Raw genomic sequence first — 71457 nt, 5'->3', positions numbered from 1 at the left:
GCGGTGAATGGAAAGATCCAGGGACCCACCAACCGGTATTAAAGGCTAGATATTGGTACCAGGCAGTGTTACCATCCGGTACTAAAGGTTCCACCCACATTAGTATCGGGTGGTACTTGGTAGCACCATCTAGTACCAATGTCTAGCTTTTAGTACTGGTTGGTGTTACCACCATTTACTAAAAGAGTCATCCACGGATCACTTCAAAAGAAAAACATATCTCTTCCTAATATGGAGGTGGAATGGTAAGGAGGTAACATGCGAGGCAAGAGATCATGAGTTCGAATCCTCACCTTAAACGTAGGCCTCCTCCCAGATTTTCTTTAAAAAAAATTACGCAAAATGATTTGGTACCAGGTGTACCCTTCACCCGTACTAAAAGATCCCTTTAGTACCGGGTGTTTTGCCCGGTGACAAAGATCAAAGACATTTAGTCTAGGTCTTGTTGTACCGGTTGGGAACCATACTAAAGGCCAATATGACCCGGTACTGATAGGCTTTTTTGTAGTAGTGGTATTTGTAGCTAGCTAGCTAATAAGGTCAGTACGTACAATATTTTTTAAAAAATAAATTATGTCCAGTTAGGACTTTTAAATACAGAGCCATCGAAGATGTATTTGAATAAATATTTGAATTCACAATGAAAAAGATCGGGAACAAACAAACTTCACATTTAATTTCATATTTAAATTAAAATTATTTTGAATAAACAATATTAGAAATATGCTTTATACATTAGATAAAGATTGAATCGAGGACACATGCTTTTTGGAACAATTTCATCTATGGATAGTGCATATCAAAATATGAAAGTACATGATTTTATTAAGCTACTTACAGTTTTATTGGAAGTGATACTGAGCCTCTGTACTTCATATTTTTCTAGCGTGGTCTACTACCAAATTATGTTCTCTGGTAAAAATATCATAATTTTCTAAGCAAAGGAACTATTCACTCTGATTTAATGCATTTATTCATGGCTAAATTCAATTGAGCATGCTAGACAAAAGTAGAATGTTCAAAGCTTTTCCTGTAGCATCTATTCATCAAGGTAACAGTACTGTAAAAGTTCCATCCCTAGCATCACTATAGAATAGGGCAAACAAATAGATCCACTAAACTAAAGCATGAATCAAGATTTAATAGTAACTATAGCTAGATGTGCGTTTTGGTCCTGAAATTTGTACACAAAGCTGTATATCTAGAAAATAGGCTACTATCCAAAAATAACCAAAGTTCGTCGCCACTACGTAGTATCACCATCAATGGGCCCCTCATCGACACCATCACCATGGAATCCACCAACATCATCATCATCGCTGCCACCATCATCAAAAATCATTATACGCATCAACCATTATGTCAAACTGGACGTCTTGCATGATTTCCTTGAGTGGACACCATGAGCATTCTCGTTTTTATACGTCCAGATCATGTAGTTCTCATCAAGACCATTCACCAACACATGCAATCTGATTGAAGTTGTGTCGTTGAATACTCTCAGATTCCTGCAGTTGCATGGGCAACATATCCACCGTGTCTTCTCATTTCTTGCGTGGTTCTTCACAGCCTGAATGAATTTATTAAGTTCTTCATGAAAATAGGCGTCTGTCATTCATGCTTTGTACATCCATATCTATCAATCTCTAAATAGCAATAAATAATTTAAATGAATTAAAACAATCTTCAGTAAGTTGGTAAATAAGTGATAATTAAATATATATACATATATATGCGTAGATGTTGAAAAATATATTAGACATTTATATAAATAAAGAAAATTAAATAAATCAAATCATTTTCTCGGTGGAAATGGAGCCCTAAATGGCTACATATGCAGATGTTTAAAAAGTGAATTTAAAATGTACTAAATAAAAATGGAAACATAACCATTTATTGTACCATTAAATCTCGGGAAAACATCTGTCATGCATGTGTATAAAGCTAGTAAAAAATCAATCAAATCTTTTCTAGAAGGAAATGGATCCCTAAATGGGCTTGGCGTAGATATTTAAAAATTCAATTTAACTAGTACTAACTAAAGAAAGAAATCAAAACCAAATCTATTATTGTACCACTAAATTTTTTTAAAAAAAATCTATCATGCATATGTGCAGTGGTATAAAAAAACAAATCTTCTTCTCTCTCCTCCATATATAGATCTAGGAAATTATTTACTTAGGAATGAGGCTAAAACTTATAGATTGGCTCCAAATGACACCATAATCTTGTTCTCCTGCAAAAATAACTTCATCCAAAAGTTTGAGCCAAATGGAGCCCCAAATTGCAAAAGCATACCATGGAGATCTAGATCTAGCTAGAGGCAAAGAGAGGTCCATTTGAGCCTTGACATTAATAAAAAAGCTTAGAAATGACATAGGATTAGCATCAACTTACCTCCTAGAACCCTGAACTCGAAGAAAATCAAGTTTAAGATCTTCTCTCCCCTTTTTTTCTTTTCTTGGATTTTGGGCAGCATCCCCCCACCCACCCCAGCAAGCAATGTGCTCCCGGGAGGAGGAAGAAGGTGCCTACAGTTTTATGAGTATTTTTAGATGCAGGTGATGGCGTTACCGGCCCCTACAAATACCATTTCTTAGGGGTCGGTGACGCCATCACCGCCCCTGAAAATGTGCCCCATTAATTTGTAGTGGCGGGTGATGGTGCTACCTGCCCCTGAAAATGGGATTTTTAGGGGCGGATGATGTGGTCACCCGCCCTTACAAATGGTGTCACCCGTCCCTAAAATGCATTTTCAGGGCGAATCGGTTGCTATAGTAACCCCACTCCATTTGTAGCAAATGGTTACATATTTTAACCCGCCTATGAAAAAAATCGGAGCGTTGCTACAAATCATGTTAGCTAGCTTCTGCGGTGGAAAAAACTAGAGAGGATCCCGTGCTTTAAATTTCCAAGTAATTTCCAGGTAAAAACAGAAACGTGAGAATTCCTTTGCTTTCTCCGTGCTTTAAATTTCGAGTAAAAATAGAAGCGTGAGAATACCTTGCTTTCTCCCAGCAGATATTATTCTTGGCAATTCCGATGGATCCGTGATCGGATACTTATAGTTTTCTTTGGTTAAGAGAGCATATATATAATGCTCGCTCGTGGAGTACAACTGATTGCCAGACTTATTCAGACTCTCAAACTCTTCCACCCGAAAACAAGCTAGCGATGGCGCCTTCACAAAAGAATCTTTCTGCCCTCCTCCTACTCGTCATCATGGCTGCCAGCGGTACGTACGTATGTGCCTGTGTGCAGGTGCATGGACTACATGCATGTTGCATTGCAAGTGGCCATCATGCCGTTTGATTAATATATTTTAGCTAAAAGTCGTTTAATTTGGTGCACCTTTGACGACGTTCTTACATACTCGTCTCTCTGTCCAAAAAGAATTTACTTTTAGTTTTATCAAAGATTAATTCATCTTAAGTTGGATCCGTGCTGAGACGGCGTCTATAGGGGTTTATGCTGTTGTTTGTCACAACGAGCACCCGAGCGGCAGTTATCAAGGGGCGTGCTGGCCATTATTTAACGACGGCGAGTGCAGTTGCACCTAACGCTCCAATCCAGCTATGATACCTTGATCCCTCCCTGCCTGGCGGTATTCCTGAAAAGAACAATGATCCCATCCTTCCGGACCTCATACAATAACAATATATAATATTGTGGCCCCGGTCCGGTGGTATCTGTCGTACAAATAGTTTATTTAATTATGTTGTGATAAATAAAATTATTGTGGACTTATCTATACCTATTATTACTAAATCTATAACTATTGCTACAGCGAGTAAGGTTTTCACCTAAATTTTTGGTTTGGTCTGTCTTGTGTCATTGATATGTTGGTCTTAGTCCATTTCATATTTATGCGAGTCGGACTAGCCTTTCTTCGATCATAATCTTAATTGGAACCGGATAAATCAATCAGAATCCGAATAAATCAATCGGAATCGTAATCGGATTCCAGACAATCAATGTCTCGCATAATCACAACATGGCTTGCACGGAGAACGAACACAAAGTTGATGATATTATTTTGTTGGTAATATTATATAAATTTATTATATTACCCATAACAATGTACAGAGACTATGCTAGTATACATCAAAGACAAAATATATTATAGTTGTTCTTTGGCCCAAGTGCTCACGCGAGAAGATGAAGATCTGCCATGCGCCAAACACTGAGCACGTTACCTGCACTCGCACGCAACACGTGCACGACAAACAACGACGGCGGTAAAAATAGCCTTTTCTTGCGGCGATCGATGGCTAGCCTTCCAAGCGAACTAGCGAGGAATATATGGACGTGTAACGAGCGACTAGTTTCCAAGCAAACTAGTAAAGTCCGTTAAAACCCTCGTTCGGAAGGGACCGCATCGGGGTGTGAGCGTCGCTGGTTTCCTTGCAAACCTAGAATATGCCGCTTCGAGTCTTGAAGATCGAAAGATGAACAACATGATGAGGTTGGAAAAGCTAAGGCAGAGAATAAAAAGTTGTATTGCTAGATTTGATTGTGGGTGATTCATCAATAGATGGACGCGGTTATCTTATAGCCGGCCGTAAAACTACCATCCGGTACGGCACTATTTTGGGAAAATTTACTCTGGCGCATTTCTCGAGCAAATTAACATGTACTCAACTTTTTTGCTAGTTATGTTAAAGTAATACTTATCAAATGATCACATATATAATTGAATGAAATGTAATGCATTGTTTGGCTAAACTTGTATGCAAAAAATCGACCATAACTACAACTTTATAGTTGAACAGTTTTTAATTTAAGCTGGTTTAACTAGATTCCCAAATTGAATAATGTCCTTTCAGCCTATATTCCGGCCCTTATACTTTGTATATATTTCAGACTATATTATGATATTGCGCAGGTTTTGACCAGCTCTACAACTTTGACCACTTATTTCAAGTCGTTTACAAATAATGTAATTTCAGCTTGGATTACTGCCCTTGTAACTTGGATTTCAGATTTTATTTTAAAATTCATAACTTTTGCATGGTAACATCCTATTTTTTAGAGCATTTTAAGAACACTATAAAAATGTGAGCTGTTTGGAGAACAAGCTAATTTATTTCTTTTAGCATATAATAAGTTGGAAATTATTTCACGACTTGCATAAAATCCTACATGTGTGATGCAACCGTTTAAAATTTCAAGCCCTATAAAGCTTTGTTCTTTTCTTAGAATCCACCTCTATAAAACTTCATTATTTTATAAAACTTCTCATCTTAGCTATTTCTTTATATATTTCACCGACGTGTGTGGGTCCGTTGGAGGAGTGATTCTGCTGCTGTTAGGTGTGCGCGGGCCGGGATGGGGTGAACTGAAGTGCTCGTGAAAGGAGCGAGTTATTACGCCTGTCTACTTGACTACTTCCCTGCACCTTGTTCTTGTGCCCATACTCTTCTTGCTTTTGTCGCGCCTGAACCGTGTCCCGTAGTCTCTGGGGCTTGGCAGTTGGCAAGTGGCAGCCTGTGCGCGCAAACATTAGATAAACCATTTCTGGTGCCAGAGCACAAAGGTGTACCGATATTCGGTACATATTTATTTCTGCTTCTTGCTGAGGTGAGATGCTCGTTTAATCTGTCGCGATGGGGCTGCATGAACCACGGGATGATGAATTTGGGACCATGCTGCTGCTAAGGTACTTCTCTAGCTGGGACGAGCAGGAGGAGGTGATGCACCCGAGGATGATGGCAGCCAGTATCTCAACTTGAGTTTTAATGGTGAGGATGGTAGTAATGATGACCAGCAAGAAGAAATTCCTGAACAAGGCACTAATGCCGAAGTATAAGAAATTTGTGCATACATACATGAATCTAATCTTTACGTACCGACAGTGTTTATCAATAGATATATTTTCAACCATCCGAATCAAGGAAGCCAAAATGGAAATGAGGCTCGAAGAAAAAGATGGAGGGGCATACCATCATCACAGAAGTGGCCCCAGGCCAGACGGCGAACCCAAGGCTCACATTGGGACTAAGATGAAATTTGTCAATCAATGTGGATATCTTGTCAGGGAAAGCATCCCCATCAAGTACAAGCTATGGAAGAAAAATTAAAAAAAAACAATGATAATCCCGTAGATATTGTCCCTGAGAAGGGATATTATTGTTATGGACTACTAGCCTATCAACCCGTGCTCTCGCACGGACTAATTAAAATTAATATAAAAATAATGTCAATAATTGTAATTATGTATCTCACGGTCTTTTTCATCAATTAAATATTCTAACACATACTCTAAAATATATATTTATCATTATTTAGTTACAATAGATTTCATTTTGCATCCCACCTCCACATGTATTCGATATACATATTTAGTTGACCTATTTGTGAATTGGTAATCTTATCTCTTCCATCATGCATAAATACATGGTGACACATCGTGGGTAGAATTTGATATAAACAATAATATTAGTAATGATAGAAATTGTAATTTAGATTTTTATATTGATACTTTAATATTTTACTGTAATTATATAATTTAAATTCAGATTTATGAGTAATTTAATTTCTAATAATGATATAATTGAATTATTTATATGCAAATTTAGGGGGCTATTTGTATTACAATAACATAGGTGGGTAATTTACACTAAGATTAGTGGGTTACTTTAGATTTTTTTTATAATGGCATACGTGGGTAATTTAGATATATGTTTAGGGGTTATTTTAGTCTATTTTTATAATGGAAGAGGTGGGTAATTTATAAGAAAAAATAACAGATCCAATGGCTATTATAATTAGAGTTGTTAGATTGATGGCTAGATGTTTCTGATTTTTGTGAGAATTTATAGGATTTCTTTATTTTTTAGAATGTCCACCTAGGATCTTAGATGGCTTCATGTGGAGACTTCAAAGGAGCCTCCAATTAGTAATAGTAAGATAAGATGGAGAGAGGTGCAGCCACACTTCTCACTACCAGAAGGCCGAGGTGACCTGAGGAAATGGACCTTTAGCAAGATGGCTATAGTTCCAGACGTTCAATAAAAAATTGAACAACGACTATGTCAAGAAGGGTCTCACACTAGATTTTGATCAAAAGTTCCAAAACCAAATGACAGTTTTGGGATAAATTCGTGTTGTACAAGTTGCCGCATCTCAAAAAGACAAAATCAGTGTGGCCAAAAAGAAGCAGTTCCATAGACATAGGCTAGGAGGTTATGTGTCGGCGATTCTGAAATGGGAAAGGATGGAAGAAGACTTGATTGCAAGAGGAATTATACCGGCGACTCTCAGATGGCCAAAGCGAGCAAAGTATTACATCTATGCTCATGGAAAATAAAGGAAAATAAATGAAAAATTGAAATAATAATTTACTGTCAAATCACTCTAGCGCGCGATTATTATTGGAGCATTATAGTTGTAGTTGTTCATGAATCCATGTTAAAATCCTTGGAGCGCTAGAAAAATTACGATACGCATATTTACTCCTGAACAAAATACTAGTTCATTAATATATATGGAAGCCATGCAGGAAGACATGTACATTATTATTTTGTACTGATACTACAGTACAGATATTACAATAGCGAGTACGTACGTATTAATCACGCAAACATATAGCATGTTTTGTACTATCTATATGTGTTTCATTACTTCATACTTAAATAGCGGCATCCTTGCATTGACTCCACACCACTTAGAGACGTACTCTCTGTTTTTAATTTTTAAGGACTCAGAGTGAGGTACGGCGCGCTTAGCTAGATATATTGCTAGCCGACCTCGGGGGTGGACACGACGGGGCCGAGCGAGTTGCCGGCGTTGAAGAAGACGCGCACGCGCTTCGCGTTGTAGCCCGGCGACACGGAGGCGCCCGCCGGGATCACCTCGATGGCCACGTCGGGCCTGTCGGCGTTGATCTGCGTCACCGCCGCCGTCGCCGGCCACCCCACCACCTCCGGCCACGACGTCTTTGGCGTGCTCATTCTTCTTCGATCAAGCGATCGATCGAGATCTTCCCAGTAGTGCTGCCCTGCTGCTGCTGGCCTGGATTGGATAGAGAGTGATGGATGCAGCTTGTTTGTTCTCAACTGGATGCATGTGGCTGATATATAGGGATCGCCGTGAGCAACTAGGTGTGCATGTTCATTGGTCGTGACGCCATTGCCGGATCGAAATAAACTCAATAATAATCAAGTAAGCTTTGGTCGTAACTCCTTGTGATACTATACTCCATTTCCTTGTCCACCGGCGGAATGAAGCACTCCAAGCATGCAGCTGTGTTCAATTCTGATGGGCCGCATACACGTAGTCTGCATCTGCATATATATAGATATAGCTAATAATGCATGCTCTCATGGACCAAATACGATACAATCAGTAGTACGGCCACAACAAAACAGGGATCTGAAAAAAAAAGAAGAGAAAAGCTTAGCCTTTAAGTTTCCACACGTCTCCTATATATATAGTTGGGACGCTTATTAGCTTGAAATTGGTGAAATTTCAGGTGATTTAAATTACAAAGTGCGAACGAAATGAATTTTCATGTCATCATCAACCAAGGTTAGGGATGGCCGGATTTCCGTGGGATGAAAACAGTTGGAAACGGTCGGAATCGGAATCATAATACTGAAAACGATGGCGGTCGGTACGGGATTTTCCCGTATTTATGAAACTAACAAAATCAAATACGGTCAAAATGACTATAAAATTAATTGAAGATGATACTTTTATATTTTTTGAAATGGGAACAAATCGGAAATGATATATATCATAATTAATTCAAATGGAAAACGGTGTCGGTCGGTACCGAAATTTCCTGTCCCACTTTCATCCTTGCGTGGGAGTAGCGATGAAAACGGACGGAAATGGACGGAAAAACCTCATTTCTACTTCTGTTTCTATATTTTTTGGCGGAAACGGGATCAGGTTCGGAAAATACAGGTACGAAAACGGGATCGGGTTACGCGAAAGTACGGAAATGAACAAATACGGATGTTGAGCCAGAAAGAATAACGCGATCAAATATTCTCGAGTATACATTAACAAAGTCACAAAATAATATACACGTACGAAGTTATTAGTCCAATATTCACTAGTATGCCATGTGTTAACATGTTAACATGCATACTAAGTGATTGGTATGTTTTTTAACATATCAATTTTTAGACATATCTTATGTAGATTAAAAATGGGATGAAAAACGGAATAAATACGGGTCAATTCCATGTAAAAACGGGATTCCTCGGAAACGGACGGAGAACCTCATTTCTACTTCCGTAAATACGAAAACGGGATCCCACAAATACGGAAACGGACGGACAAAAATAGAAAACGGAACGGGTCGGAACGGGAATATTTCCGTCCATTTTCAACCCTACGTGGGAGCATAGGTGGGCAGGGATTGAAGGGAGAGGGGCGGCATGACGACGTACGATAGCGTCATCAGCCACAGCTAAGATGCATGCAGTTGTTGTTTTCTTAGAGTAAGGTCAGTGTATGGTGAGGAAAAAATCTAAGCGCTTGGACACTTCACGCAGTCCGGCGTTTAGTCCAAGCGGTGGAGCTCTATCCAATAAAAAAAGTCATCCCCATCTCTCTCTGACAGCCCTTAGCACCGGGTGCAAAACAGAGCGATCACCCCCTCCTCCAGTGTGTGGCTTTCTCTGACAGCCCTTTGAAGCCCCCCAAAACCGCATGCTGGAGCTGCTCTTACAGGACATATATCGTCTTGACTGTCCAAGGCGCGCATGCATGGAAGCGTTAAGCTATTTTCGTCAGTCAATTTATGGTGGAAGCTGACTATATATATAAAACCTATTTGGATGTTTTAAAGTTGGAAGCTAATATAAACTTTAGAATATATTAGCACTTATATCTTTATTCGATTTTTTAAATTTTAACTAAAGTTTAGTCCAGTCCATCAGCATTCCTGTTTGAATAGGGTAGTGCTAAACTTTAGCACTTGGATCCAAACACCTCATAGCCAACAGAATATGGCTTGCGGAGACTCATGCACGTACTAGCTATAGCAGTTTCATGATTGCACACGTAATTAGCTAGGGTGGGGAAGAACACATGATCAGTACGGCATCATGCATGCCTTAATTAGAGTACTAGTATATCATTCGCAAGGAAAGTCACCATGCATATATGGTTTGTTTATTGATCACACACACGTGCAAATATAAGAGTACGTACGTCAAGCATGCATGCCTATGGTAGAGCAGCCAAGGTGGTAACTTGCATACATGCTCGATGCCACGCATGAGGACATGCATGCATGGCGATCGACCACACACACACTCACTCGCATGCATTATTCGGTAGCCGACGAAGGGCGTGAGTGCGACGGTGTAGGTGGCGTCGATGTTGACGAAGATGCGGACGGGCGCGAAAGGCCGGGCGGCCAGTTGGCTACCCCGGTCCGGGTAGCGTCGCGCCCCAACAGATTCTGAGTTCAATTCTCATCAGAAGCGAATTTTCGATTGTTGGGGTAAAAAAACCCTCTCGTTGTGCTCGCCGCGAGACTTGGTCCTCTCGAACATGGGCCAGGGTTTGGAGGTTTTCTCTACCCGGGTAAGCCGGTGTGGCTTCCTCTTAATGAAAAAACGGTGGGGCCGTTTACTCCCCTGGGTAGAGTTTTTTTTAAGATGCGGACGCGCGTGTCGTCGTGGCCGGGCTCCACGGCGTCGCCGACCTTGTGGACCTCCAGCCGCACGGCGGACTGGTCGCCGCGGATCTTGCGCGCCGCCAGCAGGAGCCCCAAGCCCACCACCTCCGGCCACGACGTCTTGAGGCTGTCGCCGCCGCCGCTCAACATCGCCATCCTGCTCGTCGGCATGGCCATGTCTCGATTCGATCGTCGTCTATCGGTCTCGCTCTTCTCCGGTACGTACTAGATCCGACGATCCTGCTCAAATAAACTGTCAGTTGCAGGTAATAATCATGCATGTCGATCGATCGTGCATGCGATCTATATATACAGTGCACACATGATGCATCATGTATGTATCTTTTGTCTTGTATCGATGGTAATAATGGCCATGCATTGTGCAAATCGCCTTCACTGGTATTAACGGACCTCGTCCGTCTCTGCCTTGTCGATTATTCTGCGTCTTGTTTGCCGATAAATTAAAGTAAAACGGCCCCAATGCAGTACACTACCATCGTGCAAGTCCTACGAAATTTCTTGCTCCGACGACTTAGGTTTCGCCATGTCTACAAGATCGAGCTGCTTTGCACGAATATATAATTTGTAGCTAAGTGCAGTTCTTTTTAGTAGGAAAAAAAATGATGCAAGGAGAGTCTGTTCGTTGTTCAGTTTAAATTCAGTCCCTTACATGTTGGTTTCCCTGCTATAAATTAGCTTCAACATGTAAAGCACCACCTATAAATTCAAATACATCTTCTTTTTAATATATATAATCGGCAGCTCTTCTGACTGGTTTGTTTCAAAAAAAAAAAGAATTATATAGATCCATACAGTTCCTTACATGTTGAAGTTAATTGTGCAACTTTTTGCGTCAGTTTTAAACTTAATTGTGTAACTTTTTGCGTCAGTTTTGAACTTGTACATATAAAGCTAGAGTTGATTGTACACACGTGCTTGGTTTCCCTGATGGATGCTTTCTCCTGCACAGATCGATAAGCCCACGGCCTCTGGCCATGATGTACGTCGTCAGGTTCGTCTCGGCATTGGTGCTCAGCACCTTGCTCTCGTCGGCGGCATTGTTGATCAGCATGTTGTCCGTCGGTCCATCTCGCTCGTATGAGCATGCGTTGGAGAAACGGAGCACTCAGTGTGATGTTTGATGACGACTCTTTTTAAGAACGAAGCTGAATCAATGATTATTGCAGGAAAGAAAAAAAACTACATATAAAACCTCTGGTGACTAAATATATCGATTTAGTGCAAATTTGAGAAATATATCCTGAGGCATATAATATATAATAATCTGAGAATGCACGGTTTATTGTTTTATTATTAGCAGTGTGATGTTTTATTAGCAGTCAGTTATGCCTGTGCGAAGGGCCGGTCCCGAGGATTTGGGGGCCCAGGGCGAGGAATCATAGTTGGAGCCCTCCAAAGAATAGTGATAAAAAATAATAATGATAATAATTCTACATATAAATTTTATCAATAGACTAGATGCGTCGAAAATAGATTCGTGTAAGAAAATTATACATATTAGTATTATATGATATTATCGTAAAAATATATTATCGCAACTCTATAGGTAAAATCATCAACTAAGATGTAAATCAATATCACCCATATATTTCTTGAAGCTTGAAATTCAAAAACAAATAGCAATTGAAATATGAAATCTAGTGCATGCGAGAGTGCTCGAGAGTCTCGGGACGCTGTCAAGCAAAGCACGACTCGCGGGACGTCAGCACGGAGACACTAGGAGACACGCACAGGCCAAGCATAACACAGTCGTGAAGTCGCAGCGGTGGCGGCAGCATCGTTCTTGTGCAGAGCAATAGAGGTGTGGAGCCTCTAGTGTGGCTCTGTGGATGTGCATGTTGTGTAATCTCGTCCAATGCGGCTGTTAATCAATGTTAGGTAATTGAATCATAAGGAACAAGGAGATGGCATAGCGTGACGCACCTGGAGTCGTGGGGAGTCACTAGTCGAGAGGAATTTTGTGCGATGGGTCATTTCATTTCGTGCAAGTATTATAAGGTGATTTAGGTGGGCTAACTGGAATGTCACATGCTGACATGCATCATATTTATACTGAGTTAGTGGGGAGAGAGAGGAGAAGTGAGCTACAAGTTTACAGTCTACTCTCAGCTGGCTATAATACAGACTACAGTAAACTTGGTGAGAGAATAAGAGAAGAAACATGAATCAATTATTAATGGTACAATCTATCTATACAGTCAACTGTTATATATGCTGGCTATTAAATTGGCTTAAGACGATATGGTAACAAATAGTTCGCAGCTATCTAAATTATTAGTCCTGCTCTTACTTATTTGTCTAGTGCTCTAGTTATATCTATATACATAACTATACTTGGATTTGGGGGCCTCTGGATTTCGGGGGCCCGGGGCAGTCGCCCCTCCCCCCCCCCCCCCAACCCCACACCCACCCCCTCAGGGCCGGGCCTGTTCGTGCGTTGCTACAGACAAAGTTGGTATAGGTATCAGATACGTATTGACGCCTGTGTGTTAATTTGTAGGGATCTATGTGATTGAGCCGTGGACGGAGGGGTTGGTCCGACTCACATACGGGATGAACTAAACCAAACCAAATGGTTCTTGTTTTTTTTGAGGGAATCATGCATGGCTCTTGTGAGATAGGCAACGGCTGCAACCACCCATGTATATGTTATCACGTCGTGCAGCTCGGTCTGGGGCACGGGGAGCAGGAGAACCGGCCCAGGAGTCCTCTCCAGCGAGGGCACGTATAGATGGGCAAACGGACGGCCCGGCCCAGCCCGGCTCGGCACAAGCATGTTTAGGCATGGCCCGTTTAGCCACGGCCCGTTTAGACATGAATTAATTAACGGGTCGTGCCGTGATTGTCCATGGGCTAAACTGCCGGCCCAGGCACAGCCCAAAAGTGCTTTAATCGTGTTGGGCCGGCCCATTTGGCCCGACAACTCAGCGGCCCAAAAGTGTTTTAATAGGGTTTGATAATAGAGTGAGCTGATATTTAAATGGGCCTATCGTGCTACCCATCGGGCCGATCGGGCCGCCTATTTCGGGCTGTGCCTAGACGCGTCCAGCGGGCCGGCATTGAGGCCCAGGCACGGCCCGCCTATCGGGCCTGTGCCGCCCGGAGCCCAATAATCACCGGGCCCGGGTCGTGCTCGGGACGGGCTAAATTGGGCTGGGCCTCGGGTCCCCATGGGCATCGGGCCAAATGGCCAACTATAGGGCACGTCGCTCGCTCTCGGCTCTTTGTTCTCAGTCTCGAGCACTTCCTGTGGGGTGCTGGTAGAACGTTGAGGCAGCCTCACTGGATCATGTGTTATATTGTGATCCAAATTTATTGCACAAGAAAAGGCCGACTTCCGACGGAGCGAAGCGGATGCCCGTCGCCGGGAGGCTTGGGCCGGTCCAGTTCATATACCCTTTAGAGTTTGCTCATCGCTATGTCATTCCTCTTGTAAGCCGCCGTTGGCTTTGTAAACACTCACCCTGATATAGTGAAGATTTGCTGGCTGGCGTCCGTGGTTTCATCCCTTCCACATTGAAGGGATTTTCCACGTTAAATCCTCGTGTCTCTTGTGGTTGATTTTATTATTCTTCATCGTTTATTCGCCGCCACTTCTAACATTCTGCACTGCACCCAACACTCATTGATCTCGGCTAGAAACTTGTGTCTCTTTCATGGCGGCAACCTCAGTAGCGCACGCTCGTGCGTCGCGATCTCATCCTGCAAGTGCTGCCACGTAGGAGATCCGTCAAGCTCCCACTGTAGCCCGTCCTACAAGGATTGATGGAGCTTCTATTTGTGCCTCGAGGAGGTCTCGTGTTGGTGGCAAATCCACATGGAACCTGAATGCGGGGAAAGGTAGGGGAAGAGAGGTTAGGAAAAGGGGAAATAGGTGACCAAGTGTGTGTACGGGTCAGCCCCTCACCCACCCCTGCAAATAATTTTCAACTTTATTCTAGAAATTTACTTATTTCAAAAAAATGCATGACAGACGGCCCAGCGTTAGTGGGTGGATGAAGCGTCCCCTCATAAGAGAAGACTTAAATGTGATACCAACATCAGTCCCAGGAGGCTGATGACACATTTATTACATCAGATGGTTCATCACCGTACAACTCTACGCGGTAATGGGCAGTGAAGCGCCACTATCACGAGGATTACAACTAAAACCCACACAACTACATTCACTACGAAAAGGGGGTCATCAGAGTCTTGCAACATGCGAAACCTCCTGCGGGTGACCCTAATCCACAGGCAAGGCTGGGTGCAGGACGGTACCCCTACTCAGCGTCGTCAGGAACGAAGTCTGGATCTTCCTCTGTAAAAATAAAGAGTGGGGTGAGTACAAACGTACTCAGCAAGTCCAACCACACCCACGGAGAGGGGTATAAACAGAATATAATGCACATGGTAAATCAAGGATAAGGCTAGGGTTTAATTTGCGGAAAGCAATATTTTATGTAGGGTTCGTTTGAAGAAAGCAGTTCCAAAACCAGTTTTCTTGTACCGAGTAACACGTAGTGTTGACCCACACAGGATCCAAGTTTTAAGCTGCTACCGGACTCCTCATCCGCCGTAGCACACGGCACAACTGCCGGACACTTTTCCAAAACAACTCACGCCAACCCATCCCAGAATAAACACTAGTTGCGTGACCACACCGTAACTCGCCCAGTACCGTGGGCACGGCTATTCGAATAGATTTTAACTCTGCAGAGGTGTGCAACTTTACCCACAAGTGGGGTACCGCAACTCGATCACCTTAGTGCCGGTGCAGATCCCAACAAAGCCATTACCCACCTTAGCTAGACCTGACTAGCCATCACGGGATGCACCAAGGGGTCATTGACCTATCACAGAGGTTTTAACCGGGGCATAAGTCACACATAGCTAATCCCTTCTCCTTGATCACCTGTTGATCTCAGCTCTCCTGATGGCTATCAGACTAACTAGTGGGGTTTATGCTAAGCCGTTGCCCATTCAACGGTCGAGTGGTTTGCACGATAGTGGAGTTAGGTGAGATGACACACCAACTCGGTCCTTAGTTGTGACGAGATGGATATCTCCCTTCCTTGCCCTGCCACACAGGCACGAGCACACCAATCGGCAAATCACACAGAAATGTCATCCATCCCGTCTAAACTCATCTTTCAAAATTCCACATTTCTCCCTTCCCACACATGCACACATTTTATTTATAAAACAAGTTGTATTGTGTTTAAGGTCCTAAGCGTTCTAGCAGCGATTAACGTCCAAACGCATTCAGACATTAATCTAGGTGGTCAAGGAATGGTCATAGCAAATCAAGGGGAAGCTATCCAACCGTGTTTTCAGCAGGCAAAACATATACAATTTTGTAAAACAGGCCAATAGGTTGTGTTTATAAAAACTAGGACAAAAGCATACATCAAAGGATGGGATTGAACTTGCCGTCTTCAAGGCCTTCCGGGGGTTCCTGATCGAAGTGTTGTCCTTCGGGCTCGGGGTTGTAGAACTGGTCCTCGTTCGCTTGCTCGCAGTACTGCTCGTCGAGGGGCTCTCCTTCGTTCACACCGTGATCTACGACGCGCTCAAACAAGCACACAATCAAGAAAAAGAAATGAAAGCTTTATCGTTGAGCTCGAATCGGAAACAATTAAGATATGGAGATAGAAGTAAGTTTTTGGGCGATTTCCTAATGACATGGCCAAAACTATGTTATGAGAGGCGTGGTAAAGTTTCAGGTCGATCTGAGATCGTTTGGCGCATGAAATGATAGGTTATATAAAAGTTTAGGGGTTAAATAAGGAGCTAGGGTCCTATTTGTAATTATTTCTGAGAGTGGAAGGGCCTGATCGTAATTTCTAAAAATATCCGAGATATACTAAAAAGATGTAGGGGTTTGTTTACAATTAATTATATATGGTGGAAGGGTTTATTTGCGAATATAATAAAGGGCAGGGATTCATTTGCGAAAAGGTAAAAGAGTGGAAGGGATCTTTATAGAATAGAGGAAGGGGAAGGGGATTTTGGGCAAAATAGCCCTCCTTCAACCTCCCTCCCGTTCCTCTCCCGTGAAACAGAGGAGGGGGGGTCTGGGGCGCCGGCGGCCCTGGGCCGCGATGGCGGACGGGAGGAGGGGGAAAAGGGGCCGGGCGGCGCTAGGAGTCGATCCCTCTCCCCAATTTCAGAGCAGGGGCCCTGCAGGGAGAGATGTGGCGGGCGGGCGGCGGCCGCGGGCAGCGCCGATGGGGGCAGCTCGGAGCGGGAGCTTGTGGGGAAGAGGGAGAGGGAGGAGTGAGGACTCCATCCCCCCGCTCACCTTGGGCGGAAGCGGCTCGAGGAGGTGGCGCGGCTAGGAACAGTGGAGGGCGGCGGTGGCGAGTGTGGAGGCGGCGCTGCAGTCCAGGGAGCGGGAGCTGCTGTGGCGACGTGGCTTGTGGTGCTCGGGGGCGAGGCAGGGGTCCCTTTATAGCCGAGGGAAGGCGGTGGAGCGGTGTGGGGCAGGTGGTGGCGGCCGGCGAGCGGCGCGGCGAGCCTTAATGGCGTTCGGCCGCGATCGCGTGTCGCGGAGCGGTGCACGGGCGGCGAGGCAGCGCAGGGGTGACGGGACGTGAGCGGCAGCAGTGGCGAGCAGGCCAGCGACACTATGGTAGACGGTGGGCGGCGCGGCGAGCAGTGCCGCGCGTAGGCGTGCACAGGGGCGGCGCACGTGGCTCTGGTCGCGGAGCGGCGAGCGGCGCGGCGGTGATGGCGGCCCTGTGGTGTGCGCGGGGAGCGCGTGGGCACGGGCGTGCGCGCGCGGGGGGCATGCTCGGGGGTGTGCGCGCGGGCGAGCGGGTGCGGTGGGCGCGGCTCGGCGCGTCGGGGTGCGCGGCGTGTCGCGGCGCGGCGTGCCGAGCGCGGTGAGCGCGAGCGCGGGCAGACCGGGCACGGCGCTGCGGCTCGGGAGCGCGCACGCGTGGGCGCGGGCAGGTCGGAGCGGGGCACGCGTACCGGGACAAGGCTGGGGAGCCGAGCCGGGCGTGAGCGCGCTCGGACGCGTGCGGGAGCGGGGCAGAGGAGGGAAAAGGAGAAAGGGGAAGGGAGGAGAAAGAAAAAGAAAAGAAAAGGGGAAAAGGAAAAAAAAGGGAAAGGGGAGAGAGAAAAAGAAAAAGAGGGAGGTGGCGCGGCTAGGAACAGTGGAGGGCGGAGGTGGCGAGTGTGGAGGCGGCGCTGCAATCCGAGGAGCGGGAGCTGCTGTGGCGACGTGGCTTGTGGTGCTCGGGGGCGAGGCAGGGGTCCCTTTATAGCCGAGGGAAGGCGGTGGAGCGGTGTGGGGCAGGTGGTGGCGGTCGGCGAGCGGCGCGGCGAGCCTTAATGGCGTTCGGCCGCGTTCGCGTGTCGCGGAGCGGCGCACGGGCGGCGAGGCGGCGCAGGGGTGACGGGACGTGAGCGGCAGCAGTGGCGAGCAGGCCAGCGACACTGTGGTTGACGGCGGGCAGCGCGGTGAGCAGTGCCGCGCGTGGGCATGCACAGGGGCGGCGCCATGGCTCTGGTCGCGGAGCGGCGAGCGGCGCGGCAGTGATGGCGGCCCTGTGGTGTGCGCGTGGAGCGCGTGGGCACGGGCGTGCGCGCGCGGGGGGCAGGCTCGGGGGTGTGCGCGCGGGCGAGTGGGTGCGGTGGGCGCGGCTCGGCGCGTCGGGGTGCGCAGCGTGTCGCGGCGCGGCGTGCCGAGTGAGGTGAGCGCGAGCGCGGGCAGACCGGGCGCGGCGCTGCGGCTCGGGAGCGCGCACGCGTGGGCGCGGGCAGGTCGGAGCGGGGCACGCGTACCGGGGCAAGGCTGGGGAGCCGAGTCGGGCGTGAGCGCGGGCCGAGTGCGCTCGGACGCGTGCGGGAGCGGGGCAGAGGAGGGAGAAGGAGAAGGGGGAAGGGAGGAGAAAGAAAAAGAAAAGAAAAGGGGAAAAGGAAAAAAGAAAAAGGGAAAGGGGAGAGAGAAAAAGAAAAAGTGGGAGGGAGATCGCGCCGGCGCCGATCGCGGCGGGTGGTCGAGCGTGGCGACAGGCCGCCGAGCGGCGCGGGATGGGACGGCGACGAGGAAAACGAGAAAAGGTGGAACGACGCTTGAAACCGGATGTCAGGACAGCGGAAATTCTGGGAGGGGATTAGGGTTTAGGGTTAATTGAGCTCAACGATGAAATAATTTTGAAAATAATTTAGCGAGTGATTTATTTAGTAAATTTTCCGGGATGTCACAGTGGACCATCCGCTGGTTCAGACGTTCGAATCTCACTGCAAAAGGTTCAGACGTCCGAACGTCTTTACACTGTAGAAGGCAGTAACGTTCAAACGTCCGAACCCGCGGACATTCCGCCTGATATGGTCGGACTGCCGCGGTGCTATTTTTTAGAATTAAGTAAATTTTTGGAATAAAACTAAAAATTATTTGTAGGGTCGGGTGAGAGGGTGGCTCGCCCCTAAAAATAAATTTCAATATTTTTTCAAAAATCTATTTAATTCATAAAAAATAGCAAAACACATCAAGAAAATAAGCCTATTGTGATGTATAGAACTATAAAAAATATTAAAAGTATATTTTGTTGTACATAGTGATTATGAGTGTAGAAACCATAAAGTAAATCTTGAGTTATATGAGAGGGTGGAGTGAGTGAGTCATATATTATGGTTTCTCACTTTTAACCATTGTATACCCTGAAATAAAGTTTTAATATTTTTGTTAAATTCTACATGTTATAATAGGCTTATGACATAAATTTCACTTTTCTTTGATGTGTTTTGTTGTAGGTTTTTACTTAAACAAAATTTTAGAATAAAAAATTATTTATAGGGGTGGATGGCGGCATCACCCGCTTCTAAAAATGCATTTTTTAGGAGCGGGTGATGGCATGGCCCGTCCCTACAAATGGAGGCGCGACATATCCGTTCCTACAAATGGAGGCGACGACCTATCCGCCGTTGTTTCATCTCCCACCACAACCCCCCTCTCTCTCTCTCTTCCTTATCTTTTTCTCCCCTCTCTCTTTATCCCCCTCCCCCCCACATAGTATCTCCTCTATCTCTTATCTCTTTCTCCCCATCTCTTCCTCCCTTCCCTGCAGGTCCCCGGCTGTGGCATGGCGATGCAGGTTTAGGCATTGTGGCGGCGCCTACTGCTCCTCACATCATTCCGCTGCATATTAAACTCTGATATTTTTGTTCTAAACGTAATTCGTAAAATTCTGAATTGTAAATTAAATTTGAAAATCTATGTATGCTTGTATCATTTGTGCTCATCTTCACGCGAGACTTCCTGTATTTCTTAATCCATGATCACCGTGGTTTATTGAGATTTATCCTACAGACTACCAGATTACACTGTTTTAAGTACGTAGAAAATTAATTAACTATTAAAATGATAGTTAGTGCACTTAACCGGTTTAATTTGGGAGGTTATCCACAGATGAACGGGCGTCTGGAGGCCAGTTTTGCAAAAAAAAATGTGAGGCATTTATTTGTGAAAAAAATGAATAGAGAATAATTAAAAAATCACACGAGCGTGACCCGAGCAAGTTAGCTTTTACCAAAAAGAATGTGCTTTGATTGGTTTATCCGCACGTGGCTACGGCCCAGCCCACAATCCTGGGCTCCTGGCCCAGCCCATTACCACTTGTGTCGCGGCCCTCTCACAAAACGAATGGGGGAAAACAGCTATCGAACCAAACCAATCAACCTCGGCGGCTAAAACCCTAGCTCTCTCCCGCCGCCGGCGAGAGTCCGCAGCCATGGAGCACCTCCGGTGGCGCACCTCGGTGAACGAGCGCGAATTCATTGAGACCGCCCTCCAGTCCGACCTCCGCGTCGACGGCCGCCACTCCTTCGACTTCCGCAAACTCAGGATTAGCTTCGGCAGGTACATCCACCTCCACACCTCACCCACCCTCCTACCCATTCCCAGCACACTTCCGCTCCGCTCCTCTGGGTGTCAAGATTCCTCCTCGGCCGTAGCTAGCCGCCTGCAATTTGATCTCGTCGCCGTGGCGGCTTGGCTTTGCTTTGCTCCGGCGCGTGGCGAATTTGGGCTTGCATCCTTGATTGTTGTTGCTGTTGTGAACTCCAGGGAGGATGGCTCGTCGGAGGTGCAGCTCGGGGAGACGCACGTGCTGGGCTATGTGACCGCGCAGCTAGTCCAGCCCTACAGGGACAGGCCGAATGAGGGGACTCTGGCCATATTCACCGAGTTCTCGCCCATGGCCGACCCAGCCTTTGAGCCTGGGCGTCCAGGGGAATCAGCAATTGAGCTTGGCCGAGTCATTGACCGTGGCCTCAGGTCACCAAATTCTTGTTTCTCTTCTATTTCGTCAAAGGGTTTTGAGCGTTGAGCCTAATGATGACTTCTTTCACTACTTATCATGTTGTTTCAGGGAGAGCCGGGCTGTGGACATGGAGTCCCTGTGTGTTGTTGCTGGGAAGCATGTCTGGTCCGTGCGTGTTGACCTTCACATCTTGGACAACGGAGGGTACGTGTTATTGGGTTATGCATTATCCGATGATATAATTAATTTGCGAACAAATACTTCCAAGTTATGGTTCTAAGCTTTCTATTGCCATGCTTTCCCCTCAGGAATCTCATTGATGCAGCTAACATTGCTGCATTGGCCGCTTTGTCTACTTTCCGGAGGCCGGAATGCACAGTTGGTGGGGATGATGGTCAACAAGTTATAGTGCATGATCCTGAGGTAGGCATCCACTTGCAGTGTGTTCTACTTTATATCATCTTGCTAATATATCCCCCAAAGGTCAAGCACCCTTGTAACGCATTAGGTTCACTAATTAATAGGTTTTTTATGGTTTAATAATTTACTAGGTTGTTATGGTTTAATGTGTATGACTCCCATAAATTTCAGTACACACAAGTTCAACATAGAACCATTCCTAGTTGTCATATTCTGACCAGATTGTTGACAACACTGACCTATCCTGTGTTCTGTTTCTTATGTATTTTACAGGTCAGGGATCCACTCCCTCTTACAATTCATCATATGCCCATTGCTGTAACCTTTGCATATTTTGGTGAAGGTAACATTGTGGTATGTACCAATAATTCAGAAGATTGAATTGATTTTTTGACTAACATCGGTCATTTTCTGTCATTATCATCCTCAGTTGTGCAACTTAAATCTTTTTGTGTAGGTTGTTGATCCCACATACAAGGAAGAAGCAGTAATGGGAGGGAGGATGACTGCTACGATTAACTCAAATGGTGATATTTGTGCCATCCAGAAAGCTGGTGGGGAGGGTGTCATGTCAAGTGTTGTCATGCAGTGTTTAAGAATTGCTTCTGTTAAGGCTGCTGATATAACAAGCAAAATAAAGAAAGCAGTAAGTGGGCCCTCAAAGATTAGCCAAGGTGTCCATGTTTTGATACGTTCTAAAATGAACAAGTTAAAATCAAATCATGCAAATGATGGATATTGCATTATAGTGAAATTCTATGGTACTTTACTTTTGTATTAAAAATTCCGTCTCTACCTACATAGAGATTAAGTTGCATATTTACTTAGTTGAAAAAATGTTCACTTGCACTACATTACCATTTGCAGCAGACTACATTCCCCATTGTACTCAACAGAAATAGGTTCACTTATAGTAGCAATCTTTCCACTAGAAACATGGAAAATTTAGGTAAGTGCTAGGTGAGGTGGTACTGGTGGGCTCACATGTTGTGTGAGAGGACAGCGAGCACAAATGGGTGGGAGGTAGCGCTAGGTGAGGTGGTACTGGTGGGCCCACATGTTGCAGCTGATTATTTTGTGAGAGGGAAGAGGGTTTTGAGGTGAGTAGAATTGTGGACCACTGCCATTGTGTTTTTTAAAGTAGCAAAAAAGTGAAAATATTGCAGTTTACATGTCTTTGAAGTTCTATGGAATGCAAAACTATACAGATTATGATTCTCATTCAACAGTTGGCTTTGCATTTCACCAAGCATCAAACATTTGTATTCTTTGGTTTCAGGTAGACTCATACACCACTGAGAAAGCTTTAAAGAAAGTAAAGCGTTTACCAGCCACGTTGCCTCAGAAAATTAATGTAACTGATGTAACTATGGAGGACAAAGTTGATGATGAATTGGAGACTCAAACTGTGAAGACACCCAGTGATGTTCAGGAGATAAGCAAAGGTGATGAGGACCATCGAAATATAAAAGGGAATCCACTCTTGACTGGGGACAGAATTGCTAAACACAAACAAACATCAACATTCAGTGGTGGTCCATCAAATTGGTAGCAATTAGCCTGATGTTTTGTTTCCCAAGTTCAAGCATCAAATATTTGCTTGACACAAGTTTTGCCAACTGGTCCTGATTTTTGCCATGTAGGGACCCATATTCTAAAGGAGTTTCATTAAGCTCCCTCAGAATTTCACAGTTGCCGGGTACTGTTAATTTTGTTTGCATGTTATGAGTTTTCTTCTTGCTTGCTATCTGCCAATACCATCTCTCTGTGATGTGCTTGCAATCATTCTTTGGTTGGCATTTTAGTGCACATTGATGATCAAAATATCATATTTGTGGCAAGTACCTCTCCACTGTTAGCTTTCTAGACATGTTTTGGTACCATTTATTCTATGGCTGATAGATATTATATATCCATGCTTTCAGTGTGCCGGGTCCTTTAAATTATGATATGCACAAATCAGCTTCTGCCAGTCCAAAGACATCCTTCAGTTTACAGTCATTTTGATTTGACATACTTAATCTGCTGTAGCCTTCCTTGAGGCATCGTTTTTATTGTCTGGCCAAGATTGATTCTCTCCTTCTTAAATGACAGTGCGGTGCTCCCGCAAGCTTTTCAAAAAAAAAAAAGATTGATTCTCTCTTATGAGTTCAGATGCAGTTTCTTATGATTGTTTCCTGCTTAACATGCAGATCCAGCAACTACAGGTAAGGCCAGAAGCCATGAGGATGCACAACCAATGTTAACTGAATCATCTAATGCTGAGGTGAAAATCACATCAAGCTCTGGGGCTGTTGGAGAGTCTGAAGAGGCCCAGGAAATTGGGTCGCCAAAGAGCCTAAAAGATGCTATTAAACCAAAACACAAAAGAAAGAAGAACAAAAAGTGACAGGAGTTAGATTAATTGCAAGCCTGCAATTTCATGCCTTAGGTGAGTGGTCATTTGCGCTACTGCCATGTATGTTGTGTGAGCGTTCCTACTATAACTAATACAACTATTCAAATTCACAGGAGTGGCATACATGGGTTATCTATTCTGTGTTTTTAGTTGTTACTGATGCAGGTGACTATAGGCAAATTTTGTACAAGCTGTACAATTGTATTCTAGGAATGGTCAAGTTTTCAGGCAACTTTGCAACTATCCTTGTGATGCATTATGTCCCTGCCCATCTTTGTTCCATGTTCTGCTCGAGTGTTTGTTTTGTGCAGCAATGCTAAAATGGAATCTATTCAGGGCTGTTGCGTTCCACCCTCCCGTAAACAAATAAACAAAGCAGGGAGACACTCCCTGCTCCGTTCTTTCATAACCATATCCATCCAACAGATCCATCTTTCCTCCATGCGGCTTGATCTACTGCTGGTCTGCCCTATGGGGTCAGAAGATGGTGGTTGTCTGGTTGCTGGGTACCTATATATGGGCATGGATCAAATTTGTGGAGAATGTGCTAGTGCTCGGTTAGAATCAGGTCTCAATTTACCGACCGGAATCGGTCTGGAAACTGTGGTTACCGGTCAAACCGGTCCGGATCGGTTCCGGTTCCGGCCGGTTTCAAACCGGCCCAAATTCAAATTTAAATTTAAAAAAATGAAAAATTCTCAAAAAAATCCTAAAAATACTTCAAGTTGCGACGAATCTAATGGTGTCAAATTTTTTCAAATATTCGTTCATTTAGTATACTTTGCGAGCATTTGAAGTTAAACAAAAAAAGCGTGCATACAAAAGTATACAAATACAATGTAAAAGTAATACAAAAGAGGGTTGGAGAGTTCATTTAGGCTAAAACATATTATACAAACATTCATTTAGTATACTTTGCGGGCATTTGAATTTAAACCAAAAAAAAATTGAATTTGGCTAGTTACCACTCAAACCGACCGGTTACCGGTCAAACCGACCGGTAACCGGTCAAATCGGATCGGTAAACCGGTCCAACTGGTCGGCTAGCCGATAGAAACCGGTTGAACATGAGTTTTTGGTTTGTATTTTTAACTTGGCCGGTTTTTTCCGATATCCGATCAAACCGGTCCGGTTTACCGCTACCGTGGACGGCGGTTTTGTCCCACCGGTCAGTAAAAAAACTCTGGTTAGAATTGGAGCGGTAGCGACTCTGCTCTGGACTCTGGTGCTTGGCTGCTTGCTTCGGTGGAGAGAGAAAAGAGGGAGGCATTGTGATTGTGAGATAGCATCATCAGGGGCCGCACGGTTGCGTGCAGCGTGCGCACCTAACCTGGGCGTAGTAGTCTGGCGAGCAAAGCTAGGCGTAGGAGTCTGGTGGGAGAAACGGTCGCTCTTGCAACCTGTTTTGCGCCAGCGATTCCAGCCGGTTTTCTCTGATTTTGGACCTAACGTACACGTACGCAGCCAGCTAAACAGAGAGCTAAGAATTGGGCATTATTAGTTCACGAGGAATTCTGTATGAATAGAGATAAAGAAAGGAAAAAATAAATAAAGATTCTTTTTATTGCATTTTTCATATCTCTTGTCCTATTCTTCTTTCTCTCGGAAGGGTATACTTAAATCGAAAAAAATAGGGAATCTATGGTTGAATCACACTCGGATTCAAAGTGGCATAGTCGCATAGAGATAGAGGAGGAACAACGTGTCGGGAAATAGCACCACCTGTCAATAACACAATACGGATCAAATCAAAATTTGAGTTGGAAACCTTACTTTAGAAATAGATATATAGATATAGATATAAATTTGGCTATTTATTAGGGCCACCCTTCAATTGCCCATTCTCGGGTTTTTTTTTTCTCATGTGAGAGCAGCACACTGCCGAGAATGACGGTTGTTGTACTTGTAGGCTGCCAATGTCGATTATATGTAACTTTTCCCAAGCTAACGCCACCTGCTAATAATACCTAAATTGTGTTATGTAATAACCTGGAGCATTTTGGTTGACTGTGGTGCGTCTTCGGATGGAAAATGAATTGACCACACTTACTGCTCAAAATATGAGATGGGCCTGTCGTGAAGGCAGCAGGCCGGGCAGACCTGAAAACCCTGGCGAGAACCAGGCCCAACTGGTGGCCATGCTCTCTACAGTTGGCAGCGAGCCTAGACGGACACTGAACAGCGGCCTGGGTGTGATCCTGGAGGGAGCAAGTGACAAGGCTTTGCGAGGTCAAGGATTGTGACACTACCCATCAGAGCACAAAGGAGAACCATTACACTAATACTATACACAGCAGCTGAAGCCAATCATTGGTCAGTAATTCTGTCAAAATAAAGCTCGTCTAGATAAACAATCATCGACGCCCTAATCAAGGCTGCAGTCAGGATTTAGGACAAAAGGGCGCAGGATACTCGATCGGCACGGCGGAGGCGAAAGGCAGGCAGCCCGGTAGCTTGTGCCGTGCCGACCCCGACACCACCGGACACGAACGAACACGATGATCACAGCGAGGAGCGCCACCATCCTCGCCGCCATCATGAGCGGCACATGGCGCAATCATCAACACCTCCGCTGCCGCCGCGGCGATCGAGCAAAAGCAGCAGGGCCAGATCATGGCTGCCGCCGGCCGCCGCCTGGTGCCCATGCCGATCATGCATGCCATCGCCATCGACTCGAGCTGTCGCCGATCGACGCACCGGCCCGGCTAGCTGTCGGAGCCGCGCGCGCCCAGCTTCTTGGCCGCCTCCACCTTGAGCGACCTGAGGTACCAGACAGCCTCGTCCAGCGCGGCCGGCGCGTCCATCTGCTTTGCGCCGGGGACGATGCCCTTGAGCGCCCGCATCATCTTCTTTATCCGCGACTTCTTCCTGCCGGCGGCGCCGGACGAGCACGCGGAGTCCGGGGAGCTCCCGTCGTCGTCCCGGCCGCTGCCCGGGGCGCGCCCCGTGCTCGCCGCGTCGTCCTCCGAACTCAGGCTCAGCAGCGCGTCGATCTCCTCCGGGTCCTCCTCCTCCTGCCGCACCCACGAGCAGCCGTCGTCGGCGTCCGCGACGCACGCCGCGCCGGCGCCGTGCCGCGACGACTCCGGCGGGCCCCCGAGCTTGCGCGCCAGGGAGGGGTGGAACGTGACCCGGCTGCGGGTGCACGTCTGGTCGAAGACGACGTAGTTCTTGGGGCACGCCTCCGACGGCTCCAGCTCGAGCCCGCCGGGCGGCGCCGGGATGTCGTGCGCCCGCCGGCCGGCCGCGACGAGCGCGTCGTCGAAGGCCGGCGCCGACGGGTAGACGCCGTCGGAGTAGTACCCGCCCGCGGAGGCGTACGCGCCGGCGTCGTAGACGTACCCGCCCACGGCGCCGTAGCCGCCGTAGCCGTGGCCTCCCTGCATCACGCTGACGCCTCCGTTTCAGTTCTGAAGCCGTCTGAACCAAATGAAAAATGCATCAAAACAATGATCAGCAGTGGCGGAGCCTGACCAAACAATGAGGGGGCAGCCTTTGTCAATTGAAATGCTAAATCAATGAACAGTGTACTGTTTAACTAATGGAAATTTTGCATGGCAAGGGTCTATGGACTCAACGACACTCCGATCAGTAATGTCTTTCGAAAAAGCACTGATCAGTAATCAGAGCAGCCTCACACACGAACACACAAAAAAAAACACAAATCAGAGCAGGCAATGGCGATGCAATGCAAGCAAACACAAGTGCGAATTCAGCGCCGCGCCATTCTTGTGCAAGCCAAGAGCTTGGTGCGCACGATGCGAAGCCAAGGATATCTGGCTGGCCTACAAACCACAGAACAGAGGGAGGAGGAAGAGGAACAGGAAGAAGGAGGAGGCGTTACATGCGATGCTCGAGCCCCCGGCAAGCCCCTCCCCTCTCCTCACCGTGCCGGCGCGCACAGAGAAGGGGCTGGACTGGAAGAAGGCCGGTGCTGAGCTTCAGCAGCGGCGGGAGGGCAAATGGCGAGCTGAGTGAGGAGGAGCACCCCGTTTATAAAGTGGGCCGCGGTGGTAGTTTTTTTTCCCCACGTGCCCTTTTTTTCGCCGACTTCACCGCGACATGGGTGGTTCTCAGAATTTGTGGCGGGCTAACGTTTGACCATTAATTAGAATTATTAAATATAGATAATTGACAAAATTCATTCTATAATCTAAGAGTAAATCTCAAGACGAATCTAATGATTAGATAATGTCATGTTAAAATAAACAACCTCTTATAACAGATTAATTAGACATGATAGATTCGTCTTGCGATTTTTCACCTATCCGTATAATTAGTTTTATAATTAATTTATATTTAATACTAATAATTAGTGTTGTAAAAGTTTTTAAACTAAACGCGCCCTTGGATTATTTTTTTACCTCCCCGGCCGGGCCGGCGGCTTTCGCTGCTCTCGAGTAGATTCACAGGCGCGGGAATCGAAGGTGATCGATGAGGGAGCGGGGAGAGCCGTGCCTGTGCGTGGGCACTCGATTGGGGTAGTGGGCGCGCGTGCCCCGGGCAGTCGTTGTGTCTCGCCAGGGTTAACAATTTCGGCGAAATTTCGGAAAATTTTTCGTTTCCGCTAGTTACCGGGATCTGAAATTTCGGTATTTTTCGTTTTTAAATTCAAAATTCAACAAATTTCGACCGAAATTCAACGAAATTCGCCGAAATTTACCGAAATTTCGGAACGGAATTCCGTTTCCGCTAAACACCGGGATTTGACCGGAAAACGAAATGGTTAACCCTGGTCCCCGCCCGCTGCTGCGCAAAGGCTCGGCAGCCCAGCTCGATCACCCGCTCGGATCGGTGGTGCCTGCACGTGTCGGCGTGCCGCCCGTCCTGGAGGTGGAGGTGGAGGTGGGTCATGGGTGGCCTTCTGGCTGGCGAGCGTGCGTGCGTGCCGTCTGCCGCCGTGCACCAACGGCCCGCCACAGCACCACCGGCGCTGAGCGGCTGAGCCAGGCAGCACTGCTACCAACGGGGCGAATAGGACAAGTGGGGAATCCGATCCTCATCCTCTGATGGCTGACTAGACTTTACCTTCTGACCTGGGGCAGGCAGACCACCGCGAGCTCAGTGGACTGGCCGGCGGCGCACGATCCCCCCTCCCTCCACCATCCTTGTCTTGTGTTGCTCCAGGCATCAAAAGCTCCCGGGCCCTAGCTAGCAAATCGGCAGCAGCAGCAGCCACGACTAGGCTGGTGCGGCTGTCCGGCGGAGATTCTGGTGTGGCAGGGCACGCGAGGCTCATATACTCGAGTCAGCCTGTCCCGTTCGTCCAGCCTTCTGGTGCTGGCTGCGCACCACACAGCCTGCCAGCGCAGTGCCGCCTGACATGTCACTGGGCGACGATGCGGCGGCTGCACAAGAGCCAAATCCGGCAGACGCCGCGCCGGTGGTGGAGTGGAGAGCCCAAAAGGCCAAAGGGCTCCACCCACCCATCCGGCAAAAGAGCCAGAGGCCTCGGCAAGCTCAGCTCAAAGGCTGTGCCGTGCCGTGTGTGTGCCGCCGCGGCCGTCGTCGGATCGGATCGGCATCAGCCTCGTCGCCGCCGCACAATTCCCTGCGATGCGCCCCGCCAGCCAACCCTTGGCCGTGAGCGCCTCGCCGGAACAGCCCACAGCCGCTGCCGCCGGCCGCCCCCTAGGCGCTAGGCCAGCAAAAAATATGGTATGACCGCGTGATGCCGCTGCCGGTGGGGTCCCCACTAGGCTGCTCTAGGAGGTGTACTTCCATCTCGATCATCATCTCTCCTAATACGGTCCTAGCCAGCAGCCCTGATCATGGCCGTCAGCGAGACCAACCTACTTTACTCGGTAGTAGTATTCCTACTGCCTAGCAAGCACATACTACTACTAGTAGGCCGGTCTCAATGGAGAGTATCATCACACGATTGCAAAAACTGTAAACGAGGAGGTGCTGTTAATATCGGAAGTGAGCCGCAGCCGCTTACGTCGCCCCTCGCGCGGGTGACCGAGCGGGCCCTAAACCTAGCCGCCGCAGCCCCTCCGCCGCCACCTCCCGCTGCTAGAGCGGGCCGCCGGAAGCTCGCGCGGCCAGCGGTGAAGGCGGTGGCGGGGCCCTCCCCCTTCTTCACCGGCCGGTTTCCCCCAGTGCTCCCGCATCAGAGGCGACCTTCCGTGGCGGCGGCCGGATCCGCGCTTGCGGTCACCCGATCACGGCGTGGCGGGGCTTGAGGCGCTGGCGGCGGCCTGGGCGGGGCGGGTCGTCGTCGCGGCAGTGCGTTCCGCGGCTGGCTCGCGGTGGCGGCTCCCGCAGATGCCTGGGGACGCGGCGTCGGCGGCGACAGGGCGGGCGCGGCAGGGGTGGATCCCTGCTCCATTGTCGGCGGCGGGCGTCTTCTCGGCGGCGGTGGTTGGGGCCCCAAAACCGGCGTGGCCCCAGCCAGATCTGGTGGCTGCGCGACAGGGGCGCACGATTGTGCAGGGGGGCACTGGGCTGCGGCAGCGGCTGGCGCTGGTCGGCGGCGGCTGGTGTGTGATGGCGCAGGGGCGGCTGCGGCTGGCGCGGTGGCATCGGCGGCGACTACGACCGGATGTCGCCGGCTCTGCCTGTTGGTGGGGCCGGGGGCATTTTCTGCGCGCGGGCGACGGGATCTGAGATGTGGTGGCTGGTGTTCTCCTTCTCCTTGACGGCGATGCTGGTCCGGCGCTGCCATGGTGGTGGGGCTGGGGATAGTTGGTGCATCCAGGTGGCGCCGAGGTGGTGCTTCGGGCTGTGCCGAGCATCTTCCGGTGGAGGCGATGCGGAGGAGAGTTGGAGCGGGCTACAGGCTTGGCCTTGAACGTACAGTAGGCATGGTGCTGAGTCGGGCGAAAGCCTTCACTGACGCTTTTGTCGGTGGCGATGGTGGCGGCGCCCTTGTGGTGTCGTTCTCCCTGTCGGGGCACCATTGTGTGGCACCATGTTCCTACTGCACGTGACTTTTTAGGATAAAAATCTTGTCCATCTATGGATGTGCGACGGCGACGCCATTGGCGTCGTGCCCTTGTTGGAGGCGCCGCATCTGGAGTCCCGTCTTGGCTAGGCTGTGGTGGTGGTTGGTTGGTGGAGTTGTCCGCGCGCAGCAGTAGAGGAGGTACGCATGGTCCGTGCTGGCAGGGAGGTGCAGATGACTCATGGGTGCTGGAGGTCTTGAGATGGCACACATGGTGCAGTTGTGATCCCGATGACGGCTGGGCGGAGGTTGATGCTTTTAGAGCGGTTTCAGATATCTAAGTCCTTGGCAGAGGAGTGTGAGGTGGTGGGTGAGGCGAGGTCCCCACGTAGTGTGGCAAGGTTCAGTGTTTTTCCATCGGTTCCACGACGGGAGTGTTCTGCTAAAGCATCACTGGAGCAGGGGGATCGAGGATCGTGTGCACGCGCCTTGAGGGTGATAGTCCCATGGTGGAGGAGTTCGAGCTGCCGCTCAGGCCTGCAGCGGCTCGCGACTTTTGGCGTGGCACAGCGTTGATGACGACGGCACAGTTTGCGGGTGGTTTCCTTTGGCTCCTCTCCTAGGTTGTGGCGATGTAGTGTTTTGTTGCGTGCGTTGTTTATGTGGTGGTGTTCATTTCGGCGTGTTATGTACGAATGCTTCTTCTTCTTATATATTGTGTGGCAGTGCTTCTACCTTTTATTTAAAAAAAACTGTAAACGAGATAATCGAGTCAGAGGAGTGTCTTGGTGATGAAACTTCTCTCACATCCCATGACACTCAACATTCTCTTTCTTATATCATGTCAACAAATTTAATGCTCATAACGCTCCTATATATTTTCACTGAGATGGGCCTTAGGGCGTGAGGGTGGTAGTCTTAGGGTTTGTTTAGTTGTTTACATGTAAAAATTTTGCAAATGAATTTTGCTAATTTGAAGTACTAAATGAAATCTATTTACAAAACTTTTTGCACAGATGGGTTGTAAATCGCGAGACGAATCTAATGATGCTAATTAATCCATGATTAATCCATAATTAGCATATGGTTATTGTAGCATCACTGTTGCAAATCATGGATTAAGTAGTTTCATTAGATTCGTCTCGCGATTTACAGCCCATCCATGCAAAATATTTTGTAAATAGACTTCATTTAGTACTCTATACATATATCAAAACATTCGATGTGACGTTTTTTTTTTGCGTTTACGGGGTTTACGGGTAAAGATCTAAACAGGCCTTAGTCCCTTTTCACTCGACGTATTCTACGTAGTATCCAAACGGAATGTTTGATTGATTCCGTATCCAATTTTGAATGTACTACTTCGAGATGCTATGGCTTTGTTGATCAAAGACAAAAGATGGTAGTATGTTTTTTTTTCCCGAGGATGGTAGTACTAACTTTTTGAGTGATAATGAACTGGATTAGTAGTAGTAGCAAGAACATGGGGGCACGTCGGGCCCGCATGCCGGGTCCTTGGGGACATGATGGCGCCCATCTCAGCTTAGTGGGGCGCATGACAGTCCGCGGGCCATGATGCGTCATCAGTCACATGCACCTGGAGAATCGAAACTAGTAATCTTTTAATTACGACCCCGATAGATTGATCCACCATCTGATTAATTAGATGAACGCGGCGCGGTGCAGGCCATCATCTTGGGGGGCGACCGGCGACGGCGAGCGAGGGAGATTGCGCGCGTGCACAGCGCTAGGCTGGCCGCCGCGGAGGGCACGGCACCCCGTCGCGGCAGGGGCACGCCGGCCGCGCCCATGATCGCCGCCATCATGGCGACCTCGCGCCGAGGCAACGCCGTTCCAATGCCGGCCCGGCACACATCGCGGCGAGTAGCACTAGCATCGGGAGCGCGCATGCTCTGCCCTGCCCTGCTCTGCTCTTCTGGGTGTGCATTGCGCTGGCTGTTGCTATTGCTATTGCTACTCTACCAGCTCTGCTCGACGGAGCACTAGGCTAGGCGGTCGACCGCCGGTTCGATTGCAGCGCGCCGCGCCCCGGCCGGCGGCGTGGTGCCGCCGTGCCAATGCTTGCCCGCCCGGCGCCGCGCAATGCATGCACCCCGACGTCTTCTGAGTGGCGCGCGTGCGTGTAGGGGTAGGTAGGGCGGTGATGATGGCCGGATCTGGCATCTGAGTGATCCACCCGGCGCGGCACAGTTCCGGGGCAGACCAGCGGGATCGATCTTCTTCGGGTGCCACCAAACGGATGCCGCCCATGATGCTACCATGATCACACACAGCCTGTGTCCATCTAGGCACGCACCCGGTTGCGTTGGATTCGGCACGTCGTTCACTGCGCGCGTAGCACTACTGTTTCGTTTAAAATTTTGAAAAGGACGAGCACATTGTTCACCCGGCCGGTTGCTGCACCTTGGGTCTCGCCGAGATCATGATACGACCTTGGAAACCATGGATGGCGTGCACGGGCGGCCCATCATGGCCGCTGTTGACCCGGGGCCGTCGACGAGCTGCCGGCATGTACGAATGAGTACACCTTGGATTCTTCTCTGCGCGCTCAAGGCTGCCGTCTCCGATGAATCGATGATCATCCTCCTGGAGACGTGAGCTGACAGCAGCGCCGGTCACCAAGGTGCCTCGGGCCATTGTTGGGCCCGTCCAATCCATCTAGGCAGCCCCCCCCCCCCCCCCCCCCCGCAGCAACGGGCCTGCTGGCCCGGTCCAGCACGACCTGCTGGCTTCCACACGCGAGGAGGAGCCAGGGAAGTGTGGCTCCACGCGGCTCCGCCCTCCCTTTGCCGTCCCTGCCCGTAGGTGGGGGCTCGCTGGGGCATGGCGTGCGGGAACGAGGTGGCCGGCGGCGAGCCTAGCGGCGAACCCGTGGCCCATGGAGCGGCGGAGCGGGAGGCCGGGCGGTGACGGGCCACGGCGGAGCGCGGCGGCGGCGGGCCAAGGCGGCGCGAGCGGAAGGCCGGGCAGCGGCGGGCCCCGAGGCACGGCGGGCGGGAGGCCACCGCGGCGGGACGGGTCCCAGCGCAGCTGGGTGGCGGCGGGAGCCTGGGGTGCAGGAGGAGGCACGGGCGGCGCGATGGAGGAGGAGGCGCGGGCGGCACGATGGAGGAGGAGGCGACGCGAGGAAAGTGCTGGGAGCCTGGGACGGTGGGCGAATGGATAAGAAGAGAGGAGGAAAAAAAGAATAGAGAAAGAAAAAGAAAATGAGAGGAGAAAAAAAGAAAAGAAAAAAAGAAAAGGGTAAAAGAAAAATATAGAGAAGGGCAATTTAGACATTTTACAACCCCAATCCAACAAGTGAAGTTGTTTTGCCAAACGTTTTAGAAAACGGCTCCAGCTCCATCAGAGAAGCCGCTCCACCAGAGGAGCCGGAGCTGTTTTTGGAGGAGCCGGAGCCCTGCCAAACAGGCCCTTACTTGTGCATCACTTGATACATTGCGCTAGTACTATGGGTGGGCATTCGGGTAGCCTGAAAATTTCGGGTCGGATTTTTCGGGTTTTTGAAATTTCGGGTTTTGAGATTTAATACCCGAAATTTACCCAAAAAAATAAAAACCCGACATTTTGGGTACCCGAAAATTCGAGTTCGAGTTCGGGTAACCCTGAACTACCCGAAGTGGCAGCCCAGCAGCCTACAGCAGGAACGGCGACGACGGCTCGGCGAGGGTGCCCCGCGGTGGCGGCTCGACCAGCAACACGTAAAACGGCAGGGGGCGGCGCGACGGCGCCGACTGCACCACCGGCAGGGTCGGGGGTCCGGAGTGGATCTGCGCTGCAGCTCTGCCCTCTCGGTACACCATTCCTTCGACCAGAGCCGCGCGCGGCGGTCCCTGTACCTCCTCTCCCCGACCTGTACCGGCGGTCTGAAGTGGAGCAGCGTCGTGGCATCTTGCACCGGCGGCCGGCGAGGGTGGGGGCGGGGTGGAGCTGTCAGGGGGCAAGGAGGTGCCATAGCCCACGCAGACCGATGGGGGTGGGGCGTTGGCAGGCGGAGGGGGCGACTGAACCGGCGGCCGCCAGGGTCGAGGATCGAGGAGGGCGTCCGGCCGCGGCCGGGGGTGGCCGGGTGGGTGTAGTGGCTGCGAATCGAGTGGGGGCTGGCGGCGTGGGGGGCTTGGGGGCCATGGGAGCTAGCTAGGGTTAGTGGTTAGGGTTAGAAAGAGGTTTGGTGGGCTGGGCTAGAAATATGAGTGGACTGAATTGAATGATGTTTTTTGGTTGGCCTGCTATTCGGGTTTTTCGGGTAGTTCGGGTACCATGGCCTGATACTCGAATTACCCATAATAATTTCAGGTACCATGAGTTGGAACCCAAATTAGAGTTTGGATTTTTTCGGGCTTAGGTTTTTTGGGTTCGGGATCGGGTTTTTCGGTACGGATTTCGGGTATTCTACCCACCCATATGCCTAACCATCTATTGGAGGCCAAAATTGGCAACACCGAGGCCGACCGGTCTGACCGGTTGGGCCGACCGGTTAAACCGGTCAAGACCAGTGCAGTCCTAGTAGAGTTAGAGTTTGTATTATGGAATCCGTTTGTAACTCAATTTGGAAGGGGTACGTCTTCCCCGGCCTATAAATTTAAAGGCCACGGCCGATTGAGGTCCTGCTACCCAATCGAATCAATCGATTTACACTTTTCCTATTTTTCTCCAAACCCTAGCTTTTCCAACCTCGTGCTGTTCTTTACTCGTCTCTATGGCGTTCAAGGGCGTCTTGAGTGGCCTGCCGACCTCAAGACAACCCTAGATCTTCGAGCTCCGACAGGGTCCCTCCCGAGCTTGAGGTTCTAGGTTTTCGCGAAGCTCTCTGCGCCCAACCGGTCTGACCGGTTGGCGCAACCGGTCTGACCGGTCGCCGGGGCACTTCGTCCAGTTGCGATCGTTGCGATCCTGCGTGTTCTAGCGCTTGTGTGTTGATCAATTCTGCGTCAACATACTTCGGGAAGTATTCAAGGAGGAGTTCAAGAAGGAGCAGTTCAAGATGCCTACATTCACACCACCGCCGCCGAACCCATCTACTACGGCTACAGCTGCTGCTTCGTCTGCTTCCACTCCAAGCGAGGTAAGTTTTACCTTCGATTCTATCAAGCAGTTTGCCGATGCCTTTTTGAGTTGATTCGAGCAGTCACAAAAGTTTACACAAGATATGCTTATCGACTTAACTATGCAAAACAAGAGGAAGAAACATGTCAATGAATATTCTAATTTTATCCCTAACCCTTGTCTTTCGGCCGCACCATCAGATTATCACTATGGTATGCCGCCGAGTTACTTCGTGGGACAGACACCCCCGCCGGGCACAGTTCGGCCGTCCAAGGCCGAACCGGTCAGATCGGTAGCACCGACCGGTCAGACCGGTGCCCCGGCGGACGGACCGGTCAGACCAGTCAATCAGACCGGTCAGACCGGTGCCATGGTGCTCGGTTCTGCGTCACAGCCACAAGGCACGCCTCCTCCCGCTTCGGTTGATTATAGCCTAGAGCGAGAATTGGCGGATTTTGTGCCGCCGTATACGATGAAGTCATACGGTGAACCGCCTTTCCCTCCACCGTTGCCCAAGGATGTTTGGGATGATTGGCTTAGGGCAATCCACAGTATGCCGCACAAACGATCTCCACTATTGATTCTGCGACACATCATTTCGGCCAAACATCCATGGGTAACTATGAGGCCGATCTTGCTAGGATGAAAGAGGATGTGGCCGATATGTTTAAGGAAAAACTGGGCTTTATCGCGGGTAGGAGTCGGCTATATCGTAGGCCGTATATTGATGCTTTTGATTTGATTCCTTACCCCGCTGGTTGGCGTGTTCCCGATTTTGTCAAGTTTAGCGGTGATGATAACCGATCCACTTGGGAGCACATTAGCCAATATATTGCTCAACTTGGAGAAGTCGGTTCTAGCAAGTCGTTGCGCATTCGCATGTTTTCTTTATCTTTGACTGGAACGGCTTTTTCTTGGTTTTCTTCGTTAACTCCTAACTCGATTCGTTCTTGGGATGAATTAGAGCAAAAGTTTCATGATCACTTTTATAATAAGGATAACGAAACTAAGTTGACAGATTTGACATCGGTTAGATAGGGTAGAGACAAGTCTATCCAAGAGTACTTTGAGAAATTTAAAGATATTAAGAACCGATGCTTTAATTTGTCACTTTCCGAAAAGGATTTGGTTGATTTGGCTCTTGCTGGTTTACGTTCTAATTATAGAGAAAAGCTTGATGGTTCGAGTTTTTATTCTATTAATCAGCTTCAAGCTAAAGCTTTGAATCAAGAGACCAAATTTTAGAAATAAAAGGATACCTACAAGTCCCATCGCTCAAACACTCATATTGTTGAATATGATTCTGATTCATCGGAAGATGAGGATAAAGATGTATACGCCGCTGAGTTTGTTTGGCCCGCCTCGGCCAAACCATCTACTTGTACATCTCTTAAGCCGACTCAAAAGAATCGGCAAGAAGAGATGAAGTTTACTTTCCATGTATCCAAGTGCGATCGCATTTTTGATGAGTTATTACAACTTGGGCATTTGAAAATTACTCATGTTATACCGCCGTTTGAGGAGCTAAAGTGGCGCGCTTATTGTAAATTTCATAATTCTTCATCTCATGCAACTAATGATTGTAATGTGTTTCGTCGACAGGTACAATCGGCCATAAATGAAGGACGATTGACCTTTTCGGAGATGAAGATAGATAAAGCTCCATTTCCCGTTCATACCATTGATCTCTACAATGCAAAAGTGCTGATTCGGCCGGATCAAGACGAAGGAGCAAAGGGCAAGAATGTGATCATTGGGGATGATAGGCTGTTGACTGTTGATAACAAGATTCTGGCCAGGGAGGTAATTCAGGAGAAGACTCCTGATGGAAAGAAGAATTTGAGAATCATACTGAAGCCTCGCACGCTCGGGGGGCAAGAGGATTCTTCTTCAGGTGACCGTTCTGCTGCTCAGCAGAGACCGGTCAGACCGGTTGCTCCAACCGGTCAGACCAGTCAGACCGGTCCTGACGGCCGGTCAGACCGCCCTGGTGGTCAGCCCCGGACATTCAAGCCAAAGCGTCCGGAAGTGGGTACATGGAAGACCAACCAGCCAAAGGTGCAGGGCAAGATTGCAAGTCAGAAGCCTACATTTGGTCAACTGTTGAACAACTACTCAAAGGCCGCTCGAAACGATCGGCCCCTAAAAAAGAGACCGAGGTCACCTCCGTGTCAAGGCACACCTTCCTCTCCTAAGGGAGAATCGAGCAAGCGCAGGGGTGATGTGGTTACCTTGTTATCTTTTCAGCAAATGCAGCCGATGTACGCTACAATGCCATGGGCTCCACCGGCGTCGGATTCTCAGTTTCCTCAGTTTCCCGCGTGGGAGAATGGGGGATTTTGGATGCAATGCTATACGATGCCATATCCACCACACTTCCAGGGGGAGGGAAGCTCCAGAGGACCTGTATTTGACAGGTTGAGGCAGCCGGTTTACAACCGATTGGGTCAGCACCAATCTGGTCAGGGGCAGACCCCCGGACCGGTCAGACCGGTCTATCCTGACCGGTCAGACCAGTCTCAGCAGAGGCCGGCACAAGTTCGTCCAGTGCCCCAAGAATATCGCATCAAAGAGAAGAAGGACGAACCAGTGCCAATGCAAGTTGATTTCGAGAAAGCTCCAGCCACTAAGGTTGTGCAAGTTGAAGACGGGAAAGGAAAAGCTCAAAGTGCTCAAGAAGGACCGGTGATCGTTGAGAAACCGGTCAATGTTTCTCAGAAAGCTTGTGTTGGCCAATGATCATGAGGCCAGCAGCAGCAACCTCAAGGACCAAGACAAGGAGAAGTAATTCCAGCCTAGATGGTGCCCACCGGGGTTGACTCACACTCAGAAGAGGAGGTTGCAGCGTCTTCGTAGCCAAGAACAGAAGGAGAAAGAGGCGGAGAAGTTGAGGAATGAAATATTTAATGAGTGCAGACCAAGGTTCCCTCAAGGCAAGATGTGGCGAGTCAAGACAGTTGATCAGCCCACAGGACCGGTTGGACCGCTCCAGTCGACCGGTCAGACCGGTATTTCGGACCGGTTTGACCGCTCAGAGCAACCGGTCAGACCGGTCGACCTTGAGCCTGAGCAGAAGGCCGAAGAGGTTGTCTCCGCTTCGGCTACTGGCGCATCAGAGGTTCCACCAGCTTCTCCAGCAGCAGAGGACGAGGAGTTGGTGGATTACAAGGCTTCTCCCGAACGCACAAATATGGAGATCAATGTTGTGCGCTTTTCTGATGACTATTGGGCGATTCCGGAGAAGGAGACGGCACATCTAGACTTTGGGCCCCGCGAAGCTATATTTCAGAAGCCCAAAGATTCGGATAACCACTTGAAGGCTCTCTACGTGAGGGGGCACATCAATGGGAAGCCAGTTTCTCGTATGCTTGTGGATAGTGGGGCAATTGTCAACTTAATGCCCTATTCACTCTACAAGAAGCTCGGCGGGAAGGACGAAGAACTTATCAAGACGAACATGACGGTCAGCGGCGTTGGAGGAGGTGATCCCATTGGTGCCAAGGGGGTTGCTTCGATGGAGTTGACCATTGGGAGCAAGATGGTTGCTACGGCATTCTTCGTCTCCGAGGTGCAAGGTAACTTCAACCTCATACTTGGACGTGATTGGATTCATACCAATCAATGTGTACCATCTTCCTTGCACCAGTTTCTTATTCAGTGGATCGGCGATGAAGTTGAGGTTGTGCATGGTGATGCCTCTTCCTTCATTGGTACCGTCAATTCCGAGTTCGTTGGTGCGCATGATAACATCAAGTGTTTATCGGGCCTAAACTTGACCGATCATGACTTGATCAGTTGCACCAAGGAGGGGTTCGTCTCTTCAGTCCTAAAGCCGATGGAGAATGGGCTACACTTACTTTTATGATGCAGCAGGGCAACGACACAGAGCCGACCGGTCAGACCGGTGCACCAGACCGGTCAGACCGGTCCAACGCAGAGTGGCTGCAGCAGCGCATCGAGCACTATCGGGACAAGGCGAATGATATGTGCGAGGCTATTGAAGACCTGGGCGACTTAGACAAGTTAGGCCAGGGTTTTACGTCGGCTGATCCTTTAGAAAAGGTAGATATTGGGGATGGTTCTATTCCTAGGCCGACTTTTGTAAATGCAAATTTATCGGATGATTGTAAAGCCGATTTAATAAGATTATTGAAAGAGTATGTCGATTGTTTTGCATGGGAATATTCTGAAATGTCTGGTTTGAGTCGCGATTTGGTTGAGCATCGGCTGCTGATCAAGGCCGATTTTAGACCTTATAAACAACCATCTAGGCATTTTAATCCTATTATGTATGACTAAATAAAAGAAGAAATTAATCGTTTACTAGACGCTGGATTTATTCGGTCTTGTCATTATGCGGAGTGGATCTCTAATATTGTGCCCGTTGAAAAGAAGGATTCGGGCAAGATTAGAGTTTGCATTGATTTTAGAGATCTTAATAATGCTACTCCTAAAGATGAATATCCTGTGCCTATAGCCGATATGTTGATCAATGAGGCTTCTGGACATCGTGTTATCAATTTTCTTGATGGTAATGCGGGTTACTATCAAATATTCATGGCCGAGGAGGATACGTCTAAAACGGCCTTTAGATGTCCTGGTTTTGGTTGTTTCTTTGAGTGGGTTATCATGACTTTTGGGTTGAAGAATGCTGGTGCTACTAATCAAAGGGCTATGAATTTGATCTTCCATGATTTAATTGGTATTATATTGTAAGTTTATATTGATGATATTGTGATCAAATCGGCCGGCTTGAGTCATCATTTGGCTTATTTGAGGCTTGCTTTTGAGAGAATGCGTTAGTATGGATTGAAGATGAACCCGCTCAAGTGTGCTTTTGGTGTATCGGTTGGGAAGTTCTTGGGCTTCATTATTCATGAGAAGGGCATAGAGATTGATCCAAAAAGAATTGAAGCCATGAAAAAAGTAGAGGCTCCTGCTTGCAAGAAAGACTTGCAAAAATTTCTGGGCAAGGTGAATTATTTGAGAAGGTTTATATCTAATTTGTCCATAAAGATAGATGCTTTTACTCCTATTCTTCGGTTGAAGAACGAGGCTGAATTTACTTGGGGGGAATAGAACAGCAAGAGGCTTTTGAAAAGATAAAAAATTATTTGTCTTCACCACCGGTTCTCAAGGCATCTAAGAGAGGTATTCCTTTTAGGCTTTATATGGCTGCGAAAGACAAAGTTATTGGTGCTGTTTTGACTCAAGAAACCGAAGGAAAGGAGTATGTTATCACATATGTTGGCCGATGACTTATTGATGCGGAGATAAGGTATACATTTATTGAGAAGTTATGCTTATCATTATATTATGCTTGTACCAAGTTGAGGCATTATCTTTTATCAAGTACTTGCATAGTTACTTGTCAAGCCGATGTTATTAAGCATATATTACAAAAGTCGATTTTGAGTGGTAGAATCGGAAAGTGGGCTTATACGCTTGTTGAATATGATTTGGTCTATGAATCTTTGAGAGCTATTAAAGGCCAAATTATAGAGGATTTTATTGTTGAACATCGGGTCAATGATGAGCATGATTTGAAAATCTGTTATATTACTTGCACACCATGAAAGCTGTTCTTTGATGGATCAGCTTGTGATGACGGACAAGAGATTGGTGCCATTCTAATTTCTCCGAATGGTACTATTTTTGAGTTCTCAAATCGATTGGAAGAAGAGCGCATGAATAACCAAGTTGAATATGAAGCACTTCTATTTGTCTTGAAATTCTTGGAATCAATGGGCGTTAAATATGTGGAAGCTTATGGTGATTCACTTCTAGTGGTGCAACAAGTATCCAAAGTATACCTATGTTACAACGGTTTTTTAAATGCATATCTTGATAGATGCCTTGATATTATCTCTTGCTTTGATGAATTTATAATCCGACATATTCCAAGAGATAGTAATCAGAAGGCAAATACTCTGGCTCAGCAAGCATCTGGTTACAATGTTACAAAGAAATATTTTAACATGAGAAAGCCGATGCGAGCAACAGCCGAGTTGCTAGTTCTGGACGAACCGGTCAGACTGGACGCTCTGACCGGTCTGACCGCCCAGACCGGTCTGACCAGTCCAGAAACCGGTCTGACCGGTCAGATTCTGAAAACAGCGAGTCGGCCGCCACTTCCGATTGCAAAGGGAAGGCCGAGGTTGCTGATTGGAGGTTGCCTATTGTGACACATTTAAAGGACCCTGGTCATGGTGCGGAGAGGAATATTTGGCGTTTGGCATTTAAATACATTTTGATCGACGATGAGCTTTATCGTCGGACCGCCGAAGATGTTCTTCTCAAATGCTTAGATTCTGATCAGGCTCGTGTTGCTATGGGGGAAGTTCATGAAGGCATCTGTGGTACACATCAATCGGCTCCTAAAATGAAGTGGTTACTTAGGAGAGCCGGTTTTTATTGGCCAAACATGATGGCGGATTGTTTCAGATATTATAAAGGGTGTGAAAAATGTCAGCGATTTGGTAATGTTCAGTTAGTGCCTGCTGCGTTATTACATCCTATTATCAAGCCATGGCCGTTAAGAGGTTGGGGGTTGAATTTCATTGGTCAGATTAATCCCCCTTTTTCAAAGGGACATCGCTTCGTGTTGGTTGCTACGGATTACTTTACTAAGTGGACCGAAGCAGGTTTTTTGAAGAATATGACACATCGGGAGGTAATTGAGTTTATTACAGAACATATTATCCATAGATTCGGTATTTCTCAAACTTGATAACGGATCAAGGTCATCTTTTATTTCAAAGGAGGTACGTGATTTTGCCGAATTGTATAAGATTAAGATACTCAATTCATCTCCATATTATGCTCAGGACAATGGTCAGGGCCGAGTCTAGTAATAAAATCTTGATAAAGCTTATCAAGAAGAAGATAGAGGAGAATCCCAGGAGGTGGCATGAGGTTCTATCTAAGGCATTGTGGGCTCATCGTATATCTAGATATGGTGCTACTAAAGTTACTCCTTTTGAGGTTGTTTATGGTCAAGAGACCGTTTTGCCCGTTGAGGTGAATCTGGACGCTTATAGATTGGCTAAACAAAATGACCTTTCGCTGTTGATTACTATGACTGATGATGGACAATATTGATGAAGTTAAGCGACAAGCGGATGCAAGCTTAAAGGAAATTGAGAAGGGACAAATTTGGATGGCTAGAGCTTTACAACAAAAAGGTAAAGGCAAAAAAAATTCAGGTTGAGTGAGGCTGGTTTTGGAAGACATATTCTCTCTTGGACAAAGTGGCAATAAGTTTCGGCAAGTGGTCCGCCAAGTGGGAGAGGGACCGTATAAAATTGTCAAGGTTATCTTTCGGGAATTCTTATATGGTGGAGACGATGCAAGGGGAGCGTCTTCCACGAGCACTTAATGGAAGATACTTGAATAAATACTACCCTAGCGTATGGTAAGACGCTTGAAGACGAAGATGGCCAGTATAGAATATCGTCCTTAGCATTATTTTTAGCTTCGTACTTTCTATTCAAATTCATGTAAATAGGCTAGTTTCTAGTACTTACTTTTTGGCTCGCAAAGCTCACCAAAAAGGCAGAGGGCATATGTTGGAGATCAAAATTGGCAACACCGAGGCCGACCAGTCTGACCGGTTGGGCCGACCGGTCAGACCGATCAAGGCCTGTGCAGTCCGAGTAGAGTTAGGGTTTGTATTATGGAATCCGTTTGTAACTCAATTTGGAAGGGGTACGTCTTCCCCGTCCTATAAATATAAAGGCCACGGCCGATTGAGGTCCTGCTATCCAATCGAATCAATCAATTTACACTTTTCTTATTTTCCTCCAAACCCTAGCTTTTCGAACATCGTGCTGTTCTTTGCTCGTCTCTACGGTGTTCAAGGGCGTCTTGAGTGGCCTGCCGACCTCAAGACAACCCTAGATCTTCGAGCTCCGACGGGGTCCCTCCCGAATTTGAGGTTCTAGGTTTTCGCGAAGCTCTCTGCGCCCAACCGGTCTGACCGGTTGGCGCGACCGGTCTGACCGGTTGGCGCGACCGGTCTGACCGATCGCCGGGGCACTTCGTCCGGTTGCGATCGTTGCGATTCTGTGCGTTCTAGCGCTTGTGTGTTGGTCAATTCTGCGTCAACACCATCCTCGTCAATCTGAACTACAAACCTCCTTTTTCTGAATACTTATCAATTTTGACCAATACACGGTTATCAAAGCAATCCACCTTTTTAAGATAAGATGACCAAAACACCCTTTAGTTCTTTATGTGATTTTAGAACATTACAATATTTACACAAGGGCAAAACTGAAAGATGTATTTCGAAAAACGTGAAATGTCTAGTTCTATTTTGAAAAAAAGAGAGTTAAAAGTGACATCGAAAAACGCGAAGTGTCAAGTATTTTAGATAAGAAAAGAAGTTAAAAGTGATAAGTATTTGGAGATGGAGATTGGTAGGTAGCAACGATTTGAGTTTTGTTGTTAGTGAACGATCTGACTGCACAAACAAGGTGCTGTTACAATGTGTTGCTTCAGACTGCATTAACCCATTTCCTTTTCTTATCAGAACATTCTTGAGTCTTGACACTACTCCATACTAAACCGAGCCTTCCTTGTTCTATCTGAATTCTAGTTCTCGCGTAATGCAGTCTGAAGCATGCAGAGTAGCCGTACAGAACAGAAAGCCGCCATCGGAACAACAACAAAAGAACCCTGTCTGCTGGCTGATTCGCCGAGGATGCCTTGTGCAGCTGGGTAGCTAAAGCTAACTGCTTGACCCGCGCGCGCCGAGCTTCTTGACCTCCACCTTGAGGGACTTGAGGTACCGGACGGCCTCGTCCAGCACGGCCGGCGTGTCCATCCGCTCGCCGCCGGGGATGATCCCCTTGAGCGTCCGCACCATCTTCTTCATCCGCTCCTTCTTCTTCTCGCCACCGCCGCCGCCGCCGGCCTCCTGCTTCCGCGCGCCGCCGCACCCGGACGAGCACGTCGAGTCCGGGGAGGACCCCCCGCCGCGGCACCCCGGGGTGCGCCCCGTGCTCACCACGTCGTCCTCGTCCTCGCCGTCCTCCGTGCTCATCAGCGCGTCGATCTCGTCCGTGTCCTCCTTCTGCCGGACCGAGGCGCCGCCGCTGTCGCAGGCCTGGTCGTAGCCGTACCCGCCGAAATTGCTGGCCAGGGAGGGGTGGAACATGACGCGGCTCCGGTCGTACGTCTGGTCGAAGATGACGTAGTTCCTGGGGCAGGTGTCCGACGGCTGGAACTCCAGCCCTGTCAGCGGCGCCGGGAAGTCGTGCTGCCTCCGCCCGGCGAGCGGGTCCTCGTAGGCGGCCGGCGCGCCGGGGTACCGGTCGCTCGCCGCGTAGTACGCGCCGTACCCGGCCGTGTCGTTGCCGTAGCCGCCGGCGCCGGCGCCGTAGCCACCGTAGCCGTACCCACCGTGGCCGTAGCCACCGTACCCGTACCCGTACCCGGGGTCTCCCTGCATCGGTCGGTGAAGTGCTGCTTCTGCTTGTGCTAGGAAGAGCTTCTGACTGGAATGGGATCGAACAAGAATTCGAGGGAATTTTGTTGGCTGCAGTTGGGAGCTGGCTCTTTCTAGTGCTTGAATTCAAAATTTTGTTTCAGTGGTTTGGGTTTGAGGTTTTGTTTGAAGGAGAGTGAGGTGGGGACTGGATTGCTGAATCGATGTCACGGGCTTCACTGGTTCAGAAAGTTTGGCCTGTAACAAAGTTATCATAGGAAAACAAATTAGAGTGATATTTGCATGAAAAACGCAAATGATACTTTTCGAACTGAACATTGCTTACAATCTTTCTCGTTCTAATAAAGCGTGTTACAGACTTACTAATAGGATCACCTTACAAAGGTGAGAAGAGTGCTAGAGCAATTTGGCAAGTTGCAAAGACTAGTGCGAGAAGGCAAGAGAGCCAAAGCTAAAGCCACCATGAGTGCAGTAGTATTAGTAATTACTGTAGCACGTAAGTATCTAGCAATTTCCTAAGAACAACAGGACATACCTATTAAGATTTAAGGGTAGTGATAATGTATGATTCAGAACTTGTATATAAATTAGCATATCCTAGGCAGACCATCAGAAGTGCGAGAAAGTAGCAGAACAGAGTTCTTTCTTTAGATGATGGAAGAGCAGAGTCTGTGCAAGGAAACAGAGCAGCTACGGTGACGCATTCAGTAATGAGGTAGGAATGGTGTGCAGCCCTGCCACTACATTTTCAGAATGAAGCAAATTTTTTGATCATTTTCAAATTGGTACTAGCAACAATCGAGACTCTGCTTCCCAGACCGAGGCAGAGGCAAAGCTACTACAGATTTGTTTACTATATTACTGGCTTATTACTGTTGCAACTTTTGACAAAAAGTTGAGGAGTTTCTTGAAAAGTTGGGAACGCCGTCTCTTTGACTGCCCAAAGCATTGTCAACACGCTGTCCACATAGTGGACCCGCGACCGCTTTCCTTTCCTACGATCCTACTGGCCCTGAACATGCTAGTCGTAACAGACAGCACCAAGAACACAAGTTATCATCTCCTAGTGCAAATGAACAGGCGACGATCCGATTCTGTTTTCAACCGACATGCTAACTGACCTGGCAAAGTTTGCGTCAAACTTGCAGGCGCCGGATCACATCACTGGGAAGAACAACGTCACCAGCAGCAGCCGCAGGACCATGCTGGCCTGCTTCCTTGGCGTCCGCCTGTAATTCTGAAACCAATGAAACGCTCGATCAGCATGGAACAGAAGAAAGAGCAGCAGCGAGTGGTTGGTTGGTGATCAGGGCATCCCAGACAGACAGACATACCTAGGCAATCAAATCAAGGCTGGGCAATCCTGAATCGAAGCGACAGCTCCGATGGAGCCTGGGCTGCGAAGAGAGCGATGGAACGGACTGGATGGGCTGAGCCTGAGCCTCCAGGCAGAGGATGAGAGGAGGGGGCACAGGGTCCGGTTTTATACAGCGGACGGACGAACAGAGGCCGGTGCCGGATTGGACGGATGCTCCCTCCCCTCGGATTGCCGGTCCTGTTGCGCGAGCGAGGCACTCCTTTTGAGTTGAGTGATGCAGAGAGAGAGTGGTGGTGGTGGTGGAGCGGCGTGCAGCGGCAGTGATGGGAGTGGATGGATGGGGGGCGGGAGCCGAATGAATGAGGTGGCGTGCGCACTCGATGGGTGCGCGTGCCGCCTCCCACCGTGCCCGTGCCCGTGCCCGTGGCTGCGTCCGCTTCTCTCAGTGGAGGTGGGCATCGTGGCAGAGCAATCCATCCCCAGGCACGCGAGGGGCGAGGCCATCCCATTATGAGGCGCGGGGGGGGGGGGGGGGGGTGAGGATTGGGTGAAGGGCGACTGGGCGATCCCTCCCCTAGCGCGCGCGGGCGGGCGGGCTGCGTCGTATCATATCCGCGTCGGGGTGGCGGCGCGCGGCGGCGTCTGTGGCCGTGCTGCCGGGGTGGGGGGGCGGCCCGCGGTGGCGCGTGCCCCCGGGGGGGCCATCGATGCCGGCTGCGGGAGCGGAACCGAACCGGGCTACGGGGCTAGGAAGGCTGGCTGGCGGTGGACCACCGGACATGCGGGATTGCTTCGCCCGGATTGTACTCCACCTCCACGTGCTGTCAGGCGGCGGAGTGGCATCATGCCGTCGGTCTCCGCCTCCCTCCCCGACGGACCCGGAGCCCGACGCCGGCCGGCAGCCAGCTGCCGCACTCGATCGCCCTCGGGCGCCGCGCGGAGTGCTTCCCGTTCCCGCCCCTCGGCGTGCCGCCGCACTCCATCACTGACCCCGTCTGCGGTCTGCCCTGCCCCTGCGCGCCCTCGCGCGGGGAGACCGAGGCCGGAGGACAATCCAAGATCCACCATGGCCACGACCCTCGCTTTATACTTTTTGTTTCTTCTCCTCTCCTCTTCGCTATCAAGAAGAACAAATGTGTGCTCAATTTAAAAGGTCGAATTCCCAACTACAGCTCTTCGCTCTTGAGCATCCACCACATCTCGTGACTTCCAAAACATGAATAGCCACATTCCAGTGAGATCACAGCATAAAAGGGGGGAAGAAATGAAATGCTGGAGCCAACAGCATAAAAGCTTTCCTTCAGATGGAATGGTGTTTTGGGCCGTATCTCAGTATTTTGGGCTATATTGCAGGTTATTAGACCAAATAATAGATGCATGAATATAGTGGAGACAAAGTGATGACATCACCCACAAAGGGGAGTTCATACTAAAAACAAATCTATAAAGTTTAAACTATGCATTCAAATTAAATTTCGATTACACCATATCTTTCTTATTACAAGATCTTCAAAATAAGGCTACATTTGCCTATGTTTGCTCGGTATTTTTAAAATATTTTTTCAATAATTATTTTCGGCTATTGGAAACAAATATTTTAACAAAAAGAACAAATAGTTGTTTTCTAGAAAAATAAACATGTCGAACAGATAATAATGTACTACAAAGAAATATTAAACATCGCAAATATTTGGTTGTATTGGATAAATAATGAAAAATGGATATCACGAACAAATGAGTTAGCATTCTCGAATAATTTAGTCTACAATGGGAACAAATAATTTGGCACTACGAACAAATTAGTTACACGCGGATAGATACTTTTACATGAAGAATTATAAACATATATGAAAATAAAATGAGTTAAAGAAAACTAAATAAAAAGAAAATATGAGATAGGGAATAAAGGGCAAACCATAAGTAATTATAAGAAAAAAATATTAAGTTATCACTATATTTACAGTATTCATATATTTAGTCTATAGAAAAAAGAAAATAGAGAATAATTGATGAAAATATTAGAAGACATAAAAAATAAGAAACATAGAAAATAATATAAAAAATAAATATCTACCAGAGCATTGCAAATAACTAGTCAAAAAAGAATAGGAAGGCAATTAGTTCAAAAGAAAAAATCAAAGAGAGAAATAAATAAAAAGAAAGAAATATGCATCCGTTTTCATGCATGTGCACGCATGCAGCATGGGGCATGCTAGTCCGCGCGCGCCAGGAAGGAATAACAAACGATTTTTCATCTTTGGTTTCCACATTTTTCCCTTTCCATTTTCGGCTTCCGCGCTCCATCCCCCTCTTGGCGTCCTAACCTGGATAAAATATCCGGCTCCTTCGCCTTGTTTTTTTATTTCCGCGATTTCACATAGGAAAAAAATTCTCATTCAGCTCACATAACCTTTCTCTTTACGAAATCATTCAGGACCATTGGAGTAGTATACAGGGGCTCGGCTAATGAGCACGCGCTAGGAGAGATGCCAGTGGCTGAGTTTCTTTTTTGGAAAATTTTTATTCTCCACAATTTTCTACTTTTAGAAAGTTGTATGTATAACTTTTTTTAGACAACTATTGGATGATATTTTTCAGCATAACTATTACTTCTAGATGATAATTTTTCAACGCAACTTTTACTATACTTGTAAGTTTTATGCATAACTTTTTTCAACCAACTTTTTGTAGGTCAACTTCTTAGCTGACACGTATAAATTTTTACGCATAACTATTACTCCTAGATGATAATTTTTCAGCACAACTTTTACTATACTTGTAACTTTATGCATAACTTTTTTCAACCAACTTTTTGTAGGACAATTTTTTAACATGATACGTATAAATTTTACGCATAACTTATTCCAGCCTCCTTACCAAATGATAACTTTGAACATAACTTTTTCCAAAACTTCCCACACAACTTTGATGCATAAGTTCGTGATACAACTTGTAGAAATACAACTTATCGAGTTAACTTTTTAGCTTACTTTATACGAAATATTTATTAAAAGAACATCTTGAAAGCAGAACATAAAGACGATAAACAAAAAAGATTGAAAAAAAAAAGAAAAGAGAATACCAGGTAGGTCACATACATAGAGTATGTGGCTGAGGCCCATTACGTAGAACATATCGACTCTAAATTAGACAACTAGGCTCTTATATCTGCACGACAAGCATATACACAGCTTATGTCGCCGTCACGTCCCATACTGTGGAGTTAGTTAATGCAAATCAATTAACATGTGAGGATGGAATTGGATGAGAAATAAAAACGGTACTAGTTGGGCGGTTGGGAATCGAGCGCCAGCACGCTCGCTGAAGCTCGCGCGTGGTATTGGATTCTCCATGCAGCATGCAGGTGCAAACGCATACCAATAGAATAGAAAGTAACAATATTAAAAAAAATAGAGACATGCCGTTCACACGAACAATAGCTGTTCGACTGAATAAGGAAACAGATAGCCCAAAAAAGAGACGACAAATTCTTCAGACGATGAATCGGATTTTTTCAGCGCACATGTGGTGCATAACCCCGGCGGTTACAGAAACATACTACGTCAGAGTAGGAGGCCCATTATCTCTTTCGGACCGCAGCCCCACCTTTTTTTTTTTGGTGTCACCTAATCTACAGCCCAACTCGTCTCAACAAAGAGTCACAACGAATAGTTCCGTGGGCTATGCTGCCGTATATACTGATTTGCATGCTTGACCAAAAGGTAATTACTCCTCTATCCTAAATTATTACTTATTTTAGTTTTTTCAGATGCATTAATTTTTACTATGCACCTAGACATAATATATATTGATGCATAGCAAAAACTATGCATCTAGAAAAACTAAAACGACTAATAATTCGGACTGGAGGGAGTATATGCTAAAGATGAGCTAATTAATTACCTATACATTGTCCGGCGGCGATGGGCGATTATAATTAGGTAAATATCAAGTATATACCAATGCACAAAGTTTTCATTAAACTATCGCCGGGCAGTATTATTCGAGACCCTGCATTATTGTCTTCAACGTCTACGAATGTTCACTACTTCATCCTATAAATGGGGGGCGGCTGCCTCGCTCTGCTGGCGAGATACTAAAGGGTTGATTGGTTTTCTGTATCAACCTTTTATCCAGGCTCACAGGATATAGTTTAAGGCTGTTTGGATACCTGCATGAGCTAGCGAGCATGGCTCCGGCGCTGCAAAAGGCTTCAACGAGCCTGGCTCCGGAGGAACGTGGAAATCGGTCGCACATGGTGAGCCTGGATGCCATGATGCAGGAGCGAGCGTGAGGGCCAGCTTCCAGGCAAACAAAAGTGACTGGTCAAACTAGTCAAACGTGTAATCAATCAGTTGCTCTAGCTGGCCTAGCTGAGGGGAAACGTGAACCAAACAACTTGATGTTGTACCTTGCGAGCCTGGACAGCACGGGCCTGGATGGCTAGCACGAGCCAGGCTGCCAGGAGCAGAGAACCAATCAGGCCCTAAGCTGATGAGCAAGCTCGCTCGCTTTGCTTGCAGTAGATGAAGATGAGGACGCTAGGAGAGGACGACGTATTCAGAGAAATGGAAGGCCACCACAACTCCACAAGAGGTCGTGGGCTCGTGGCCGGAGATGAGTACTCATCATAAATCCGAGGACGAAAAACATGGCCCGTTTTATTGTATCACTAGCAACGACGAGATATGATAAAAACAGTGCTATCAAGACACGTTAACAAAACGCAAGGCAAGCATCAACAAATGATGACTTGATGATCTGAGGATGACGACCGCAGAGCGCAGGGTCCTCTAGGGTCTAGGCTCAAGCTATGTGCGCAGCCCTGGCTACTATCTAGCCGACGGCGGGGACCTTGGCGACGAGGCCGGCGGAGTCGCGCGGGTTGTAGAAGACGCGGACGCGCTTGGGGTTGAACCCCTTGGCCAGCTTGATGCCGAGCGGGAGCACCTCCACCGCCAGCTCCGGCCGGTCGTGGTTGATCCTCATCACCGCCGGCGTCGCCGGGATGCCCACCAGCTCCGGCCACGACGTCCTCTTCGGACCGGCGCCAGCCATGTCCTACCTGACCTGATGCACTCGATACTGGATATGCAATATCTGCAGATTCCGTTTGTACGGTGTTTATTTATATGGTTATCAACGGTTCAGAACAATGTGTGCTTCGATCTGTGCTGGCATCAGCCGGCATGCCGCCCTTGGCCGGAATTCTTTGGTTGTGTCACCGGCCCCTTGCCAGCTGCTGTGTCGCTGGGTTCATGCCTGCTCTGCCTCTGCTGCGCAGTGTACATCCAACATCTGCCCGTGGTCTGCCAGTGTTCTCACAAACATCAAAAGTGTGATCGATCAAGAGTAGGATATGGTGAAAATAAAAGCTTTAAATTTTATTGGATAAACACCTCGTGTAATTAGTTTCCTGCAGGCTGGTGAAGGCAGACCCATTCAAAGTACTGTTAAAGAAAAACTATTTAACATTTTTGTTTGCATTTTTCTTTTTGACCTATTCATCAACATTTTGGACGATATGATAATTAAGTGTAATTCATGCACCCAGTCTCTCCCTAAACTTTTGTTTCGGTGCTGTTCATAAAATCTGAAATTGCGATTTTTTTTAAGCTAACCAACAACTAAAGGGTTTATAAAAGCTGGTGGACATGTTTAGAAAGAATATTTACAAAAAGAATATTTGCAGAGTATAATGAATTTATGAGATTGTTCCATGTTGCTTAACTTGTGATCTCATCAAACAAAATGATAACCATGCATCATAGGTATGTTTTTAATACTCCGTATGAATATAATTATTAATTTCAATTTTCCTATCCCATTACATAACTTTAACTGACATTGTAACTGATCGATTGTGGATCAAAACCTTATCGTAATAATCAAGCGAAATACACCTCCAAGGCAACAAACGAGGGAGTATATTCCACGGATTAGCACCTTAACTATTTTCAGTTGTCTGCACGCTGGCCAGCAGGAAGACGACCAGTTCAAACCTAGTCATTGTTTTCAGACGATGATTATAATTTTATGGGAAAATTTGTTCTATAGCACTGAAAGATGACTATCTTTGTGAAATACCATTAAAAGATCTCCGTTCCGTAAAATAGCACTGAAAGAATCCACGTTACCCTCAACTAGCATTCCATCACTTTCTCCGCTAACTCTCCGCTAACTCCTCCGTTACTAGCTTCTTCTTCCTCCTCGCTGCCCCCCTTCTCTCCCTCCCTCCCTCCTCTCCCGGCAGCAGGGCACGAAGGCGGCGCTCGGGGGCTCGGGCAGCAGCCAGCAAGCCCCGCTTCAGTGCCTCCCCCAGTTCCCACCCTCCGGCCGCCGCCAACACAACTGGCGCCGCCTTGTCACCGGACTGGTTCCGCCCCTGCCGCCCTCGAAGACCAGCGGCTCGGTTCTCGGTTCTAAGCGAGGCGGCGATGCTTTGGTGCCTGATGAGCAATGGGGACCGGTGGAATGAGTTCAGATCAACGTGGGGAAGCTCGTGGTGGTGGTGGATTGAGCCGGCGCCCAACAATAGCTGCGAATCGGGCAGAGGAAATGATGGCGGCGGGCTCCCGGCAGCTCTAGCGAGTTTCTGTGGTAGCAGCGCTGCGTAACAAGCAGTAGGGGCTGGAGGAAGCGGCGCGTGGAGGAGAGGGGAGGGAGCGACGCTCTACGACGACGTCTATCGCTCCGTGGCTCGGCAAACAGCGCCGAGCGATGCGTATGCGCATCGTCAGGGAGGAGACGGCAAGCGTCGGCAGGCCGTCGCGTGCGATCGAGAGCGCAACAGGCAGCAGTACCGTGGCGCCGGTCCGTGGCTTAGCGAGGTGGGCGGCAGGAGCGAGCGCTTCTGCTCGGGCATTCCGGCCGCTGGCCAGGCTCAAGTCGAGGGAGGCAAATAAAAACACCAGGTAAACAGGGATTGGACGGGGACGCCCCTGCCCGGCTGCCCTGCTTCCTGTCCATGCGCGCTGCACGCGGGTCAGTGTCAGCTTCCGGGGCAGCGCGAGGAAGAAGAAGGAGCTCCTGCCCAGCTGCTCGTGACGGAGAGTTAGCGGAAAACATGACTGAGTGCTAGTTTACGGTAACGTGGATTCTTTCAGTGCTATTTTACGGAACGGAGATCTTTTAATGGTATTTCACGGAAACGGTCTTCTTTCAGTGTTATAGAACCAATTTTCCCTAATTTTATTATTAAAAATCTTATTCCCTACGTCTTGAAATGTAGGTCATTCTAAAATTTTTCCTACAGATTTTGGAGATGGAGAAAAGACTCTCCTACTCCTAATTATAAGCATTGGGACTCTATTTGAGTAATTAAATATATGCTAATTAAAGTACCATGCTTTTTCTCATGCACCTTCACCAAATACATCTCCTTCTATATGGTTGCATGCACGTCTTTCTATTGGGAAATATCAGAAAACAATGTACAGTTAAGATTTTAACCTAGAATGCCTTAGATTTGAGAACAAAATTTGAATTCTAGAATGACCTACATATTAGGACGGAGGGAGAGCCACATGGAAATGTCTGGATCGAAACTCTGCCTTTACGTTGTGCCAATCAACGGACAGTCGTTGTGTGCGCGCGCGCGCGATCTTACTTGCCATGTGGTGACAATTTTTTTTAAATAAGCAAACGCCAATAGAAGGGGTGGCAAAACCGAGGCTCTTGTTTGTGCCCAATCAATGCATGTTTAACTTGGGCAAACCCCTATAAATTCCATGAGATGCACCAGCATCCAGCAGGCAGCTTCATTCCTTTCCTCCTCAGTCACACTTAGCTTGTTCTGATCTGACTCATCATCAGTAGGTTAAACTTCTTATCATTATTCCCACTCCAAATAATCATTGCACATGTTATGGTAATAATGTACTAATATAATGAATGTGTTTGCGAACTCTCTTTTCTATTGCAGACTGATTTGGTTTGCAAATCTCGCCGGCTGAAGGAGGAGATCGAAGAGATCATCACTTGATCAGGGAGAATGAGCAGCGAGAAGACGTCGTGGCCGGAGGTGGTGGGGTGGCCGGCGTCGGCGGCGGTGACGCAGATCAACAGCGACAGGCCCGACGTGGCGATCGAGGTGGTGCCGGCGGGCACCAACGTGGCGCCGGGGTACAAAGCCAACCGCGTCCGCGTCTTCTTCGACGCCGGCAACGCCTCCGGGCCCGTCCTCTACACCCCCATGATCGGCTAAACTAAACTCTCGATCGGCCCACGAACGTAGTAATGGTGCTCGACAAGGAACATGATTACGGGCTGGGATCCAGTAGTTTTGTGTGTCTTCTTTATTGTAACTTTGTGGTCGTGTGCATGGTCGTCCGTGCTCATGCATGCATGCAGCGCATGCAACAACTTGCATGTGCATATGCATGTATGCTAGTTTTTGAATAATGTGTTGTTTTTTCCAGTCGTTTTTTTAGTTCTCGTTTGCAGCAGTGCAACTGTATCGATGTTTTCCTTGAGGTTAAAAACAATGCAAGTTCCCCAAAAAGACATTGAATGAAGAATTAGTGAGCATCGGCACTTCAGCACTACTAGCAGCTGCTAAACATGCATGCGTCAGCTGGCTGCTATATTAGGCTAGTCTCAGTGGAGTCTGAGAAGAGAGAAGGAAAAATTTTATGGGATGTGGGAGAATGAGGAGTTTCTTCTCCATAAAACTCATCAAGTTCGGTTACGTAGTTTTTGCTCTAGTTAACCGTGCGACGAAACTATGCATTGAGACTGGCTTTAGCAGCACTACAGACGTCAGGCTTTGCTACAAATTAACGTCGGAAATTAAATAATCCTTTGGCGGGCAGACGGAGTATGCATTCATGCCTCGTATGGTCAGGTAATCTTTTGTATGCTACCAGTATAAGTGTAATGGTTCGTCCTTCGTGCTCTGATGAGTAGTAGTGTCGCAATCCTTGACCTCGCAAAGCCTTCTCACTTGCTCTTGGCATGGCAGCTGACTACTTCAGTGTAGCCATCCATGACAGGCCAAGTAAGTATTGGAAGTCTTCAAATTTCTCGCTCTTTTATGTACAACAGACAAATAGTCTAAAGCACGCTGCTGCCATTTTTTTCCTTCAGATTATTAGTTTGTCTTTGAGGGCTTTCAAATTATAATTTCAACGAGGCCATCTGTACATATCATGCCATGGCACTGGACAACAACATCGGTCTCGTTTGGTTTGTGTTTTACTACTAGAATTCCTAGAACACCAATTCTAGGCTCCGCATGAAGTGCTAAATGAAGTCTATTTGCAAAATCTCTTCACGGATGAGTATAACTTTTCGCGATGAATCTAATGATGGTAATTAATTGATGATTGGCTACAGTGATGCTACAATAACCATTCTCTAATCACGTGGTTAAAGATCTCATTAGATTCTTCAAAGTTCCTAGCGCAGGATTTCTGAAGTTAGTTTTGTAAATTGCCTTTATTTCAGACCCCTAATTAACAGTCAAAGTTATTCTAGATCATTCTAGGAAGCAACCAAACAATGCATCAGCCCAGACCACGTAATCCGCCACAGTCCGAAGCCCATTATCCGACTCGTACTTGATGGGACCACGCCCGCGCGTGGAATGGAACGAGGCGAGCTCCGCAGTAGCAGGCACAGCTAGACGGAGAGGGGCATCCACGTCGTCGATCCGCTAGGTAGAACCGCTAGAGGGGATGGCAGCCAACCAAGTTTTCCTAATTACTTCTATTTAGGAAGCACTTCTAATTAATTTATCGTATTTACTCCTTTTAAGTTAATTTAGATCTTATATTTGCGTACACCAACGTTGACCGTTGGATCCCATTTAGGAGCGCCTGGAGCTCAGCAGGCGCCGATGCCGCTGGCTCATCTAGATATACAGCACCGTGGTGCGCCGGGAGCTCGGCGAGCTTCGACACCACGGCCCTGTTCAAGTGCGGCGGCATGGTGGCCAGGTGGCGCTCCACATCCCGCCCCAGCACCACCACGAACTGCGCGGTGTCCGTCACCAACCATGTCATGCCTTGCTTCGAGCCCACGGGGTGGCAACGGGGCAGGTCGGGGCCGGGGGAGTGATCCCCATCCCCGCCCCGATCCTCGATCGGCATTCCCCGCCCCGGCCCCGAAATGCTTAACGGGGCGAAATTGATCCCCGTCCCCGTTCCCCGTGGATCCCCGATCCCCACTGGGGCCTGTGGGGAGCAGAGGATCGGGGGACCAGGGGGCTCTGCCGCCATGGCCTCACCGGAGCAGAGGACCGGATGTGGAGCGGGGACCAGGGGCCTCGGCCATGGCCTCACCGGAGCAGCTAGAACAGCGGAGTCGGGCGCACCGGTGTCGGAGGACTAGAGGAGACGACGGACGAGCGGAGTCGGGCTCGAGCTCCTGTGGCACCGGTGTCGGAGGGGATGGGGATGGCGGACGGGTGGGGGCGGCGCCTCGGAGAAGACGGACAGGAGGAGACGGCAGGTCGGCGACGGGCGACATGCCGATGTGGTGCTGTTAACGAGCAACCCATGGCCGCCGGTGAGGTGAGCGCGGATGGGGAGAGGCCGATGCGGCGGGCGGCGTCGGTAGATGGGGAAAGGAGAGGAGCGGCTGAGGGAGAGACCGAGGGAGAGAATGAGAGCAGCGTAGGGTTTCGACTGATGGGCCACTGATGGGCCTTTGTGGGCCGAGTATCATCAAATTTTTTTATTTCGGGTCCCCGCGGGTTAAAAACAACCCCCGTCCACGCCCTGCTCCATTTCGGGGCCCGTCCCGTTCTCCCCGTGGGGGGAAAATGCGCCCCGGCCCCGCTGCTAACGGGGCGGGTCCCCGCGGGGCTCCATCCCCACGGGCCCCGTTGCCATCCTGAAGCCCACTGTTACCGAGATCATTCTGTGTGTCTTATTTTTTGTCCAATTGAGCCTGTGCTCTATCTGCATGAATCTGCTGTTGGGTGTCTTATTGAGTTGTTTTTGTATCCAGTGTTGCCCAGTCAACTCCCCTTTCCTTGTTTAGTTGTTTTTGTGTCCAGTGTTGCCCAGTCAAACAGGTGACTTACGGAAATGCAATATCTAAGTCACCTACCACGTGTCACCCCTGTATGTTTTTCTTTTTGCAACAATCATTTACCAAATTTAGAAAATAATTTAATCTTACAAAATTCATAATAAATTAACTGAAAATTACTAAACCACTTTTATAATTCTTCTAAAATCTTGATTTACCGTTAGAGTAGGTTTTGCCGTGGTCTGGACCTTATTTGGCAGTTTTGTTCACTTTTGCACTAAGTGGCGGAAGCAGGAATTCAAGATTGGGTGTACATGCGTATTACAGAAACCGAACAATCATCGCACATAAAAGATAGAGGTTCATGAAAATAAGGTTAAAGTTACATGATACAATACAAATGGTTCATTAATCTATTATCCATACAATAAAAAAGTTACAAATTAACTCGACGAGGTGGCTTTTGGAAACGGGAGATGATGTCTTCATCAGCAACACGTAGGAAAAATTCCTTCTCAATAAATGTAACCAAGCAATCATTTAAGTATTGATCCCCCATGCTATTTCTTAGCTTGTTCTTCACAAAATTCAAAGCTGAAAATGTCCTTTCAACACTTGCTGTTGCAACTGGTAGCAACAACACTAATTTCAAAAGTTTGTACACATATGAGTGTATGTCATGTTTATCTGTTTCAACAAGTAAGACTGAAAGCTCAGCAATATTCTTCACCTTCCTAAATCTTTCATCACCACGCACATCAATAATGAATTTACCAAGTTGATAGGATAGACGCCTCAACTCGGTGACTGAGAAATCTTTGGGATAAAATTTAGCAAGTTTCATCAAGTTCTCCTTGTCAAATGCAGCAAATGAATCCTTGGGATTGAATGATGACATATAGATAAGCAAATCAGTGTTTACCTCATCAAACCTATTATTGAGCTCCTTAAGGGGATTGGTGTGAGGGTGAGGCAGTGTGGCTGAGATAGCAGGCCAGCCCACGGGCCTAGTTCTCTAATTTGAGCTCAAATAAATATGATCTAACTCAGTTAGTTATCTATATATCTATATATATATATAAACACACACGGAGAGTATATTCTGTGGCCCGGCTACAGAATACCTTATTCTATGGCTAGGCAATCCAAGGACCCGTGGTGCTGTTAACTAGCAACCCATGGCCGCCGGTGAGGTGAGCGCGGATGGGGAGAGGCGGATGGGGAGAGGCCGATGCGGCGGGCGGCGGCGGTAGATGGGGAAAGGAGAGGAGCGGCTGAGGGAGAGGCCGAGGGAGAGAATGAGAGCAGCGTAGGGTTTCGACTGATGGGCCACTGATGGGCCTTTGTGCGCCGAGTATCATCAATTTTTTTTATTTCAAGTCCCCGCGGGTTAAAAACAACCCCGTCCACGCCCTGCTCCATTTCGGGGCCCGTCCCGTTCTCCCCGCGGGGGAAAATGCGCCCCGGCCCCGCTGCTAACGGGGCGGGTCCCGCGGGGATCCGTCCCCACGGGCCCCGTTGCCATCCTGAAGCCCACTGTTACCGAGATCATTTTGTGTGTCTTATTTTTTTGTCCAATTGAGCCTGTGCTCTATCTGCATGAATCTGCTGTTGGGTGTCTTATTGAGTTGTTTTTTATCCAGTGTAGCCCAGTCAACTCCCCTTTCCTTGTTTAGTTGTTTTTGTGTCCAGTGTTGCCCAGTCAAACAGGTGACTTACGGAAATGCAATATCTAAGTCACCTACCACGTGTCACCCCTGTATGTTTTTTCTTTTTGCAATAATCATTTACCAATTTTAGAAAATAATTTAATCTTACAAAATTCATGATAAATTAACTGAAAAATTACTAAACCACTTTTATAATTCTTCTAAAATCTTGATTTACCGTTAGAGTAGGTTTTGCCGTGGTTTGGACCTTATTTGGCAGTTTTGTTCACTTTTGCACTCAGTGGCGGAGGCAGGAATTCAAGATTGGGTGTACATGCGTATTACCGAAACCGAACAATCATCGCACATAAAAGATAGAGGTTCATGAAAATAAGGTTAAAGTTACATGATACAATACAAATGGTTCTTTAATCTATTATCCATACAATAAAAAAGTTACAAATTAACTCGACGAGGTGGCTTTTGGAAACGGGAGATGATGTCTTCATCAGCAACACGTAGGAAAAATTCTTTCTCAATAAATGGAACCAAGCAATCATTTAAGTATCGATCTCCCATGCTATGTCTTAGCTTGTTCTTCACAAAATTCAAAGCTGAAAATGCCCTTTCAACACTTGCTGTTGCAACTGGTAGCAACAACACTAATTTCAAAAGCTTGTACACATATGAGTGTATGGCATGTTTATCTGTTTCAACAAGTAAGACTGAAAGCTCAGCAATATTCTTCACCTTCCTAAATCTTTCATCACCATGCACATCAATAATGAATTTACCAAGTTGATAGGATAGACGCCTCAACTCGGTGACTGAGAAATCTTTGGGATAAAATTTAGCAAGTTTCATCAAGTTCTCCTTGTCAAATGCAGCAAATGAATCCTTGGGATTGAATGATGACATATAGATAAGCAAATCAGTGTTTACCTCATCAAACCTATCATTGAGCTCCTTAAGGGGATTGGTGTGAGGGTGAGGCAGTGTGGCTGAGATAGCAGGCCAGCCCACGGGTCTAGTTCTCTAATTTGGGCTCAAATAAACATGATCTAACTCCGTTAGTTATATATATATACACACACGGAGAGTATATTCTGTGGCCGGCTACAGAATACCTTATTCTATGGCCAGGCAATCCAAGGACCCGCATTGGTCTGATCTGCTATCCCTGCGCAAGCTGAGCCAGCGCGAGAGGGTTACGAGCAAGCCGTGCTTTCCGAGCCGAGCGGAATAGAGTAATACGCCATAAATTTCCAATCCATCATTAGCGTCATTAATTGTACGGCTTTATGGCCGGGCGAGAGGGAGTAGGGCGTCCAGGTGCATAGCTTCCGCAGACATCGCCTCCATGGGCGCGGGGCAATGATTCCTACCTTCCATGGGGACGCTTGCGTCTTTCATATATTGCCGTAATTTCTACGAACAAAAAAAAAATGAGGCCCTAGAGTCTGGAGAGCAGCTATAATCGATGCTCGACAATGGACAGCTGCAATTCAATCGGCATCTGCAAGCCCTGCAACATCATCATCAGGTATCGTAATTTGATTGTGCTTGAAACTGCGTTGACAATCCATGTCGCCATTGTCTCAGGTGCGTCGTTCGTAACTCCGGCAGCTTACATGGATGTCGTAACTCCGGCGGCCTTCCGTGTTGCCCCGTCGACCACACGCGTCTGATCATCAACACTGATGGTGACGCGATGACGCTGAAGGCCGTGGGGAACAACTTGACATCTCTGCCGGGGACGATGGTGGCAATCATGCATTATTGTTTCTTGTAACATGTAAATCTCAACGTTTAGCATGTAGGGCTTTATTTCCAAGCTTTTTGTCTAAATTGTTCGGACAGGCCATTTGCATTAGCATTTACTAAAAAATTATGATTTGATAGTCCTACTCCTATTATGTACGAGAAGCTAAATAGATATGCTGTATGAATGTGCAACATGATGAATAGTAATTTCTTTGATGTTTCTGTACGAGACAGACTCTTCATGATTGATCATATTCCCAAAGGACGCGCTACCATAATGACAGCTAATTATCGTTAATTACTTATTCTGTGGCCGGCTATAGAAAATGAGATATATATATATATATATATATATATATATATATATATATATATATATATATGCTAAAAAAATTTTGTCCAAATTATTGGGTGTACATCTGTACACCCATGCACCTCAATTGGCTCCGCCTCTGTTTGCACTTTGGTCCAAATATTTATATCTAATTATAATTAGGTCCCTACGAGAAGGAGTTGACTGACGCCCTGGACGACCAGAAGACCCAGGAGAACTTCCCCGACGCCCAGGAGATCTAGAAGGATGTTCCAGACGACCAGAAGTCCTCGAAAGCTCAGGAAGACTACGAAGGACAGCCAGGTTCACGACCATCTCTGATCCAGGGACTATCACGACGATATAGGGAGTCGGGTTGTCCTTACGGAAATCTGGTTCTTTTCGGTTGGTACTTAATTTATAGTAATATTTATTTTTTAAATCAATTAATAGTAATATTTTGGTGGGAGCTCTGTTTTGTCATTTAAGATGGAGGAAGAGAAAGGTTCCTAGAAAATCTAGACTACACTAATCGAAGATAACTCCGGTCTCTTCCACATGCTATCTTGCTGCACTGCACCTCGGCTTTGATCTCCTGCAGCACCTCCGCTGGTGTCACCATGTTCTGCTCAAACACACGCATGTTTCTTGCCTTCCAGATACCGCCACAGATCATCAAAGCTGCCTTGATCTGTCGAGCATTTTTCTGCAGATGTGCTAATTCCTACTGTGCCACCAATGATAGTACTTCTTCCATTCACTTTTGATAGTTATTATATTTCACCTTGACACAATGATCAAATAAAATAACCTTACTTATCATATAATAAATGCACTATAATATTTTTTGTTAGTTCTTCAATGTTTTAACTGGGAACATCTCGTTACTAGTACTATTTATTGCTATAGCTCATGCTAATAGTAAATATAGCTCAGGCCACCCCTTTTCCATCCATCTGCATCCTAGCTGGCGCTGGACGTTGATCGTTTATCGGTTGTACTTGTAACCACCCCCCCTCCCCCTGCCCCTGATGACACACTAGCGAGTGAAACAAAAACAAAGACTTTTCCAGTATTTATAAAAGAAAATTCAACTATTGTTGATCGTTTATTGGTTGTGCCGCCATGATCTGTCCTAATTAACCGCCGGCCAGCAGCAAGCATGTGCATTGCTTATTCTCGTTTGCAAGCTATAGTATACCGTGCTGACTAGGTCCAGTGATACTGATATATAATGTATATAGCACACTTCTTTATCACCTGCTGGAGGTATACAATCGACCCATAAATCCAACGTAAAAGGTTCAACGTCTAGTTGCATCAACCACGACGCCGGCCGGCTAGCCGGCTCGTGTTCGAGTAGCCACTCGGCGTCCAATTCAGAACTAGATCTCCCTCCTTAATTAATTATTAATTAATTAATTAATTAATTATATACATTACTAACTAACAACAAGAAGCAAGTGGTCTTCGTTCGGCACCTGGTGACCTGGCTGAAAATAAATAAAATTTCCTTGCAAAAAAAAAAGAGAAGATAAATAAAACATGGTCGTCATCAAGCAAGGCCGGCGGAGCCAATGGGCAAGAACATCGTGTCCAATGCATGCATGCGACCAAGCGCCAGCGGCGTACGCGATGCACCATGCATGCTGCATGCTCATGCTCACGTTTGTAATACGTACGATGCTCATCATCTTGCTCGAGTCTGACCGAGAACACTAGCTAGCAGCTTAGTTAGTTGCCATTGCCACGCACGCTGGCGTACGTCCGTCCACTGATCCTGCAGTATAAATAGGACGGATCAGATCGATCCATCGCAGGAACTAAAGCTAAGCTAGCTAGCTCGATCTTGTGCAGCCACAATCAGCGAAGCTACAGCTACTAGCCCCACGTCCAGGTAGGCTAGCTAGAGAAGGAAAAAGCAAGCAGATAGCCATGGGCAGGGCGGCGCCGGCGGCAGTGAACGACGACCAGAAGACGTCATGGCCGGAGCTGGTGGGGTTCGAGATGCTGAACGCGGCGCTCAGGATCAACATGGACAGGCCCGACGTGTCCGTCGCCTTCTACATGATCCCCACCCCGCTGCCCCCCGACTACAACCCCAAACGCGTCGTCCTCGTCGGCGACGACCGCAGCGTCGTCGTCAGGACTCCAGTCATCGGCTAAGCTAGCCGGCGGCCGGCCAATAATTCCTGCTTCTACATATATACGATCATCTCTACTGCACCTATACATATACTTTTGCCTTTGCTTCTTATCAATTACGCATCATGTTTTGTTTCCCAAGAACAAGTATATCCTTATTGTTACGCGCCGGTTTTTGTATTTTATACAACCATCGATCCGATGCACTACTTGTTATGGAAGAAGAAGAATGGTGCTATATATTTATCAGTCTGCGGAAATGATTATGGAGTGTATTATGTGTAATCCTTGTGTTAATAATTAAGAATTAATTGCACTTGATATGAGTGAGGACCGGCTGATCAAGCACATCCATCCTTGTATTATGTGTAATCATTTTTTAGTAGTGGACAGGCATGCATTGCCTTGGTAGTTGGTATATCTCTACACTACGCCTGCTAATGAGGTTGAACCCGCTCCAAATCCGCCCCTATCCATATTTCAAGAGCCTTAACTACCACCCGCCCCGACCCGCCCCGACGACCCAATGTCTCAACCCGCCCCCAACCCGAAGTCACGACAGAAGATGATATGCGACTTACGCGCCGATCTACTACCATAGCGCCCTAACCCGTCTGTGTCGTCAACCCAACCCACTCCAACCCGTTTCATAGTGTCACTCGTTTCCACCCATCCAATAGTACTCGTATTAAAACCCACCCAAAAAACCTGTCAAGCCCCACTCCATTAGCAGGAGTACTCTGCACCCAGGGCATATAGGACCAGCATTGACTATCAAATATAGAAACCATGCACAGATCAGGGGCGAAGCCAGCCAGGCTACACTGAAGCATTGACAGCTAGTTACGGTCCTTTGCACTGATTTTGTCAAAATTCGTCGCGGTCCGCGGAGCCCGATAACAAGCCTCCGCTCGTAACATGGACAATTCTTGCTCAGAATATCAAGATGTATATAGTAGCTATATATCTATAAGTAACAAAGAGGCGAGAACAGTTTTCTTTTGAAATAATACTATTTTAGTAAAAAAAAAATGGCAAATTTAGTGGATATCACCAGATTTTGATGAATAGTTTGTTTTCTTTTCAAAATTAAAAAAGACTTTTGAATAGCTGACAGGTGGGCTATCGCATATCGGCTTTGGATCAGTTAACTGGGCCTGTTGGGTGCCTGTGTGGCCATTCATGGGCTGAAACACCCACCTCAAATTAAAGCCGGAAAAGCCTTTGCGTTACTATGGGCTGGACGGACCAAAGGTGTCTTGTGCTTGTCAAAGCCCAATAGTCGACACGAGGTAGGGGCCCTGCCGCCCGCATGCATGCCTTGCTCGTCACCCACATTCGCCACCAGATTCTGGTCACGCACATTCTCGTTTGCTAGGCTTAGGGTGTGTTTAGTTCATTTTGCAAAATTGTGTAAAAATGTAAAGAGTGCATTTGAAGTACTAAATGAAGTTTATTTGCAAAATTTTTTGCATAAATGGGTTGTAAATCGCGAGACGAATCTAATGATGCTAATTAATCCATGTTTAATCAATAATTAGCGGATGGTTACTGTAGCATCACTGTTGCAAATCATGGATTAAGTAGGCTCATTAGAATCGTCTCGCGATTTACAGCCCATCCATGCAAAAAGTTTTGTAAATAGACTTCATTTAGTACTTCAAATTAGCAAGATTCCGTTTTACTTTAATGCGTTTACGGCTTTTTTGCAAAAACCTGTAAAGATCTAAACAGGGCCTTAGTTTAGTTCGCGAAATTTTTTGTGTTCGACTACTGTAGCACTTTCGTTTTTATTTGATAATTAGTGTCTAATTATGAATTAATTAGGCTTAAAAGATTGATCTCGTCATTTACAGCTAAACTGTGTAATTGATTATTTTTAAAATTATATTTAATGCTTCATGCATGTGTTCAAAAAATCTAATGTGATGGAGAATCTTGAAATTTTTTGGAACTAAACATGGCCCTAGTACCGTGCTGACCCGGTCCGGTCCAGTTATATACTATATATACCACACTTTTTCTATATATATGATCTTCTGGAGCTATATGTATAATCGATCCATAAATCCAATAATGTAAAAGGTTCAACACGTCTAGTATTGCATCCACCACAACGCCGGCCGGCCGGCTGGCTAGTGATCGATCGAGAGTAGCCACTCGGCGTCCAATCCAGAACTCCAACTAACAACAAGAAGCAAGTGGTCAGCACCTGGCTGAAAATAAATAAAATTTCTTTTCAAAAAAAACAAACAAACATCGTCATCAGGCAACAGGCCGGCGAAGCCAATGGGCAAGAACATCGTGTCCAGCTGAATGCATGCATACGACCAAGCGCCGGCGGTGTACGCGATGCAGCTCACGTTTGTTATACGTACGGTGCTCAGCATCTCGATCATCATCTCGTCGATTAATGCTTGGTCGAGTCTGACCGAGTAAACTAGCTCAGCTTAGTTAGTTGCCACGCACGCTGGCGTACGTCCACTGATCCTGCAGTATAAATATCCACTGATCAGATCGATCGATCAGGAATTATATTAAAGCTAAGCTAGCTATGCTAGCTCAGCCACAGCAAGCAGCTAGCAGCACTGCAGCAGTGTCAAGCAGCAGCCCCAAGCAGCAGCGCGCGCAGCTAACTAGCTAGCTAGCCCCAAGTCCAGGTCATCAGCTAGAGAAGGAAGAAGCAAGATAGCCATGGCGGCAGCGAACGACGACCTGAAGAGGTCGTGGCCGGAGCTGGTGGGGTTCGACATGCAGAGCGCGGCGGCCAGGATCAACATCGACAGGCCCGGCGTGTCCATCTTCTTCTACACCATCCCCGCCCCGCTGTACAGAGACTACGACCCCAACCGCGTCATCCTCGTCGGCGACGAGCGACTCCATTCGTCGGCTAAGCTAGCCGGCGGCCGGCTAATAATTCGTGCTTGTACGGTTCTCTTTGTTTCCGCTTTTTTTTTCAGGATCTCGATCTTCTAAAATCAAGATTTTGGGATAAACTTGCTATCTAAGGCAATTCTGATATAAGTTTGGTATTTGACAATTCTAATTATTTTGAATCGATTCTCTGAGTTGAGTACTAAAATATTTAAAATGCTTCTAAGGCTGATGATATCTTTTTTTATTAATACAAATAAAATTCAATAATTTTGATATTTTTTTGAAGTTCCTGACTACATAATTATATTACAATTAGATCAAATAGATTAATGCCACAAAAATACCAAAGATGTACCAACACATAAATTCCGAGTACATAAATGTTGGATAGAACTAAATTCCGAGTACGTAAATATATTTTGAGTTTATTATATAGAAGTTATACTGCACTAATGTCAAATGCATATAGAGGTTATAAATTAATTAAAAGATCCATGACATCATCCCCTGAAACTAATAGCAATTATTTTTGACAACTACCACTACCAAAAACAGCTAATATGCCGTGTGCCAAATAGTTTGCCATGTGCTAAAAGACGGGCACACGTCAAACAACCACTTTGCCGTGTGCCCAAAATAAAACACACGGCAAACCCCATGCACACGGCAAAATTGCCTCTTTGCCGTGTGCCAGCCCAAGGAACACACAGCAAAAACCAAACACACGGCATATGAATATCTTTGCCGTGTGCCGTCCTCAAAACACACGGCAAACCTCGTGCACGTGCCACTCACGTGCGGAGGTGGGGAACGGAGGTGGACGGAGGGGCGACGGAGGTTGACGGCGCTCAACTTTGCCGATTGCCGCATGGGGCACACGGCAAACAGGCCACTTCGCCGTGTGCTACAGCTTGGCACACGGCAAACAAGACACTTCGCCGCGTGCTTTTTCTTGGCACACGGCAAACAGTTTGAAAATTTTGAATTTTCAAACTCGAAACTTTTTCTACACTGCAGAGACATTGCTTGGTACTCTGTATTAAAGTTTGGTATTTTTGTCGTAATGTTCACTATATATAAAAATTGTGTATCTGTTAAACAAATTTTTCGGATGAGTCAAATTTTGAACTGCAAGTACATAAAATAATAGAAGAATTTTTTTGGAAAAATGATATTCGTGTTTCTGAGTGCACAGTAAGACCTCATGTCGTAGTTGACATTGTCATTTCGAAAATGGTGTTCACAAAAAGTTCTCATGAACGTAGAACCGAATAGTTGCAAAATTTCAAAAAATTCAAATAAAGTCTGAAAATTATGAGATTTGTCGATTTCTTATGCTATCATACATAGAATATATGGTAAAAAATTGAGGGAGTTCCGCACGTATTTGTCACGTACGCTGCTTATAAACTCAAACTTTCCCGAAGAAGATCTGGGTAACGGAGAAAGACGCGGTTAAGTTTGTAGGGGCAAACACGTTCAAATTTGAATTTGGTTTCTACACTTTTTATATATGCAATAAAGAACATAAATGACTTCATGTTAATTTTTTGCTTTTTTTGGATCTGTTTGATAATTTTAATGTATTAACTGCATTTATACAACTTTAATTGATATAAATTGAATTTGAACTATTAGTACATGAAATAATGATTTAACATGAGTGAAAAAATTATATTCATGTTCTTCAGTGAATTTTAAGGTCTTGTTTTCAATTTCAAAACAAATTTCCAAAATGACATTGAAAATTTTAAAAGAATACCAGTTTCATTCACATGAAATATAGAAATGCCGTGTTCGCCGTGTGCTTGGGATCTGGCACACGGCGAACTCATTACTTCACCGTGTGCCCTGGATCTGGCACACGGCGAAGTCTCCTACACTTGGCGCTTTCAGACCGCTGCGTGCCTCCCTCACTCACTCTCCCTCACTCTCACCGGTGTCGCCCCGCCCCGACGCGCCACCGCGGCCCTGCCCCGACGCTCCGCTGCAGCCCCGCCCCACCCCGGCCCCGTACTGCCCTGGCCCGCCCCGACGCGCCGCCGCGGCCCCGCCCCGACGCGCCGTCCCCGCCCTGACGTCGCCGCTACGACGCCCCCCCCCCCGACGCTCCGCCGCGGCCCCACCCCGACGCCGCGGCCCGCAGGCGCGGCCACCCCGGCGCGGCCCCGCCCCGCCGCCGTCCCGCCCTGGCGTGGACTCCCGGCGCGGACCCTGCCCGCCGCCGCCCCGCCCCGGCGCAGCCCCGGCCCGGCGCCGCCCCGCCCCGGTGCGCCTCTCCCTGGCGCGGCCCCCCTGCCACAGCCCCGTCCTGGCACGGCCCCTACTGCCTTGCCCTGTCCCGGCCGTGCCGCCGCCCTGCCCCGTCCCGGCCGGCCGTTGGCGCCCTTTGTGAGTGCATTCTCAACCCCTCTCTCTTTGTTCATTTAAATTAGAAATTAGTTACAAATTTTGGATAGAAAATTGTATTGCATGTGATATAGACCTTGAGCTTGAGCATGAGTGTTAGTCGAAGTATGTTATTTCTGTTCTATGGATATGCTTATCATGGTTGTCATGAAACCATGTGACACATCCATGCCCAAGCAACAACTCGGATGCGATGATGTTAAGATTGGGCTGGATGTGTCACATGGTTTAATGGTGGTCATGAATTTATTTTAGGTTTCTTATGCTTCAAGTTCAAGGTCAAATGAATGGGAAGATATCTGAGGCATGTTTGTTGGTTGTCGACCACTGTGCTGTTTTATTTTTGCAGAATTTGAAACTGGAATGTTCAATTATTGATACTATGTAGTTGTTTTTTTAGGAGAGGTTGTGGCACCGTTCTTGACTCGTCACTTTGCAGGACAGTTAGGTTAGTCATCAAAGAATTTCATTTACTTATCTTGTTTGTGCTTCACGTAACCTTGGCGTCTCCCGTTCGAAAGAGATACGGTTTGAAATATGCAGCTCTTTGCATATATGGAACCGTATGTGTTTTGAATTATCCACGTCATTTGGACAGCCCAAGGGTGCGTAGATATGGTTAGTTTTCATGGTCAACTCCGATCCGTGCCAGAGTTTCGGCATCACCTCCCTGTTGTTCTCCGGATACACAATCTCCTTGACAGGACGTGTATTTGGAGAGCAGCGGGGAGATGCTGCCGAAATTCTGTCTCGGCTAGGAGTGGGTCATGGAAACCAACCATATCTACGCATCATCGGGTGGGATTAGGACCTATCTTCACCTATTAGAGTTTGTTAGATATCGTGTATATGAAATCGATTTTTAAATTTCTCGCTCGTATGTTAAAGGATGGATGACCGTGAGTGGAAGGACTGGCAGAGCGAACAAGAGTATATTGAGTTTGCTCTAAAGGTCAATGACTTTTTGGAAAAGGCATTTGATAGAGAATAGAGTAGAATGTTGTGTCCATGCACCAAGTGTCAAAATAGGATACATCAATCACAACTCACTATGGGTAAGCATATTATCAAAAATGGGTTTGTGGAAAACTATACCCGGTGGATCTGCCATGGTGAAGCCCATCGTGCGAGAGAAGAGGTAGTCAGACAACGCATCGATGATTATGATGCTGATGCCAGTTGCGCAGACATGTTAGCAGACTTTCATGAAGCACACTTCGAAGAAGGACCTAGAGAGGAACCACCAGAGCCTACGGCAAAGCAGTATTATGACATGTTGTCTGCAGCACAGAAACCACTTCACCATCATACCAATGTTTCTTTGTTCGATGCTATTGCACGCGTACTGGCCCTAAAGTCTGAGTGTGGCATTAGTCGAGATGGTTTCGACAAAATGTTGACGGTTTTTGGTAGTCTGCTTCCAGAAGGACACATTCTTCCAAAGAGCATGTACGAGCCACAAAAATTTCTTCGTAGTCTTAAGATGCCATATGAGAAGATACATGCTTGTCCGAAGAGATGCATATTGTTTAGGAAAGAACATGCAGACGCAAATTACTGTACAAAATGTAAATCATCTCGGTGGCTGGAGGTAGATTCTGGTGATGGTCAAAAGAAACAGCTCAAAATCCCCGTGAAAATCGTACGGTACCTTCCATTCATACCGAGAATCCAACGTCTGTTCATGACCGAGGATTCAGCACAACAGATAAGATGGCACAAAAACGGCAAATGCTACCGTCCTGAGAAGATGATACATCCATCCGATGGTGAAGCATGGAAACATTTTGACAGGAGTCACACAATGAAAGCTCTGGAGGCTCGAAATGTACGTGTTGCATTGGCAACAGATGGATTCAATCCTTATGGAATGACGGCTGCCCCGTATAGTTGTTGGCCCGTGTTTGTTATCCCCGTCCGTCCACAGGCGTATCCAGGTGTATACAGAGATGGGAAGACAGGTCCATGGGCCAGACTGGGATCCGAGAACCCAGCCCCTTGATGGAGAAGTCATTATGAGGGTGGGAGGAGGCAAGGAACATGGGCGCTACTACATTGGCGATGGCCTTGTAGACACGGCCAGCACTCCCACCCTCTCCCAGATTCGAGCGAGGAGCACGGCCAATGGCCCGGCCATACGCCCACGGCTGTCTGCGTCGCAGCTCCAAGTGCAGGAACTTCAGGTTATTTCTTATTTATTCATAGTTCTTTCGTTTTGTACATATATTTGCTTTGCATTGTAACATTGTCATGAAATATTGTAGCACCAAATGCAAGCGCAACAGTCGGCGTAAGAGGCGGCATTGGCCGAAGAGAGGAGGGTAGAACGAGCAGAAGCAGGCGGCCGAGATGGCCCAGATGTACAACTACATTTGAAATCTTTTTGTCCAAATGGGTAATCCCATCCCATCCTTCCCTATGGCTCCTGCTCCTACTACTCCTCCGGTGAGTACCTTGAAAACCCTTTAGTTTCTTTTGAAGTATTAGATAGTTAGAGAACTTTATCCTTAGAGATTGTGACTTACATTACTCACTTAACGATTTAGGGGACCTACATATTTAGACTTGTTTAGATTATAACTTGAGAACTTGGTTTTTGTCTCACCTGCAATTTACTGTCTTACATTTTTTGCAGAATCTATTAGCGGCATCGAATACGCCAGACTTGTCGCCGGGCATCTCACCGACGCTCCCACAGCAGTTGTTCCCACCTCAGTTCGGCGGCCCACCACCGTTCGACGGCCCACCGCAGCCATAAACTAGTTTATTTCAATATTTATGGACTTGTGAACTTCTGGATATGTATTTGTGAACTTCTGGATATGTTGTGAACTTGCAGGGCTTTGCATTGGACTTCTGGATGTGTTTGA

The 71457-nt window shown here is 47.4% G+C and overlaps 3 protein-coding genes across 9 annotated transcripts; 1 reads left to right on the top strand and 2 right to left on the bottom strand.

The window, feature by feature from the left end:
• The first annotated feature begins 20293 nt into the window (after positions 1-20293).
• LOC120654506 (exosome complex component RRP45A-like) lies at positions 20294-24013 on the top strand. 6 transcript variants are annotated; one of them, XM_039932056.1, is made up of 10 exons: positions 20301-20510; positions 20718-20927; positions 21022-21117; positions 21222-21336; positions 21607-21687; positions 21791-21979; positions 22613-22881; positions 22977-23032; positions 23526-23764; positions 23845-24013. In XM_039932056.1, the coding sequence occupies exons 1-9, from the start codon at positions 20383-20385 to the stop codon at positions 23720-23722; spliced, it is 1341 nt and encodes a 446-aa protein (XP_039787990.1). In that variant the 5' UTR covers positions 20301-20382; the 3' UTR covers positions 23723-23764; positions 23845-24013. The 6 variants fall into 6 exon arrangements, 4 of the variants coding, with proteins under 4 accessions (XP_039787993.1, XP_039787990.1, XP_039787991.1 ...); XM_039932057.1 differs by lacking the exon at positions 22977-23032 and having other exon boundaries at positions 22613-22778; XM_039932058.1 differs by having other exon boundaries at positions 22613-22778; positions 23526-24013.
• A 1955-nt stretch (positions 24014-25968) lies between these two features.
• Positions 25969-27685, bottom strand: LOC120654505 (transcription factor bHLH144-like). Its single transcript, XM_039932055.1, has 2 exons — positions 27576-27685; positions 25969-27151 (listed from the first exon to the last, which is right to left on the bottom strand). The coding sequence occupies exon 2, from the start codon at positions 27115-27117 to the stop codon at positions 26437-26439; it is 681 nt and encodes a 226-aa protein (XP_039787989.1). The 5' UTR covers positions 27118-27151; positions 27576-27685; the 3' UTR covers positions 25969-26436.
• Positions 27686-44107: 16422 nt separating this feature from the next.
• Positions 44108-46745, bottom strand: LOC120654504 (transcription factor bHLH144-like). 2 transcript variants are annotated; one of them, XM_039932054.1, is made up of 3 exons: positions 46470-46745; positions 46257-46364; positions 44108-45372 (listed from the first exon to the last, which is right to left on the bottom strand). In XM_039932054.1, exon 3 carries the CDS (start codon positions 45136-45138, stop codon positions 44416-44418), a length of 723 nt encoding a protein of 240 aa, XP_039787988.1. In that variant the 5' UTR covers positions 45139-45372; positions 46257-46364; positions 46470-46745; the 3' UTR covers positions 44108-44415. The 2 variants fall into 2 exon arrangements, with proteins under 2 accessions (XP_039787988.1, XP_039787987.1); XM_039932053.1 differs by having other exon boundaries at positions 46257-46372; positions 46470-46742.
• Positions 46746-71457: the final 24712 nt, after the last annotated feature.

This window comes from Panicum virgatum, chromosome 1N (assembly GCF_016808335.1).
Source record: "Panicum virgatum strain AP13 chromosome 1N, P.virgatum_v5, whole genome shotgun sequence".
NCBI classification, from domain to species: Eukaryota; Viridiplantae; Streptophyta; class Magnoliopsida; order Poales; family Poaceae; genus Panicum; species Panicum virgatum.
The sequence above is the reverse complement of the archived record's forward strand: the minus strand, read 5'-3'. Positions and strand labels throughout refer to the sequence as shown.

Coding starts and splice junctions, on each gene's coding strand:
- LOC120654505 (XM_039932055.1), bottom strand. CDS start 27,117: ATGCAGGGAGGCCACGGCTACGGCGGCTACGGCGCCGTGGGCGGGTAC.
- LOC120654506 (XM_039932056.1), top strand. CDS start 20,383: ATGGAGCACCTCCGGTGGCGCACCTCGGTGAACGAGCGCGAATTCATT. Junction 20,511..20,717: donor CTCAGGATTAGCTTCGGCAG/GTACATCCACCT, acceptor TGTGAACTCCAG/GGAGGATGGCTCGTCGGAGG. Junction 21,337..21,606: donor TTATAGTGCATGATCCTGAG/GTAGGCATCCAC, acceptor TGTATTTTACAG/GTCAGGGATCCACTCCCTCT.
- LOC120654504 (XM_039932054.1), bottom strand. CDS start 45,138: ATGCAGGGAGACCCCGGGTACGGGTACGGGTACGGTGGCTACGGCCAC.